Source organism: Chanos chanos, chromosome 6 (assembly GCF_902362185.1).
Source record: "Chanos chanos chromosome 6, fChaCha1.1, whole genome shotgun sequence".
NCBI classification, from domain to species: Eukaryota; Metazoa; Chordata; class Actinopteri; order Gonorynchiformes; family Chanidae; genus Chanos; species Chanos chanos.
The window spans coordinates 16502713-16573762 of record NC_044500.1 but is presented as its reverse complement, the minus strand read 5'-3'; the positions used below and the strand labels follow the sequence as shown (position 1 = coordinate 16573762).

Genomic DNA, 71050 nt, shown 5'->3' with positions numbered 1-71050 from the left:
GCGATCAGAAAATCCATTGGCATGAGTTTCAGTGATTATTTCAACCACAATCTCATGGTTAAATGCAACAGAGTCAAATGAACATATTTTTGAGCATTTAAAAATCAATAAAAGACAGCTGCATATGATGCAAGATTTGAATTGTGGCCTACTTGAATGGGTGACAATGTTGGGCTACCATATGGTTTTTCTCAGAATAATGAGACAGGCAGCACACATGTATTTCTGTTCAAATCAAGCTCTTGAAGCCTAATTTTTTTTTGTCACCTTAAGCATTAAAAATAATGTTACAGTTTAAAATAAATTCATGGCATTACCGCCTATGAAATAATAACTTCTCGTCTTCAACAGCTTATTATGCAATTGTATTTCTTTTTCAACATAAGATTTATTTATTAAGTGTGAAGGAATAAATAAACAAATTGAACACTTGCAATTTAAGATTTGAAATCTTTAAGATGAAAAAAGCAAACAGTAGTCCTCACTTTTTTTTGATTGCTGCCTAGCTATGCAACTCACCCATTTCAATGGTTTGCCATTTTCGATATTGTTGACTGACAAGCGAATTCTTGCATAAAGAGTTTGAATTTAACTTTGTTTGGATTGTGCCTCAAAAGTTCAAAATGCCTCCAAACTTTCAACTTCCTGAGACATGGCTGTAGCCAGTAGGTGATAATTGTTATTTTGTAACAGGGGAGATGGCCCTATGGTCTCTAGGTGGGTTACCATTAATCTGTTTAATGTGCAATTTAAAATTGCAAACTAACAAACAAGTAATGGAAACACATGAATTTAGAAAAAACTCCCATACATCACTGAAGTTTTTACACTTGCATGAGGAGGTTTTTCAGACGATTCGGCAAAGCAATATTTCGCAAAAAAATTGAAATGGAAACACATTTTTCGCATTTAAGTCACATGACATCTATTGTGGTGAATGTGATCAAAATCACAGTGCCAAAATTGATAACATCTTGCAGATAGGTCTCCATGTTTAATTGAAATGACTACTGCGAGAAGAGAACCCAGCTCTAATCAGATAACATCACTAAGTGGAAACACAGACCATTCGCGGTAGTGGTTTGTCGAATTTTTTTTTAAAAAATCGCTCCTATTTTTTGCAAAACTGCAGTGGAAACCCAGCTGCTTACACTAATCTATAGAGTATGTAGGGGGATAGAAGGTTAACAACGGGGATACATTTTGGTCAATTTGCTAAAAAGGGAGATGGCATCCCCCCTCATCCCCATACAAATCGCCAAATGGTTATAGCTAGCCTAGTTTATCAACCACTTCACGTTACGTTTCAGCTTCTCTCATCAGTTAACAACCAACGCATCATGTCATGTGGATTTTTTCTTTTTGCAAGCGCGCCAGCTAACCCTGCTAGAATATAAAAATATATTTATGATTCCCCTTATTTATAACTTCTCACTGAAATGTTATCCCTGTGCATTTTTGTAAGCTTCTATCTGTTTTATCCTGTTATTGCACACTAGCTGTCTTTTTGACAAACACTAATCAACTCTCAGTCGACTGACTGGTCTCCGACAGATGATTTGACTCATTAACTTTCAGTGGGCAGCCCTAATTTGGACATACCATAAATGAATTCTTACTTTAAGGAATAGAAAGTCAAGCCACTCACCATGTATTCCCCTCGCCATCGCCAAATGTGCTGTAGGCACCATCAAAATGCTTGTAATTTAACTGTCTTTGGTATCCTTTTAAATAACAAGAGACAATTAGCTCAACAAAGGTGTGTTGCTGTTTACTGTGGGACATCAGACATATACTGCAAATCAATACACAATGATCTTACCGCTTTTAAGGAAACCAGTGGCCTTTTCTCGAATGGCTGAAGTGAGCTGCTCAGTGCTCTCTAGGTACTGCAGAATGTAGATGTTCGGGGAGAGAAGAGCCATGTTTTGCTCCCCACAACCATACGGCATCTTCAGCAATCCATCAAGATTCTGTAGTGCACGGCCCAAAATGTCTCCTACAGGGAGTAAGGCGTGCCAAAGTGTGAGCAATGACAAGTGAAAGAGGTGATTAGATTAAATATGAATTCTTAAAACCTTCTTCAGATTTTTCATCTCCAAACCTCTGCATGAAATATAAATGATTTTACCAAGAACTGACACAGAAGCTCTGGATGATCCCTCAACCACATTTTCAGGAAGTGTTAGCTCCACCTCCTCCGTCAGAGCCTTTTCTGCAGAGAAGAGCACAGAAACAAATGTGCCAATGAAGCAATTTATGGGTTACATAATATTGTCCACATATACTTTATATTGTCCGCATATACCTTATATTGTGTAGAGTTTATGGGTGGTTGAACAAATTGGTTCATTAAGTGAATAGATAACAAAGAAAGATGTTGTATTCAGGTGATAGACCGACTATGTACAAAACCAACCTCGGGGACAAAGCAACCAGCTGTGGGTCTCTGTCCTCTCAGTTCCTTCAGCCTGCAAAGACAAGAGGGAAGTCAAGGGTGTCCCACAACCCAGTCCTTTTCTGGCGGGATTTGATGTGTTATTTATCTTTTCCAGTTAACAGGAAAACCAACTGAGTCAGGATTTAGCTATATACACTGACTACTGATAGGGCGATGGAGACTATATTTCAGGCCAGTCTACATGGGCCTGACTGATTCATTACAGAGATCCAGAACTGGACTGACTATTCTTACTCAGGAGGCTAAGTTGCATCTTGGGTTACAGCAGGCTATACAGGCTTTATTTGGCCGTTATGCAGCATGACAAGGACAATAGGAGAAAAGACTCTTATTTGTTATCAGACATAACATTAATGATTTTTTTGCTTACCTTCACCAGCAGAGTTCGTGTAACTGTGTCAATGCGGCCTCTGTCCGGTACAGTCACAATATCATTGTCACACAGAGACTGAGATGCTTCTGCCTCTGCACTCACAGTCACATTCAGGACCCCTGAGCAAAATAATATGATAAGAAACTGCATCTGTTCTGAAACAAATTCTCTAAGGCAGAGCAAAACAGTGTAAAAGTGATGTAGTGGAGTGATCAAATGCAGCATTTGAGCTTAGTAACTCACCCAGCACAGAGGGTATCAGAGTCCATCGGAAGGTCTTCCTACCATTTGCACGCAGACAAGAAGAATACTGGCCATCTGAGGAGGGTTTTAGAGTGTAGTCTGAGGAAGGGGCTGGAGTTACTTTAACCTGTCAGAGAAAGATAAGGAATTAGAACGAGAAATTGGTGACAGATTTTTCTTCTTCATCAGTGTAAACCTCACCATAATGCTCTTTGACAGATAGTTGAAGACAGTGGCCTTAAGCTCAAAGAGTTCTCCTCGGATTATGGAGTAAGGAAGGGAGAGCTCCAGGAAGAAAGGCTGGAAGACGGTGAGTTCAGCTGGGGCAGCCAGACCAAAGCCCTTGGAGGACAGACAAAAGGCCTCTGTCTCCCAGCTGGTGATGGTGTCAGGGACAGTAACAGGCAGTTGTGCAGATCCAGATTCCCTGCGAAGAAATGGCAAGCAACAACTCATTTGGAAATGTCATGAAAGATTCGTTATGGTGGACTTAAGTGTGTGCCTATACAATTGAGGACACTATCTGAACGCTTGTGCGTTCTGATCAGTCAACATTTCACATGCATGTGCGTTATTTCTGCATTACCATCCTAACATATGTGCTTCTAAAATAACACAAACAAAACTGAAAAAACTGAAGCATCAGTGTCTAACATATCTAAGTCTTCTTGTTTTGTGGATCTGGAGGTCTTTCAGGTTTTCTTTTGAAAGAGCTGTGGCTGTGGAGGACAGCAAGAGCCTGCATCAATGCTTGTCATTTCTGACTATGTCTTAGAAATTGACTGACATACAAATGTCCTTTCCACTGAAACTCAATAATTTGCAAGGAAATGAAAATGAAGTGTTTCATTCCAGTGTACTTTCTGGAGTGCTGAATTACCACCTCAACGCTTCATCTCCTGTTGGCAATGCCACCTTTGAATCACATTTTTATCTATGGACATCTTTCATTTTTTTGTCAGGTCAGCATTTATGCTCTATAAGAAGCTAATCAACGTGGCTGAATTTAAGACAGAGGAAATGTAACATCGTGCATTTTTTCCCTTATTTTTTATTTAGCATAAATGCCTGGGACAGCAGAAATACTTAGGAGGGATTACTCTTTAGGTTCTTTATGCCCTCTGTTAACAACACAAAGTAATATTCCTCAGTTATTTACTCACCCCAACTCTATAAGTTTCCAGATCCAAGTTTCAGGAAAGAATGAGCGAACTGTTTCTACAACAGGCTCATCTTCTTCAGCGAGTCTTGACATCATTACTGCCACAGGCATCGCTAGTGGCTCATGTATCATTGTCACTGTTGCATTGATACCACATATTATTATGACTTGTATGGCAGTCCTCACAATGACAGACAGATAAAATCACACAGTATGTCACACTTAAATAAGTTCTAAAAATGATTATGTGACTCAATAAATCGTAAATATATAACATATTTGACATGCAGAAGTCTTCAGAATTATTTGTGCACTGAAAGACAAACAGGGAATATTTGAAGAATATGGTTACTGAGCGATGGCCGCATTATTGACTAAGAGCTCACTTTTCTAAAAACAGTGTGTTCTTCATTTTAGTCATATAGAAGACTGAGTGCCTCATACAAAGATATAACTTTCAAGGAGAAATACAATTAAAGCAGAAAGTTCTTTAGTGTTTTAAATAACACAGCTCAGTTCTTCCCATAAAACAACTTTGTCAATACCAAGTTTCAACTGCATTCAATAAGCATGCTTAGCAGTTAATAACTAGTATCTAAAGAGACTGATTTGAGCAAGACAAATTACGGCCCCATGTAATCTTATACTTTCCTGATAAGACTGCCACTTGTTAGAGATTTGATGTGCAGTTATATGCAGATAAGAGTTATATGATGACAAAATGAAGGATGGTTCACCCCCCCCCCCCAATCAAAAAGTAAACGGAATAAAAATGTAAAATACTCCTTAATATTAACTGTAGGTCGGAATAATATTGAAGTGAAGGGCCACACAGTCACCATCAGATTATACTGAATGAATAGCTGAAGCAGGAATCTCACCGATCTCACTGCGAAAATATCGCTCATCATTGTAAATCAAGCATGGAGGTTTTCGCATCTCCAAATTGGTTGCCATCTTGAGTCCGATGCTCTGTCACATGCCAATGATATAATGAAATTAATTTCGGAACCAGCTATTGTTAGTTTAATAATTAAAAGCAATAACAATCCTCTCACACTTTGTACTCTCAGCAGAAAAAGGGAAAGCAAACCTATGTGTAACTTTAATCCAATCGAATACCTCAACAGGTAACATAATCAAATGTGAGAATAATATAAAAAATATGGCAACATGAAATTATATTGAATTTGAACGTAGAGTGCAGAACTTCACCCTGAAAATGTTATGTGCATGGTCTGGATATAATCGAACATAACGCTTAGGTCTGACATGAACACACTCCAGGATTTCTTCAAGTTTTTCTGGATAATCTGACAATGATGTCACTGGTAACAAGTTGAAAATCTACAAAAAAAGGAAAAAGAAAAACATTTTGTTAGTTGATGATAGCTCTTCCCCCTATTCGTTACCTTCAAATTTTAACGAGTTCCTCTCCACATTAAGGTGTGTTAACAAAAGTGCTTTTTTTAGATTGTTTGTTTGTTGATAAGCCAACTGATCAGTCAAATTCTTAATTTTTCCCTGTCTTGACACACACAGGTGTTTTTGCCAGAAAACTCCTGTTGGTGACAAGAAACGGTACAATGTATTCTAAGCAAATTAATGAAAGATACCATGTAAATACACAAAGGAAAAGTCAAAAACAGTGAATGCATGATCAGAGGAACAACAATCAATATCACAGACCAAATGTGTGTATTACCTTCTCAGTGTCCAGGCCTTTCCCTGGTTCCAAGATGAGCACGCTCTTATCCACAACACTGAGTCCACACAGTGAACCTGGCTCAGCTGAGAGCTGTAGAGTGTTTTCCTCTGCAGGAACAGCCTTGGTTGGAGAGAACTGTAATGATACCTGCATTTCATGATACACACAAAGAAGATATTTAACTTTAGTTAAAAAGTTCATGCAACCTGGTTTTAAGAAAGCAAACTGATTATTGAGTGAAGACATATCACATTGTTATCCACCTTGTTTTTGAAACATTTTTCTGTTTTGAAGTTCTTAGTTTCAACAATGACTGTCTCCTTTGATAGAACACAGTATGCCAGAAGTTGCACCACAGGTGAAATCTCAGTACTGACAGGAAGACTGAATGACACTTTTCCCGAAATAACTCCATCAACTTTTTTTCCTGCAGCCTTCATGGCTCCATAATGAACAATCACTCCTTTGGATAAGGTCTGGAGCACAAATGATGAAAGACAAGAAAAAAGAAAGATAATATTACCACTGTTGGACCGATGCAGATACTAATGAATATCAAGATGGTGTGAATCTTTAGCAATACTGTGGGTTTCAAATTTGACTGCTGCTGGGGTGGGCCAAAGTTGTTTACAATGGAATGAAAGCAAAGGCCACAGAGCAGATAACCAGTTCTGCTCAGCATTCATATTTATAAAAGTATTTAGACTTTGCAGAGGAAGAATGGAAAATGTATGATACATTTCAGGATTGGAATATTGTGTTTGTCAAGGTCAGACATTACAATCCTACTGTTAAGATCAAGGCCATTCTGCCATTGCTGGTATTTCTCTGTCATGACTACAAATTTTTGCTGTAATTAAGAAAGTCTTACATTGGAAAAAGAGGACAATATTTGTTAGCCATTTATCAACCCCTTATTACTTACCAGGTAGATTAAATCCACAGAGTCTTCCACATCCTCAAAAAAGGTGTATCTAATGGTTACAGGGATCTCAGTCTCACATGCGAGTGGCTCCTTTAAACCTTCTATAGTGAGTGCATTATGTCTTGGAACATAAGGAGTGTCTGGTGTGGCAGGTCTGTATAGTGTAATATCTTTCCTTTGATATTCAAAGTGAGGGGTTTGGGACTTATGAGATATGTCTTTGGAGACACTTGCCTGGAGATCAACAAAACTTGAGTTAGTTGCAATAAGAAACAGTTTAAGATGAAGAAAAAAAACAAAACAAAAAAATAAAAAACAAATTCTGTAGAAGGTGTCCAACACACCACTAACTGAATATCTTCTGCAGGTCGATCAGTAGTGTTGATAGAGAAATGAGCCATTCCATTAATGTCTGTTGTGAGACTGAAGAGTTCTTTTGTTGACCACCCTTTACGTTCTAAAACATAGACTTCCTTGTTTGAAATAGGTGTTCCATTGAAATGTGTTGCTTTGATCTAGTGTGAAAATGGAGGGAAAAAAGAAGAAAAGAAATGGTAATTTCAGGGGATTTTCTGAGTTACATTTTACATTTGTTACAAGAAACAATGGTGAAATATACCTTTCCCTCTATGACTGATCCGTGTTTAAAGACATCTGGTGTCTCAACAAATGATGCTTTACCAAGCACATAAGACAGGCCAACTGTGCCAGACTTTGACATAGTGATCCCTGGAGAAAGAAAGTGAAATTATAAACAAAACACAATGTGAGTAATGTGCCCATTGGAGACTTAAGCAACGTCACAGTTTAAAGCAAAGTTCCTCACTTGAATGTCAGCTCGGTCTAATATTTTCCTCATATAACTGAAAACAACTGGTTTTCTTTTGGTTGACAAAGAAATATTTTAAGGTTAACTAGAAAAAGAATTCCTCAAGTGTGTCTTTTAACTAAATGCAGTAAGATTCGAAGCAGGACCACTCTGTCCTAGGACTCTGACCATAACACCATCCTATCATAATATTACTACTACGACTATTAATACCACTACTATTAATAGCAATCGTATTAGTAATAAAGTAATAATAATAAATATACAAATATATATAAATAATATAATAAATAAACAAACAAACAAATAAATAAATAAATAAAAATAACAAGTAATGAATAGTAGTAAATAATAAGTAAATAATAAATCAAACAACAACAACAACAACAACAACAACAACGATAATAATCCTATACTTTCATGATGTGCTGCATCAGAATGAACAATCATGAGAATATAAAAATGTGTTAGATGTTTGTAATGCAAATGTACAGTATTACTGCATGAAAATGTGGAAAGACAGGTGTGGTAAATGTATACCGATATATTTTACTTGAGTTACAGGGAAGGTACAACCATAAAACAGTGACTCTAGAGATGTAGAAACAACTTAAGAACAAGAAAGAAGTTATTTCACTTCATTACTTATCCCACCCTGTAGAAGAATTCAATACATCTCAAAGTATTACAGATCATCTAACAGTTTAGGAAGACAAATAAGAAATAATTAAGTGTCGCTTTTATATTGTGTTCATGACTCACCTGTGCCTTCCTCAGTCATTTTCACGTTTAACTGAAGAGAATCCCGCCAGTTTCGTTCAGCAGTAGTGTTGAGAAAAAAAGATGTCCCAAAGACAAACGTGGCACAGCCATTCTCCTTCAACTAAATGTTTGGTACAGAGATGTCATAAAGTGACCATTCCTTCATGAAAATACTTGATTATTTTGGACAGACAACACACTCACCTCAAGTGTTTCATTAAGACATCGGTGAAACTTATGCTGCTCAAGATCATGACGTGAATAGTAATATCTCCTAAACTTCCGGCACACTTCCATCCAGACTTCACCAGCAACCGATTGCCCAAAAGTGTACCTATGAAAAGCAACACCCATGTCTTTAAATGAATTCAGATTCTTTCGCCGTGATTAGGCAATGTCAAAAGCAAAAGAGGTTTTAAATGAAATTTGTTAGTGATTTTTACACTTAAACACAGTATAAGGTCATGCTAAGCTAAAGTTGAAAAGAAAAAGAAGCTTACTTTCCGCATACTTCTATTTTCAGTTTTTCTTCTGCCACGCTTACTTCTTCAGGTGAGTTCAGTTTTACCTCAAACTTTGGCAAAGCTAAATGTTAGAAGGTGAAAGACACAAAAGACAGAAGCATTCAGATACTGTGGCCAGACACTGTGAATTAATGTCAGAACATTATTAAGATGTTACCTACTGTACTGTTTCACCTCGAAGTGATGATTTACTGTCCTCCCACCAATGCTCGCTATCACATTATATGTCCCTGTACGTCCCTCTGGATTCAACTGATGAGACAACTGCAGAATTTTGTTACTGGAAGAGATGTTTACCCACTGAGCAATCCTGTTTGCGTGACTGTCCTGTTTGGGTGAGAAAAAAGAAATATTTAGCTGTGAACTGTCTCATTTGGAGACTGGAGATCGTCTTATTAAATTTATTGCTTGAACAACTTATTACTATCAGTAAAAAAGAACATTTATGGTCATTGAGGGACTATAAAACAAACATTGCTCCTGCACAGAATAATAGTTTGTAACATGTTCTCGATTTTAGGTTTATTGGATACCTTGTGTAACAGGAATATATAGATTCTTACCTCCAGCGCCACAATCTCACACTGTAGTAAAACAGATAAAATGAAAGCTTAGTTTTTAAATTCAACTTTGTCAATGTACAATGTGTGACTGAACACGTGAAATTATTTGATTATAGAAGAAATCATGTAGAGCATGTTGTTTCAGTATTCCATTCTGTCAAATCTCGGTCTGATCACCAGGGGAGGCCAGCGAGCACTAGGAATGCTCATTCATGTTCATCTGATTAATAGTTCAAAATCTGTGCCTGTTTCTTGTTTTCTTTCATTTGCTGTGTGCATTTAAGTTCTCTGTTACTTTTTCTTTCCCCTTTGCTCGCTCCTCATTGTTGCCTGTCTTTGTGGGGGATATGTTGCTACCTCAAGTCTTGGAACTTTTGTTTATACTCTTCTCAGAGAGTGTTTATCATTGTAGACTTCATTCCTTCTCTTTAGTAAACTTCTTAACGTTTTAACTCCATTCTGTGTACCAACTCATCTCTACATTTGGGTTCACTAAGACTCATCTTTACACGTGTAGTGTAAAGTAAAGTGCTAATTATGCTGCTCTTTGAAAAATCAAAGCCATTGCATTGACAAACATTTATTCAGAGCCAAAGTATATTTCATATGTTCAAAATGCATCTTATTATGGTGGATACACAACCTGCAAACAATTGAACTCAGCATTTTGTCAAAGAATTATTTGTTCTGTGTGAAAGAGAAGCTTGGGTTCTTGCACACTGATGTATATTACTTTGCTTTCAGTCTTTTTGTACTACATAAACACTTACTACAAACAGTACTTTGGAGTTAATGGATAACACTGGAGTGGAACTTGCAAAACCAAAAGCCTGTAATCTTGTGTGATGTCATTGATTTTTAGTGGGTGCAATGTAATTGACTAATACTGTGTACCAGAGACATTTTCTTATCATTCATCCTGAAAAATATCATGTAATGTGCTCTCGCCGGTATGGTAGAGACAGCTCTAGGAGCCTATGCATTTTGAAATCCTATTAAGACACTCACAAATGTAATCATCAAGAACTTACCTTTGGAACAATAGGGATGAAATTGTTATCCATGGTGACAATCCTGAAGTGCACTGTGAATTGAACAGCATCACAATGTAATACCGAAAACCATTTGAACAGCCAGAAGACAGACACTGCCTTGAGGGTCTAAGCATATCTTATTTGCTTCAACACCCACAACTTACCTGTCTGTCCTGGAAGGTAGATAGGTTTATCTGTCTGGATGAAGGTCAGTGGATGGAAGGATTTGAACATGATTTTCCTCTCCTCCGTCCCATGAAAAGATTCCCCTTGAACTACCACTTTAATTCTCTGCACTGATTCACCCTGCACCACAGGAGTCTGGTGAATGAAACAAAACCATAAATGGATAAACTCTGATTCTTTGCCATCAATCCACAGTACAAGTAAAAGGTGGAGGAAAGAAAAATTGTCAAGAGTCATGAAACCTGCATAAACTGTTCTCCAACTCAGTTTCCATTTCAAAGTTTGCATCAGGTAATCATATGTAGTCTGAACAGGCACCTAAATGGTATAGTTAATTAACCATTCAAACTGGGTTTCAGGCAGGAATTTACTTATCTTAATCAAAACATTTCCATAAATGTATCAACACTGACATAATATCATTTTTTTCTCAGACCTGAAACAGAAAACAGTGATGAAAATCTTCCTGCGCTCTCTCCTGGAACAGTGTCCTGCTCTCGTTATTGTGAACTAGAGAAACAGTCATTGTAAGGGTCTCATTTGGCTTTAGAAGACTGGCACAAAGCTTTGCCTCAGTGCCTGACTGTAAAATAGCAGGAAATGTCACCATGAAAGTCCTAAAACAAAAACACAGACAGAACTCTCTTTACTAAACCATACAACATGGATCCAAAGGCTAAAAAAAAAGACAAGTACAAAATAACTGTAATAAGTAAATCTTTCCTATAGACAAATCCCTAAGTTTCAGTGGTTAACAAAATGTTTCAATTCACTAAATCACTTGAAGGAAACGGTGCCCAAGGAAAAATAGGCAAACAAGACATTCTTGTACCTGCTGCTAAATGGTACAAGAGAAACTGACAACAGATCACACATGTGGAGCTCAGTATTTATGACAGAAAATTCTGAACCCTGAAATCTACCTAGATTCTTGGCCTTAGTTGATTAAGGCTATAATAAATGTAAAAAATTCAAATTTATGAACATAATGTGAAGCTACACATTTTTAGACTGTCCATAAGGAGTTTCTGGGGGCTCTACAATTGCCCCCTATAGAAAGCAGTTATGTGTTACTGTTTGAAATACTACTGAAGTACCATATGATAATGCCTTGATAAAGTATTTTGCTGAATAAATTCCAGATATGTAATTCCAAAATTTCATTTTAGAAGAAAGTAGCATAAAATAAACCTTTGTCCAGTAAGATAACAGTAGATAAATGCTTTTTTTTAAGTTTGCTTCATTAGAATTCATTCAGGGTTACTTACGGCCCCAAGGTTCCTTCACAGACAGAGAAAAAAAGAAAACAAATCAGCAGAGGCCCTTGTTTAATCTGACACTTATTGAGAGTCATGATGTCTTAGAACTGATGAGCTGCTCAGCAAGATCTGGAGGCAGGTGCTTTTTATAGTACTTTTCAAAAAAGCTATAGTGAAAATATTTGAGCTCATGACCTGATTCATGATTGGTTAACATGAACAAAGCAAGTGTGCTCTGCCAATGTTTTACTGTGGGGGAGCGAACATCCCTTATCTATTTCTTTTGGATCATCTCATTGGACATTGGAGTGGTTACACAAAGAGCAAATCAAACTATTGAAAGCTCTGTTTCTGAATACACATCTCTAACCATAGTTATATGTTTTCTGTTAAGAGAAGAGACAGTCAATAAACACGTATCATTCTAACTAATGAATAAATAAATGGGACAACAAATCAATTCAAAGTTGGTTCAAGCAAAAAAAAAAAAAAAAAATCAGCATTTCATTTTGAGTAGCCTGCTACTGCCCCACCTTCAACCCTTCATGCACAGTTTCATCACTTACAGGAGATCATACTTTCTACAAACAAACGAACGGTCAGTGACCAGCTTAAACAAGCTTCTATGCTTAACCAACTCGGCCACCTTGAAGGCAAGGGCAAAATCAGCTTCCCACGCTTTGGGCCAACTGCACGTGAGGCCAAGACTGAGGTGTTTACATGTCAAAGTATGCGACTAACATGCTGTCCTTCACCTAAAGTTTTAGGCAAACTACATGTCATGTTTTGTTCCCTTTTCCAGCTCATATCGAGTTGCCCATATTGTTCCACACTGCATGACATCCAGGTCAGTCTAGGTGAGAATGGTCAGCACGTGCTTCTTGAAGCTAAGCACTGTTCAAGTAAGTCTGCCTGCAAATATTTGTCCCCAGCTCACAGTGAAGCCATTCTTAGGCAAGAAGTAGAGAGACTTGGACAGATGCAAACATGGCCCAATGCATTCCACTGGACTCACAGCTGACAAGTGTGTCATGGCTCAGATAGACTAGATAGAGTAATACACTAAACGTATTAAATATATATTTATTTTTACTTGAACTTCATCCTACAACCTACCAAAATGTAATGTATGAGAAAACTTTAAATATGCTCATATGAAAAGTTAAATCCCATGTAACACTGCTGTTCTGCTGCTTTTCCTATAAGGAAGCATTTCAAATACCTAACAGTGTTTTTCCTTTATTCTACACAGTCAGGTTTACTGTGCATAGATTTTGTTACCTGCCAGCAGTCTTGCAGAGCAGTTTTTACAAGTAAACACATTCAACAAATGTTATTATTATATAATATTATTATTTTATTGCTTTTTTCCCCGATAACCCAAATTCATGGATCATGACTCTATCAGTGATGGACCATCATCAAATTATTATGAATTATAAATGAACAATGATCAGTAAAGTCCCACAATCCTAATAACAAACACCTCAAGCGCTACAGAGTGCAGTTTATTAAAATAATATAGTGTTTTCCTTAACCCTACGAGATCAATGTCATCACTCTTGATTTGAGTTTAAACCTTACTTTAAGTATGCAGGGATAATTCTGCCCTGGAAGCACGCAGTGAAAAGAAGCAAGAGCTAGTCAGGAGTGCAGACTTGGGTCTTCCCAACAGTACCTAGCAACGTCGTTATAATGTGAATTTTATGTAAGATTATTGCTGGGAATAAAATCTTTATTCAACTCGTGTTACATATTTTGTTGTATCTCCACCATTTGTTGTTGTGAAGGCATGCTGAAAAAACCCCCTGAGTTTTCCAGTAAAGACTTATGAAATTCTAAAGGAGAGTTTTTCTTTTTTTTTGTTTTCTGGTAGTTTGCACTGTTGACAGTTATGTATTGTCTTATCTTGATGAAATTATGGGTCAGACTCCTAGCTGAAAATGCAGAAGGGGAAAATGCTGGAGTTCTTTATGTTCTAAATAAAGGCAAAATTAAATTTATGCCAAAATGATCAAAATAACGTCTGACTACAAACAGTTAAATACCATAAATTCCAACAGTCATTGAGAAGCCCACGTGAGCTGGGGCAGTTCCCAAAAAAGCAACGTAGCACTCTGCATTATCCTGTTTTCATGAGCTCAAGAGGTGAAATGTCTTCACTCTCTTTACTTAAAAAGCTATTTTGTGTTACTGAACAAGTCTAAGTGGAGGGAAAGCATCTCTGTGTTACTAGAAGGTGTACCATTCCTACTTCTACATGTCAAAGGACAGGAAATGTATATATTCCCTTTTGGTGCAGTAGGTCACAATTGCTCCTGTATGCCCAAGGGAAAAGCATTTGTCAGTTTTGGCAACAACAGTTGAGAAGGCCATATCAGCAGGTCAAGTTGTCATGTTTGTCTAGCCCAAAGATACTGGTGAGTCAAACTTTTGGCCAAAAGCAAACATGTTAAGTGTATCTATAAACTGAGATTTGCTACCTTGTGCGCTAAATTGTTATGTAACCAGGTGAGTTTAGTATAGCATGTGATCTCTTGAATATTTGCAGAATTTGTACTGAATATTTGCAGTCTGCACAGAGCTGTATTACTTTTGGTAAATACAACAGGACATGGTGTTTACTGTGTGCAGAACTAAAATAATGTATTCTTGTCTTCTAAATGATGAATTGGGCTCTAGCATCTCCCATTATGCTTACAGGGCTAGGTACCACTTTACAATAAGACTAACCTTATTACGGATTCATAAATGGCTTACCATTAGGTTATTAGCCTAATAAGGTTGTAAACACTTTATGAATAATTAATAAACAATTATAAACAAGCTGTAACACAATTTTCATACATATATATGGGCTCACTATTTGGCAAGTTACTGCTGCACTTTTCATCTATCTATTCCGTTAAATCTCAGACCTTACTAGTTGCTTAGCTAATGAGTTACTAACATTTGTGACTGCTAAAAGGGAGCCTTACTGTAAAGTGTAAAATGCATGACCATCTATTGATGAATTACAAACATTTATAACTGGAGAAGGGAGCCTTATTTTAAAGTGTAGAACACATCACCATTTACTAATGAGTTGCTGGGTTTTCTCTAGAGTGATAACACTACCTTTTATTTTGCAACAGCACAAACCAGGAAGTAATACACTTAAATGCTGACATGGTAGGAGGGAAGTACATCATTTATGTCGACAATTACATTTACGGTTGTCAGAAACACACCAGAGAGCAGGACGCAAGTGCGGAGTAGCAGGGTGTTTAATTGCTGAATCTAAAAGAAGTCACAAGTAAGAAAGCAAATCAGAGTAGGGGAGACACAGGAGCACGGGAGTACAGGTGACAGGCAGGAAACACAAACAGAATCAAAGACTGGAGTAAACAATACAAGATCCCTGCCTCTGCTGAATTATTTTTATCCCTGGTGGGGACAAAATGCCCCCCCCCTCCCAAATAGTGATTAATGCTACTGCACCAATAAACCATATAAAATACCTAAAATAAAAAAATTTACCTAAAAAAATAAATAGGTCTGAGTCTCTCGTTCACTTGTCACATGGCTGCTGCGCAGGCTCACTGTAGGAATGAGCAATTCGTTCACAACTCATAACTATGGGTCTTCGGGTCTTTCATTCATTATTTATGTGGTGACAGCAGTAACATGACCAATGCTATTACCACTGGTGAGGAGAGCCACTCGAATGCAACCCCTAATATATCGAGAGCTCTGTGCAACTCCTAATATATATATATATATATATATATATATATATATATATATATATATATATATATATATATATTTATTTGTGTGTGTGTGTGTGAATTTGGGATGACCCGATCCGATCTCCGATTACAGGCCTTTGGAGAGCACCTGGAAGGAACACTGATGGTGGATCTGATGAATATCCTGCAACATGACCCAGCCCTTTGCTCGAAAGCAGAACAGTGGGGCAACCTCACCACGGAGCAGCTCTACTCTGTCCACACAGAACTACTCCACGAGACCCGGAGCATATCATGTGTGAACAAGCACGCTTGTGCCCTAGCCAGACTCACACTCACCCTCCCGTACTGGCTGCTAAACACTTTCAGAATGGTTGAGTGCCGTACCATGTAGGTGTAGGCCGTATTTCGGTATCATAGTTGTCTACGGTATTATGTCATGCCACCGCATGAATTTTGCAATACCATCAATACCGTGATATTTTTCAAAAGCATGAAATAAAGCATACGAATTTCCCAGAATTGATTGGTGTAATCAGCGATTGCATTGAAACATCTGCAAAGCGAGGACATACACTATCACTCACTCATTATGTAAGTCACTTATCCTAATTAGGGTTTTGGGGGTGCTTGAGCCTATCCCAGCACTGATAGGGCGAAAAGTGGGGAAACACCCTAGACAGGTCGCCAGGGCACACAGACAAACACACTCAAACACACATTCATACCTAGGGGCAATTTAGTGTCTCCAGTTCGCCTAACCAGCATGTCTTTGGACTGTGGGAGGAAACCGGAGCTCCCGGAGGAAACCCACGCAGACATGGGGAGAACATGCAAACTCTAAGTGCTATAAAAACGACTGTATGGACTAGGCATCACGTTGAATTTTTCAGCTGGATATTTTGGAGCGATCAGAGGTAGGGTGACCACATTTTCAAATCCCTAAACCCTTAACTGTACTGCATGTTTATGCACACACAGGTGTACTGTATGCACCATTTATGCATGCACCATAGGTGTTCTCATTAATGTGATCCTTTATGTCAGCATTTCCAGACTCTGGAAGTCTTTAGAAAAGACCAACTTTCTTTTTGGCATGATGCTAACTGTTAGCTTATTGACAAATTCTGTCAGGCAGAGCCACAAGCGTCATAGCAACAGGCAGATTGACAACGACACCCTGATTGACATACAAACAGACAAACCAGTGCTGAATTCAGACGCACATTGTTTGTGTTTTTTGATTGGGCTGGGTCAAACTGAGTGTAACAGAACATGATAAATGTCTATGTAAGCAATGAAAACAAGTATAACAGTATTGTTGTTATTTAACTGTGGTGAAAGCTGGGACAGTTTGGTAGTCCCGAATCCTGAATACTGTACTTGGCCATCCCCTCCATGAGTTCCCCCTCTGAGCATGCTTTCAGCTGCTGTTCCTGGCTAAGTTGTTGTGTTGGTGATTTTTCAATGAAGTTTTAGTTTCCTGTTTTTTGTTATTTCAGTCCTACACAGGAAAAGATTCTGTCTTGTTCTAGTATTTAGGGGCCTCATCATGCTTATTGTTTTATTCTAATTGTTCATTTGGAGAAACTCCTCAAGCCCTTAACATGTTTGCAGTGTTAATTAAATAAATAGATATCATAGCTTAATCTTGCTTGTTCTCCGTCTTACTCTTTGAAATGTTTAAATAAATACTTTTGAAGTGCATGTTTCGGTGCTTTTGTTACAGATAAAATAATATTAAGTGTATGGACTTTAAATAATAAATATTGTGATATTCTACTGATACCGTTGACACAGTTGAAAATACCGTGATAAAAGTTTTAGTCACCTAGTACCATGGAAATGCCGAGCACAACTGCTCCAGCTACCGGAGGATATTCAAGGGGAACAGCAGAGACTGCAGAATGAAAATGAGGAGCAGCAGGACCTCGTTGCAGAACTGACCCACCAAATACAGGTCTTAAAACAGCAGCTGCACTTTGCTGAGCAAGGACTGACTCAATCCAGAGAGGAGCTCCACTCACTCCATGTCCAGTTCAGCCAGTGGGAGGCAAAAAGCTCTTGCCAAGGGTACTGAACATGAACTTCAGCAGAGCCTGAAATACAGGGAGGACGAGTATGCATCTCTTGAGTCCCGACTGAGAGTCCAGGAGGAAGAGCTGATGGCGTTGAGAAAGAGGTCAGAAGGACAACACACCTTCCTGGAGCCTGAGCTCAGCCCTGCATCTTCCACAGAGCAACTGGACCAGGCACCTAACATGGGAGCGCCCCCAAAGGAGGAGTGCCAAGTGACGCCAGCAGAGTGCGCCAAGAATGGTGCTTCACACCAGCATCCAGCAGGATTCCCCAGGGCACCACCACCTCTCTCCAGGACCAATGGCTCTTCCTGGGTACTACAGTGCTGAACTCCAACTCCCAGGGTGCCTTTCCACAGAAACATGCCTCCAGGTGGGGAGACTACACCTCTCCAGATGTCATAGCCAGCACAGCTGCGAACATTGAAGCATTTGACCCCCTTAAGGAGTGCTACCCTGTGATCTCATATCTCAAGTTGGTTGCTTATCATGCTTCTTTCCCGCGGCTGTGGACTGATGAAGATTAGATCAACCTGTTAATATAATCCCTGACCTTAGGTCCTAGAATCTGGGCTGTCAACTATCTCAACAATTACCAGCCCACATTTGATGAACTGTGTCGAGCTCTCAGAAACAAACACCAGCAAGAATGTTGGCAGAGAGAAAACAAGGACGCTATGAGAACCCAAGGGATTACCTAGATGGCCTTGTCAACATTTATCAGCGGCACCGCTACCCCCAGGATTATGAGCAGAACCTGCAGACTGCTTTCATAGGGAACCTGCATGATGATATTAAATATATTGTTACTGGTATAGCTGAAGGATCAGCTATGGCGCTCCCTCGAGTAGTGGACATTACAGACTGCGTATGACAGAGCCTTCACCATAAGAAAACAGTACCACCAAAGCAACCAGAGGTGTTCGCTGTTAATGCTGCAACAGCATAGCCAGCCAGACAGCAACCTGCCCGCCGAACCAAGGCAGCTGACAAGCATCGCAGCCCAACTCATATAGAGAGATAGACTCAGCCTGCCAACACCATTACAGCAAGCCCTGCTCACCACAGCGGAAACATCCAAACAACCACAACTGTCACCCTCAACAAGAGATGAAGTCTCTCAGGGACAGACTGATGGCAATAGAAGTACTACTGAGAGCTGAACAGCATCCAGTGGCCTCAACACCACCACCTGATGAGTTTCCTGGGAAAAAGAAGTCACCCAAGAAAAAGGCTCCCAACAAGTGAATCCAGTTCCTTGCCTCTGCGTCCACTGACCATCCTTTGGATTCAACCCCGGCTGCAGAGGCTGAGCTGTCCCTGCTGCCAGCCAGAAATGAATTAGCCCAGATTTGCCCACTGATAAGAAGAGGCCCAGCCAACTGTATGCAAAGGTGAAGTTAAACTATGTCATGAGAGTAGAAGCCTTCCTAGACGCAGGAGCACAAGTCTCCCTCATGACCCATTCACTCTTCAGTGAACTTCAAAGACAGGCACATGTCAAGGGTCTGTCGCTGCAGCTTCAAGCCAGTGATCTGAACTTCACAGCCTTTGGCAGCACACAGTCACAACCACCCAGGGGTGTGGTTTGGCTTGAATTAACACTTTGGCAATTGGCAGTCAAGCACCCTGTCTATGTGGCCTCCCATGAGCACACAATACTTTTGCTTGGCATGGACTTCCTAAGCCAAGTCCAGCCCCTTTTTGACTGCCATTAAAATAAACTATGGGGCTCACATCCATCCTTTGACTTTCAGGGTAACTCCCCTCACTCACATGCCCTGATATGCAAGCTTGGAGTGGTATCCTCATCCACTGCTGTGAATGTCTCTGAGCTCCTTTCACCTGAGGACTGCCCTCAACAGTTCCACAACAGACAACAGGTGCTTCCATCACAGCATTCTTCAGTCAAGGATGCCAACTACCTCAGAAGCAGAAGAAGAGACTGTCTCTAAAGGAGGGACTGCTCATGTGCTTTCCCCAGTTCAAGAGACTGGCCGGTCACCTCCTCCAACAGAGGAATCTGGTGACCAGCAGCTCCACTGACAACTTGCTTTGCCAGGCCAAAAGGGGGGAGTGTCGGGCGGACACTATGCAGCTTTCAGAAAGAGAGGAACATTTGTTAACCCTCAGTGTTCCTTAGTAATTAAAGTTGCAGCTGTGTAAACTCTCTCCCTCTTTTTCACCCTTCCTTATCCGTTTCTATCACTCTCTACCAGTCTCATCACCTCCAAAGAGCCATGTCTCTAAGCATCCCTAGCGCCGAATAAAATCCCTCTCGCAGCCTCCTGAGATCAACTACGCATCGCTCAGTGAACTTTTCATGCCTCCAGACTCCTACACCTGACTGTGGCAGGGCCTACTCTTCCTCCTCCCTTTCCTCTCCTTTCCTCATGACTTTTTAGGGTAAGTAACTCCACTAGCACAATTCTTAGAATAGATTCTCTGTTTGGTTAAGTGTGTGTCTTTATAGAGTAGTCATTAATCCATTGTTCATATTGTTCAGCGTCTTGTAAAGGTGCTGAGGTTGAATTCTTATTATCTAGTCAGTCCTCTTTTATGTAGCTCAGGAACTGTTGCCTATTGGTAGCCGTTAGTTTATTTACTTAAAAGTTCTTTGTGTCTCTGTAACGAATGTGTTAAAGTTCCATCTGAAGCCGTTCCATTTAACATAAGTCCTGTCTGCTTGATTGTTATAATAAACACTCACGTTCGCATGCCTGTTCCCCGACTATTTGACAAGTTATTTCCTAGTCCCTGAATGTGGTGTGCCAGGAACTTAATTACGTAGGAGAATTGAATTTGAAGAGTATTATTGTTCTTGCTATTTTATACTATTATTTATTATAAGTACGGCTAATGAAGATTCTGAATGATTTCCAGGTTCAGTGTTCAGAGCGCTGAGCTGTAAATAGAGTTTTTTGGGATAACTGTAATTTCACTGGGTTCAGGTTTTGAAATAAGGTTGTGGTCACAACTTAGTGATATTAGTATTAAGTCTAATATTCACAGAGGACCATTAACCAGATTTTCCTCACACCATTAGCACAACAATACATACATACATACATACATACATTCATAAATACATACATACATATATATACACTGTACATGTAAATGTATACACACACTGTATATGTATGTCTTCCCTGAAGTTGTTGGCTACAGTATATCGTTAAGGTTATCACTAATCACAGGGCCCCTAATCACCGGGCTTCACAGTGGCTCAATGGTTAGCCCTGTTGTCTCACAGCAAGAAGGGTTTGAATCCTGGCTGTCCCAGGTCCTTTCTGTGTGGAGTTTGCATGTTCTCCTTGTGTTGGTTTCCTCCCACGCAAACACATTGACTCCTGTCAGTGACCTTGACCAAAGTAAAAAGAACTGGAGTTAGTCCCTGGGCGTGGGTGGCTCTAATGTGTGTGCTCACTGGTTTTAGGTTGGGTTAAATGCAGAGGCTGCATTTTAATGCTCACTGCTCAGTGTGTGTAACAAATAAAGTACTTCTACTTCTATTAACCAAAGCATACACCTTCTACAGAAACGTGGTCTGGCCCTCCTTAACCAAAAATAGAACAACAAATGATACTTTCTTGTACATTTGGCCAATCTGAATTAAATTTCACCGAACATATGCAGTTATGTTGTCCTGCAGATGAACATAATCACATGTTTTGAGGTGACACATAAAAACTTACTGGTTTAGTAGTAGTCACAGACTTTGATGAGAGCTGGCTTCAGATTCTTTACAGAGAGGATTTGTTGTAACTGTAAATGGAATTTCAAAACTGTTGCTTTTGTGACTTGTGAAAAGATTAATCAAAAGAGTCAAGGTAAAATGTAATGCAGAAGGTGTAAAAGTTTGGTGTTTGTCCTTAATGGCTTTTCATTTTTCTGTATATGGTGAGTTACTTTGATGGCTGCTATGGATTTAATTCAAGCAAATGGAGCCTGGTGGCAGACATTTACCACCACTGAGGGAGCTCTTAATCGTGTGTTAGGCTGGTGATAAAAAGACCAAAACTCTGCCTCAGTCGAAACTGCTGAAAAAAAAAGGGTTTCAGTATGACTTACAGCCTATGTCAAGGGCGCTCCATTATCAGCAGGGGGTAAATGTCCATCCAGGTTCCAACAGTCTGGTCTCTTGAAAACTATATCAAAGAGATTGTGTCCTGAAGCAAAACATGTTGCTCATGATCATCCCATCTCCTTTGTGAATTCTAATTAACTACTCTAAAAGCTTCTAATAACCTTTTAATGGCTCTCTAAAGCTCCACCACATAAAGCTAATGGCCTCAGCTGTGCCCTGCCCACATTGCTTGTTTGTCTGCAATCTGTCCTCATCAATAATATATCTTTCATCTCCGATATGCCCAAAAAAACCTAAAAAGAGACTACAATGCTCAAAGGTAAGAAATTAAATTTTTCTTATTAAACATCATATCCAACCTCTTGAGCGAACGATCAGTTAAGATTATGGCGTACTTACTCATTATTACCACATTTTTTCTATACCGTGTGGCCATTAAAACCATTTTAAAGCCAAAAATCTACCAGTATGGCACAGTGTTTAGTTATTTGTCAGACAAGTCAAAGAGACTATTACTCTGATTTGTGACGTTATCTTTGTCTGCTTTCTGAAAGTCTGTCCTGAATATTGTCCATATTGCTATTGTAATAATTAGTTATGTTCTTCATCTTGACAAAATGTGAGAGTTTGTTTGTCATCTAGAACCGTGCAGCCCGTTCTTGTCCAATACAAAATTTCATTCAACGTGAAGAGCACTTAAGAGGTTACAATATAAAATGAGATTCAGGTTATTCTATAGTTGTTTGATCTACTCTACTTTGAGAGAAAATGTAGACAGTAACGCAAGGAGCTGAGTCACCGGTTTCATTCGGCATCATTCAGCCTGAATCATGGGCTCTTTTTTCCACTCACAGATTATCTACATATCATTGATCTCCTTCTTCTTTTCTTGGGTAAGAGTCTACTGCAGTGTTGAATTTGTCTCTTGTTTCATTAATTTCATCTGTCTTCTTATACTGCCTGTGCACAAACATAATTTGCTTCTCTGTTATCGGCATATATTTTGGTCCTAATGTACTTGGCCATAAACAGTTCACATTAACAAGCTGTGACACACATGTTGCGCATTTTATATGAATGCAAAGATGATGGAATATCCAAACTGTGGGTTAATGTCAAATTAATGAAATGTTTCTTTCTCAGATTCATATTCTGCAAAGAAGCAAGGTGACTTTGGGATATTTACAGCATGTATCACCAAAAAAAAAGACCTCAGGTTGGAATGTTCTTATCCACCATGTGATGACAGCCCACCCTTTTACTGTGACTTTACAAACCAAACAGAAAATCTAAAAAGCAGTTTGAACAATGCAGCATACAGTGTTACATCAACAGGTGCATGTCATCTGGTTATTTCTAACCACATTGTAAATTATGCCAACAAAGTGGAGAATTACACGTGCACACTAACACGGAAGAAAAGGAAAGAGACCAAAATCATCACTGTGAATTACAGAAAAGTGAAGGGTAAGTCTCTTGGTTTCATTCAGTGATTGCAGACTACAATAGAATGTCCCAGCTTCTTTATAAAGAGATTTTTTATTAATATGACAATTTTTATTGATATTTTATTGATATGATAGACAAGTGTCTCTCAGTCATGAAACAGTACACTGTAAAAGGTGTGTAATGTAATCTGTATATTTCTCAAGTCTTTTAAAGCTCTAGCAGAATTCAAATTGTTAATTATTCATCAAACCCTTGACAGGACAAGCTTGAAGAAAGTTGACCCTGCCCAACAATACATACAAGAAAAACAGGCTCATTTAATTTCTTTTCGTTTCAAACCAAACCTTAAAATTCAGTGACCACCTTTAACAGTCAAATTTTTACCACTGAAAACTCTTCATTTTTTTCTCCAGAGAGGCCAAAACTGTGCTCTTCTGCCAGATGGCTGCTCACTGAAGCGACTACAGTGCTGTGGTCTGTGCTGGTCCAGTCACTTCTCAAAACTCTCCTCTGAACATCTTTGAACTTGTCTGTGACCAAAGACATATTACTACTACTACTTCAATATTTACAAAAATTCAGTTTATATTCAGTGTATACTCTAGAGGTTTCATTATGAAGTTATAACACTGCGGAGGGGAAATGCTGTAAGCTAAATGTTAGCTAAAGGGCTACACTAAACTTAGTACCTGAATAAAGGGTGACAAATTCAAGGTGACAATGGCAGTGTAAAAGGGTCAGTTACAGTTAGGCCTATGCTCAGAAGCTCTGCAATAAGGCTGCATTAATAAACAGTTATAGAGTACTATGCTACTGCACGTTTGCCTCTACATGTGAACCTCATTCTGGTGTTCAGCTTGTATAGAAGCAGCTTAAGTATAAATGATACACTGCTAGAGTGTTTTGGTGGCTCAAATTAAAACAACTGCAGTTTAAGATCTGAGCTGCCTAGCTAAGCAAATTACCCGTTTCAAGTGCTTTGCCATATTCGATGTTGTTGAATGATGAGTGAATACTTGCATACAGAATTTGCATTTAACTTTGTTAGGGCTGTCCTTCAAAAGTTCGATACCATACTTTAGACTTCTTCTGAGACAAGGTTAGTTTACCTACCAGACCACCTCAGGTTTCAGCTTCTCTCATCAGTTAACCGCCAGCATATGTTGTCACGTGGATTATTCTAGCGCTCTGCTAGAGTATAAAAATATATTTATGATTCCTCTTATTCATAATTTCTAACAGAAATGTTATACCTGTGCGTTTTTGTAAGTTTCTATCTGTTTTATCCTGTTATTGTAATGCACACTGACAGACAAAACCCCCCCCCCAAAAAAACGACTGCTCGACTTGAAGAATCTCAGCCGACTGATGGGTGTTCGACTGATGATTCGACTCATCGACTTTTAGAAGGCAGCCCTAAAGTCACTGTCACGTAAAACAATAAAATGTTTTTGAGAGCCACACCGACACGTCTACGTTAGCCTATGTCTGTTAAGCACATATGCATGTTGTCCCAAATAATGAGACCGACTGTGTTAGACCTATGGATCACTACTCCAAGCCATATTGCATCATCACCTAACTGTGTATTGCGGGTATCTTGTTACAAAACACCACCAGAAGAAAACATCAGAAGAAATTGACATACAAAATCATATTTAAAGACTCTATGAAAAACAAATACGCTTTGTGGTAACCAAACGAATCAACCTTTATATGTTTTCTTTTAACTGCTAATGCGTAATTAACCAAAACTACATCTGAATAAGTGCGTTTTAAGAATGCAAATACGTCATACATAAAATAGTGCACATCAGCTACACGAGTGTTTCAATTAGATTTACAGATCAGTAAGCATGTTGGGTCTCTCTCTTAATGACATGATAGGACTATGTACCAACGTAATTTTATTCATTATTAAGTTCAACTAACTAAAGGCTTTCTAAAAGTGGTGGGGACGAAATGGGCCACGACAAAAAGCGGTGGGGACATGTCCCCAGTGTAAATGAGGCCTATGCTATTTATGCTCCGGTTTATTTCCATGGTATAGCTTAACAATAAATGTTAAAATATATATCTCCAGTCGTAATCCAAAGGAAGCTAAGAGAACTCAAGCCAAAACCAAATGCAACATGAGAAAACAGTTGGGAGTTGAGAGAGGTGGGAAAGGCCCACTACCAGAAGGCATGGGTAGGCAATTGCTCGGTGCCTCGTCCGCCAAAGGGCCTTGTGAATTTGTTTCCTTTTTCCCTTTTCTTTTGTGTTCATGCGTAACATCTTTTTTTTTTTTTTGAAGCTGTCAGCATCTATTTTACATAATACATAATATTTAACTGTCAATCATTATAACAGAAAAACAGACAGCTAGCTTTGGGGGCGAGCAAAAGTCGTGATATTAGACTAGTGAGCACCTTGACATGCTTGTGCCTCTCCGCTTCTAATTTGGGACGGTCTCCAGGAATTGAACACTACGGGATCCGTTTTCATCCATTCGTAGTTGGCTATTCAAAACTGTTAACTGCGTGTAAAATAACTGCAATGATTTAAAACTGATCATGGATCACTGTTTTTCCTTCTTAAATACATTTTCCGCTCATGAGCTAATGGCATTTGAAGGGTGAATATCCAAAATCAAACCAATCTGACCAATTTAAAAAGAGCAACAGTACTATTGACAGTCCAACTCCTGAGTGAGGATCGCACCTTGGGCGCTGTCCATCGTTTTCCAACTCCCGTAACTAAAAAGTATGGATTTTCATTCAAACGCAGATGTTATTGTGATACCTCTTATTCTGATATGCTCCAAATCATCCTCTCCAAAGATCTAACCAGAAACCTGAATAAATTGTGTACGGGTTTGTGTGTAAGGGTAAATATATATATATATATATATATATATATATATATATATATATATACACACACACACACACAAAATATATATATATATATATATATATATATATACACATATATAAACCAATATACTGTATAAATATCTAGAGTTAGGATTACTGTGCTAATTCGAACAATACAAGTAACTTCTCCTCTCTCTACAGTTGAATTGCTGAATATTGACCTCTACTGGCTACAATTTGTTTTGTTTTTGTTTTTCTTTCCACGGATAGAATTTATGGTGAATATAGAACCCCTGTGTATAGAACTTCCACTGGGGTTGGATCAATGTTCTGAACAATCAAAATACAGACTGGGCCTGCTCGCCAGCCGTGTAAAACGGTCCCGTAAGAGGTGTACTACGATCTTCAGCTAATTAAGAGACAAAATGAAAGACAACAATAGCTTCTGCGGCGTATTTGTTAAATTTACATACGAGAAACGAAAACGACACTGTTTTGTTTTCTCTCTGTGACAAAACAAGACATCGAAAGTACTAGTACTAAATGCGTCCCTGTAACTGCATAAAGGTTACTTGCGGCTGCTTGAAAAGATCTCTTTGTGAAATGCAACAAAACTCTAAACCTCTCTCCTGCATAATCTCTTCGACTGTGTCTATGCTTCATAAGCTTTCAATTGTTGCTAAACATATACACTGACAGTTGAAAACGTCTCGCTACAACTAACGACATCATGCAAATCGGTCTTAAGAATCGATCACATAGCGCATCGACAACGGAAATACATGCTTTCTGTCGCCCGGTTATGATGTCATACAATCGGATGTTCCTGTAAAGCCCCTAGCGCAGAAACAGAGTGTTGTAAACAAAACCAGAAGCTCTGCACTGTGCACGATACAAGTGATTTGGCGCTGATTTTTCTTTGAAAACAGGTGCGTTTATTTTCTATGCAGCAGTTCAGAACAATGCGAAATCGAAATGGCAATGCAACGGAATGAATTATTAATAGGATTGCTAGTGTAGGCTAGCTCGCTAATTGGCTAGCTAACAGACAAACCTCGGTTGTTAACGCTAGCTATGCTCATTTGCTGTTTAAAGCTATTGTACGAACAGTATGCCACAAAATATAATACTAACATACAAGCTCTCTGTCTTGTTAACAGCTTTGAACACTGCAGGCAGAAATGTGTGTTTCTTTGAAAGATTTACAGCAGTTTAATTGATCAAGTGTGTGTCATGCAAGCTATGATGTGTAGTAAACTGTCTTCGCTAAAACAAAACATCCCCCCACTATCTCTGTCCCAATTTAAACATGCGAGTTGGTAATGCTAAATGCTAGTTTCTTTCTCCCTAAGGTTTGCTTTTCCTCGAAGCTCAGTGAAACGGAAGGAGATACACTCTCCAGTTCTAGCAGTGGATATGAAAGGGTTAGTTTCCATGTGTGTTGTTTTGTGGTTTTACTGTACATGTGAGTTGTTCATAAATTTAGAGAAGTCACTCCAAATGTTTCTGTTCTTCAGTCAACAGAAAAGCTCAGACCCGGATGTCAATGTCCCTGTCATTGAAGAAGGTAGAATTACATTCTTTCTGGCGTATAGTAACAAAAACATCACCATCTTGCTTTTGTAGTAAAGAGTTGTGGTTAGTGCTGTGAATAAACCTCACTAACTTAAAACACGTTCCGGCATTTTTTTTTCTTCCACAGGGGCAGTTGCCACAGCCGAAGACCCATCAGCAATTGCTACTATTCAATCCGCAGCTACTTTCTCTTCAGAGCAGCCAATAAAATATCTCTTCAAAACAGAAGGAGCTGGGGGGCAGGTAGGGGAGCTGTACCCTCCCACTGGGCAGGTAGGAGAGGGGATCATGTGAAAAATTCAATCACTCTGACTCAAAAGTAGTCCTGAACTGTTTCCAATCAACAAGGCTTAAGATGTTCTCATGTATCTCTGAATTCAAGGTTGACAGTGCTTGCGGAGGAGGAAGATCTTTAGATCTTTCGTTGTATTTATGCCTTGAACTGCAGTGATTTTTTTTGTTGTTGTTGTCCATGTGTTTTTTTACAGGTCACATATCGGGTAATCCAAGTGGCTGATGGGCAACTGGAAGGACAAACTGATGGTGCCACAGCTGTTAGTGTAGTCACTGGATTTCCAGCAACACAGCCTGTCACACAGGTAACGTATGCCAGAAAATGACATGTCACACACATTGACCTTATAGGTTAAGAAACATTGCACTGCTGTGTATGTAATGAAGTTTGACGTCAGTTTTTAGTATTAGAGCATGAATGTGTATATGTAATTTACTGATTTTTTGGGCGTTTGAATAAAAATTTACCATGTATCATTACTTTACCAGTTGTTACATTGGTATTCTGTAGTTGTGTAGTTAGTGCGTACTAATATTGATGTTTGTGTGACATGTTACAGGCTGTATTCTCTCAGTCAGAAGGTTTGGATGGAGATGGCACAGAAACCCATTACACATACTATCCTGCCACTATCTCAGATGCAACATCAGGCACCATGGTTACGAGTGTGCAGGCTCCTGATACCCTCCTTAGTCAGAGCACACCCACAGGTTAGGAATGAAATACACTGTGATCTTTTTGCTGCTAAAAGCTTGCTCTAAGACATAACTGTAATAAGTCTGAATGTTACATTACATGCTAATTTTGATATCTCAGATTAACTCATTGTTTGTCATTTACTAATATTTTATTTTAGGGCAATTATATGTGATGATGTCTCCCCAGGAAGTGCTTGCTGGAGCCAACCAGAGGTCTATTGCACCTCGCACACAACCCTATAACGCGTAATGTTACCTGTTCATCAGAAATGCAGGCTTTTTACATTAATCTTTTAATTACTCCGTTCTCTCTACTTTCACTTTTGTTTGGACATTGTTTTGCCGTTTTATATAACCAGTTCAATGTATTCTTCCTGCAGGAAAACTGAAGCCCCAAGAACTTCACGAGATGAGAAGAGGCGAGCTCAACACAACGAAGGTAAAGTCTTATTGTTTCTGTTTCAACTCCTGAATTCACAAAGGAAACACTCTAATAGAAAAAAGCTGAATGAGGATCAGGAAGTAAAACTAAGTCCTGCTGAGGAAGCCCTTTATAAATTTGGTATCTGACTATGTCATCCAGTTGAACGGCGACGTAGGGATAAAATCAACAACTGGATTGTTCAGCTGTCGAAAACCATCCCAGATTGCACCATGGACTCCACCAAAACAGGGCAGGTTAGTGTGTTTTAGAACACATTGATAAGAATACTCTTCACTACAGTGATGTGATATGACATAATGAGATGATGCAACTTTGTTTGGCCGCAGAGTAAGGGGGGGATCCTCTCCAAGGCTTGCGACTACATTCAGGAGTTGCGACAAAGCAACATTCGACTGGGAGATGAGCTTAATACACTGGAGAGGTTAAGGATGGACAATCAGCTACTTCGTCAGGAGGTATTCAGATGGGCTATGTTTAATAAGTTCATTAGGAGGTGGATATCAGGGACAGACTATCTTACATGCTACACTTTTACAGATTACCACAGATAATGATACTTCCATAAAGCACTTCAGATAATGATCAGATCCTTTTTACATGTGTACCTGCAGAGGCCAGAGGCCCACAGTAATCTTCTTAGTCATCCTTTGGGTCTCAGTATTATATTGCTGACCCACTGATGACAGTACAACCTGTGATGATGCAAGGGCTGTGAGTGTATAGCCTGAAGAATATATTGCAGTAGCCAGAAGCAGCACAAGACCTCCTTTACCTTGAATCTGTAAGACAGAATCATGACAAGGCAGAGATGAACCTGCTTACTATTCATCTCACTTTTGTTTCATCTGAGATTTGAGTTCAGTGCTACTGACAGATTCAGCATGGCAGTCTGTTAATAATAATGACCTTAGAATAATAATAACTAAAATAAAGACCATTATGTGAGTGGAAACATTGATGCATGAACTATTACACTGTATGACTTTAGTAGGACATGTTTTTAGAAGGATATTGTTTCAGCTCCAAAGGAAACGATTCAAGGCTTTCACATGGGCTTGGTGTAAACTTTGAGAATATGGCCTGAGGTGACATATAATTATTAAAGTTTTTGGATGGGCCCCTGGGCCTTGTATTGATAGATCAGTAGAAGAATGTCACTGCCAGACAGGGAAAAGAAGGCAGTGTAGCAACATTTCTATCTAGACAGAGCAAGGAAAGAACAGAAGTGAGTGAGATTTTGATGTTTTATGTTTTTTCAATAATGTTTGAGGGCTACAACACAAGAATAAGTAAAATAAATACAGGTAAAGATAGAAATTTATAGCAGGGTAGCTTTACCAAGAATAAATCGTTTCTTTCTTTCTTTCTGTATTTTTTAACCCATAGGTAGAAGACTGGAAGTCCAAGAATCAGATTTTGAGGAACCAGTTGCGGCAGCATGGTATTGTAGCGGCAGCGAGTGCAGACCCACAGTGAGAGAAAACATGCACTGTTAGAGTGCAGTCTGTGGCTCATTACGGCAAAGCACCAGGATTCCTTGTCACAAACTCACACAACTTGGGAGCTGGCATAAACGGAAAGGCCCAGTGAAAATATTAGTTTCCAAGCCTCAGTGATCACTCTGGACAACATCTCACAGAGGTCTGTTCAGTGCGCAATATAAGGCTAGGTCCCAAATCGCTGGGCCTGGACTGAACGTGTAAATACTTTTTGTTTACTCCTTTTTTTTGTAAATCGTAAACTTCTCATATGTAAGCTGTAACATATTAGCATTGTCTGGTCATTTTACTGTTTATGTCCCAAAAGCAAAGGAGGCCTCATTTTCATCTATTTTGTATGTTAACTGCTGAACTTTAGAACATAAACTGCCAAGTTTTGCATGTGTTTCCTAGATTTTGTCACTGTAAAATCCATTGTTGATCGCCTCCATTAGTCAGACTAAAGATTAGCACAGCACCTAACAACTGCCTTGACAGAGAAGTCATGTTTGATGCATTGTAATGTATTCAAGAACAATGCACCACATGAATGTTTTGAAATAAACAAATATGCCTGTTTGTTGTTGTCATCTTTCTCTTTTATTCTGCTAACTCTGAAGGCATTTAGCTGTAGCTGTGTTACAGTTTACATATCAGCTTGTAGCAGGCAGTCTTATCCAGAAATGTATTCAGTCGGACCGCTACTGAGCTGCTGCTGACACAGAAACATCTGGCCCAGAATAATGACTGAGAATGGTGGTAGCACCCTGTCTGTATTATATTAAAAGTCAATCAACTTTTTGCCATTTCTTTTTTTTTTCCCCCCAAACTGGTCATTTGCAAGGGCAATGATCCTCATAGCTATGATTCTTGATTTAGCAGGGGGTGCCAAGGGGGATTTGTCAAGACTGCAGGGTAAGCTTAAATGTTTCCCAATCTCTCTGATTTTATAAAGATTTGTGTTACACACAGAATCCTCAACGTAAGCATACTTATAGCATATATATATAGAGAGAGAGAGAGAGAGGGAGATGAACATAGGAGAGCCCTATTAACATGTCCTGTCACTTTAAGACGGATGGGATATTTCCACTTACTTCCTGGTGACACGATTTACATCACAACGTAAATCGTTCACTACTGAGAGATCTGCACTCCGTTTTATGTCAAAATAACTATACTTGGAGCGTTTCTATCTGTATTTTGAAACCGAAACGATGATTTGCATCCTTCTGGTTGCGGGGCATGGCACCGTTTTAGAGACGCAGATTAAGGTACAGAATGGCAATTCCGTGTGTAGCAAAGTTAAAGTAAATGCACTTTGACATCATTGAAGGGATAGTGCACTGTCACAACGCGCATTGCAAACGTGGGTTCACACGAGCGTTGAAAAAAAAAAAAAATCCCAAACTCAGTTACTTTTAGATTTTTGGTTTGTTTGTTTGTGGATTCTTTGTCCCGCAAATATTTATATACGTGTCAAGTTATGTCTAATCTTAACTGTCTCAGCACAGTCAGGAGTCAGGCTTTAAGGCTTAAGGGTCTTCTGTTTCGATAATTTTGTACATTTTAGCCCAAAAATCTGCTGTGGCATCTATGGACTGATATTCACTACACTAATTATCACACTACCGCAACTCGCCACCTTGTTACTAAGGGGTTGCAAATACTTATAAAAAGTTTTTGAGATAGTTTTGTCTGGTTTTCACAGTCTAACTCCGCGTATGTAATTCTCTGCCTTGTAAGAATGACGGGACAGGTTTGTATGCTCACCTGACTGGCGTGCCCAAAGCTTTACTGCCTGGTGTTGGAGGAAAGAAAATTCTAGACTTTTGGTGGGAAACTGTCAACACGTAAGTCAAATCATTTCTAGTTTCATCGCTTACCTTTTTGGTTGCCTCTCAAATTTCCAGGTTGACTAACCTCTTCCTCTGGTCATGTTTTCCCCTGTAGGCGACAGCTTTTTAGTGAAGTTTACTTGGTGACTAATGCAGATAAGTAAGTCCATTTTAGGGTCTTTGATGTTCGTTACTTTGAATTATTTACAGCTAACCACTTTCTGTACTTTTATACAGGTACAAACATTACGAGCGATGGGCGACAGCAAATGACTTTCCAGTGGAGAACGTAGTGAACGACGGAAGCACCACACTCGAGGGTCGTCTCGGGGCCGTTGCTGATGTGGAGCTTGCCATTCGAAGCCGCAAGCTAGAGGACGATGTGATGGTGGTATGGCTCAACGTCTGTCGGCTACTTTCACGCCAAACACCGCAATCCTGACCATGTCACTGAGTTTGAGTCTCGGGTTGTCCTTACAGAATTTGTTTCGTAAAGATTAAACACAGGCTTTTATTTTGCATATGCAGATTGCCGGAGACATGCTTTGTGCAGATCAGAACTTTGATATTGCTCAAGTTCTTCGCTTTTTCAGATCTAAGGTGAGACTTGGACTCTTTTTTCAGTTTTATGTGTTAAACTTTTATTAGTTGTATTCCTCATTCAATAAGTTTGATATCAAGGCCCACTGACCAGAACCCCCCCCCCCCCTTTTTTTTAAATAAAATGAGTGAGTAGAATGAAGACACACCATCTCTCTCTCTCTCTCTCTCTCTCTCTCTCTCTTTCTAGTCTGGAGAGCTTGCCATATACTACGAGCTGGAGGAGGGTGAGAAAATAAGTTCTAGGGGCATTGTTGAGGTCTGTCCAGATACTCATAGGTAGGTGTGGACCAATAATATTGGGTAAAATAATCCTCAGTTAGTAGAGATAGCTTCCAACCAAAGTCCTGAACTCTGAGAAACTGAAAAGCATTGCAGACCAAAGTAGTAGTATCTGGATGATGAATAGTAAGTGCATCTGAGTGAATGAAAAGTGCCAAGCAGATGGTGTCGATGTATTTTAGGATTACACGTTTCCTCGAGAAGCCACAGGAAGGTGAAACAACATCTCGTCTGGCCAGTGTGGTGTTCTACTGTTTGCGTAAAAGTACGCTCCCTTACCTCTCGAGCTTCATGTCTCTGCAGCCAGATGTCAAAGACAGGACACTTGGCAAATTTTGGGTGTGTTTCCCCTCAGACAACATCATTACCTTGTCAGTTAATGTGTAAATTGTTGGTTAATTGTTATGGTGTTCACAATTGGCCAGCAGAGATATACTGAGCACATATGAAAATCCCAGCTTATTCCATCTTATTTTCAAGTTTGGCAAGCACACATTGGGGCTCATTGGGACTTCATCTTCTCAATTTTTAATTTTTTCTTGGTGATCAGAGCCTGACCTCTTTGAAGACTAGAGGTCTTAGTTTGCTCATCTCCCAAACATTATGAAATGTCCAGTCAGTGGTCCAAGGAAACGAATCTCTGTGTCCTGAAACAGAAGATTAATGTGAATACGCCTCAACCATGTTGTTAATTACATGTTCCACAGGAATGGTTAATTAATGAGGAGAAATTGCCCGTGTTTGGAATGAAGCTACCAACGGGTTTTCAACTAATTGGACAAGTGGTGGGTCCTAATATAATATCCTAGCTTGAAGAGGCTAACTTATTTCGAATTGTTTTATCATCAAAAAAGGCTAATGCATGACTAATGAATAAGGATGCAGATTTCATCAAGGCAGTCACAGAGATATTACATTAAAGATAATAATTAGCTTTTGACCTATTCTTTCCAAAGCATATCCTTTTATTTTTTTGGTATCACAGGGCTTGTCAGACTACACAAAGTGGCTTGCTCTCTATTCAGCCAAACAACAAGAGACTCCTGCCAAACCCATTACGTGCCGCTCATACGCCAGGTTGGGAGTAAATTAAATGCAGCAGACACATTTTTCGTGTTGACTTTAGCGGTTTTGGCTCGCTCTGCTGTTCTCCTAATCGTGTACATCATTTTCCAGGGTTGGGCTAATGGGCAACCCCTCCGACGGCTTTAATGGGAAAACCATTGCGATGAGCATCTCCAATTTCTGGGCTGAAGTTACTCTAGTTGAAAGCCAAACACTGGTAAAAACAAACAAACAGACAAATAAATAAATGAATAGTTTGATAAATACTCAGAGTTTACTTATGTTTGTCTGTTGAATGTTTTAATAGTGTTTGCTACCACATCCTCTGAATGACCCTACTGAATTTGGAAGTTTGCAGGATCTCTACCGCATCAGCCGGAAAGAAGGGTTTGTAACGTTCATAGTTTTATTTGTCCTCTGGTACCTGTTAGTTTGAGCAAGCCAAAACATGACATTTTATATTTAAACACTCATACATTTTCCATTTGGGTTGCTTTTTAGGTACTTGGGTGGTCTAAGACTTTTGCAGGCCACCTGTAAAAAATTTTACCAGTTCTGCTCTAAACAAGGGTGAGATACTCATATGACTTGTGCACTTATTTTTTGTACACCACATTTAAAGAAGCGAATATCCAGTTATATTTGAAATGTGTTTACTGTATAGGAACTTGTCGGCTTCTGTTGATAGCATCAGAGGTGTTCATTTCTGTGTGTTCTGCATTATCCTGTTTCATAGTGAGCCTGTTCCCTTATTTGTTTTGACAGCATTGCTCTGAGCAAGCAGAATTTTACTCTCAAATATGACACAAACATCCCACGACAGGTGGTAAGTACTCCTAAGCTTGTGTAATTTTAAGTTATCAGTTAGTGTTGACTTCAGGGCATAGAAAACATTTATCCCTGTAGATATTTACATGCATCTTTCCATTCATCTCTAGGGACTTGCTGGCAGTAGGTAAGCATTACATGAGTATCATTTGTGGTTAACAGAAATTTTTGTTAATAGTTTAGGGCAAATCTGGATAGTTACACAATAAAAGGGCATGAAAATGAAAGCACAAAATGCTTATTTAAAAATTATAATAAAACAGATTTGTAATTCAGGTGCTCCCTTTTAGTTTAAGTGATTGATGAGCAGTATCATTTTCATGTAGTAATATACGAGTGGATGTGTGTTTGCAAAATTGAGATTGTTAGCACAATGTGATGCGGCTACCAGGAATTAAAGCAAAGTAAGGTTAGCATCACAAAGCACCAATTTGCCAGTGATTAATGTCAAATTGTAGAAATATCTGTCAAATACATTTTTAATTTGCGTAACATTGCATTTCATGTTTTATTTCAAGTGCAATTGTGTCTGCAACCTTGAAGTGTCTGATGAAATTCTACAACATCACAGAAAATGTACGTGTCACATTTAATTCAAGATTCTGACTCTGTTTTATAAATGTGACAGAATAATAACACATTTACATGGTTGTTTGTCGTCAGGACCTACCCAAACCAGTCAGAGCCAACTTTATCCTTAACGTGGAGACAGATGAGCTGTTCATTACTGCAGGCCTGCAGGACAGAGTTGTGCAGGTTAGCTTTACAAAGCTATTCTCTGGACAGAAGTTCCTGTCAAGAAAACCTTTTTTCAATTTGTGATCATCTTGTGGGTGTGACTTTTTTTTTCAGGTTTATGAGGGCTTGGTTTACATGGATTTTAACAAGCAACTTATGGATGAGCGGGGTTATGGTATTTACTCTGGAATCAAATTATTCATGTTATGCATTAACAATGATTTATGTGGGCATCTGCTATTTGGTCATTTGTGTTCTCCTCCATAGGGGAGTACATTCCATTAGACATGAGCAATCTTCCCCCATTTTGGTTGGCCTACCTCGGAGATCCAAGTGATTCGGGTCGAATTCACAGCAATGTGAGACAGCGCTGGCTAAATGGTGTGTGTGTGTGTGTGTGTGTGTGCCTGAAGAGTCTGCATGTTCAACCAGAGCAATTATGCCTTTTAGCATGATAGTGCCAGTTTTATGTTAAGAATACATTAGAAACCATTGAAGGAATAAAGGGAGAAGGACAACATGTTGTAATTCACTTGTAGTCTCCCGTGTGATTTGCATCGTCCAGACGTTGGCAAAATCATGAGGTAAACACTTTTTTCTAACATGCCTGCCTGTTCATGTGCAATTTGCCAAAGTTAGTATTGTGGCTTAAAAAAAAAAAGATTATGCTTCGTGATTGGATATAAAATATGTCCTCTGTGATCAGTATATGTAGGGAACCACTGTGTTAATATCACTGCCAGATACTGCCATTACTGTCCTCAAACTACCAGCAATCACACATGAACAACCTCTGTCAAACTGAAGAATGCTATGTAGTGTGCTTGACCTACTGAAACTATTTGTTTACTGTTAAACTGATAGAGAAAGCCACTACACTGCTTCAGGAACGTACATGTTGAAATCCTCCTCAAGGTGTGATGAACTGTTTGAAGTGCTCTGAAAATCTTGTCAGATACCTTACTGACCGATTTTTACATTGTTAACAATTTAACTGAAACTGAGTTGGTGTCTTAGATATCAGGTATATGCTAGGAACATTTCAGGAACTATTACAGGAGCATTTAGTTTATCTGCAAAGTATTCTGACTTTGTCCTTAAGTTCACAATTGAACTGAACCTAAACTTGTGTCTTGGATATCAGGTATGTGCTAGGAACATTTTAGTGACTATTTCAGGAGTGTTGACTTTATCTGCTTGGTGCCGTTTTCCATCAGAAGATACAAAGTTTTACAAGTTGTTCAAAAATGTAGCTAGATTAAGCAGAATACAATTCTGTTTGCTTCCTTTTTAACATAATTTTACTCATCTTTTCACATTAGTTATATTTCTTCAACAGGAGAAACTGAAGTGGTTGAGGCTATGAGGACTTTTGCAGATCTTACAGATCAAGCCAGGTTTGTCCATCAGGAAATTAAAACTAACTCTATTCACTGGGGGACAGGGAAACTATGATATATCAAATATATCGAAACTTTGAGTTTCTTTTTAGACAAACGATGTACTGAACAATGTGTATTTTCTTGGCCAATTGAATTGTTTATTTCGTTCAGAGTTGCCCTGCAGTGCAAAGACTGGGTCAGACTAGCTCAGCTGATGGATGAAAACTTTGAACTGCGACGGTAAAATCTTTGAAATCAGTTATTATTAACTCGGCTGATGTTTAAAAACTCTGTTGAATCTGTCATGATGAAGAATATTTCAACTATTGTTTTACACAAAGATACAATGGCACACAATAGCAGAGTTATACGTAATAAATCATTTATTTATGTCACTTCTCGCTATTCAGTTCTGTGAGGTTCCACAGTTCACAGAATGTATATATAATGAAACGTTTTTATGACTTGATACATTTTTTGACATTTGTCTTACAGGTCAGTATACACAGATGAGTGTTTGGGTCCAGGAAACTTAAAAATGGTGCAACTGGCTAGACAGGTATAGCGCTGAAAATTCTGAGTGAAAATAGACTATTTTTCACTTTCAGTCACATGTTTTTGGGGGGGGGGGGGGTTTCGTGAATCTAAATATGCTCCTGTAACTGTAGACATTTGCTCTCAGTTTGGCTCCGCAGTAAAATTGCCTGGCAGTGGTGGTGCAGTGGTGGGTTTATGTTTGGACCCTGATCGATTGGTGAGACTTATTTTGTTTGTTTTTTTAATCCCTAAAAAAATGTTGATTTTGTGTGCATTGTAGGTGTTACCTCTGTCTTTTCTCGCTTTCCATTTGTAGGCAATTATTTCCATTTCTTTCTTTGACTACTAGGTGGCGATGAAGAGAGCATTCCAGGAAGCTGGTTGTGTGTTCTGTGTTATAGCGCCTTACGACCCATCTGTTAGTAAAATTCAGGGTTAAGGATTTGCTATGAATGGTATCCGACGGCTAGTGGCAATACTTGTGCTGCCTACGCAGCCTCTGATTTACAGGTGATCTGGAGTACGGATGTGAAATGAACAGCCTATCTGATACTGATGCTTGTTTGCTTAACAAGGAAAATGTTAGCTTGAAGGGGAAAAACGATTTCTGATTTTCAGTATTATGTAATTTACAAAGCACTGTAATTCACACCAGATCATTTCAGAGGGTTAACACAAGCGGTTAAATCGATCGTATGGATCATATTTAGCTAATCGCTGTACAGCGTCAATTTGTTTACTGAAGCCAGAATCATGCTTTTACGGACCAAGTGTCTAAGTAAGAAAGGAACTGATTTACTTGTACTGAGTGGACATCAGTTTTCTCAGATCAAGGTTACTTAATGAAAAAGTAGCCTATACATCACTACATGTTTACTTCATTTCCTCCTGCAACAAATAGTTCATACGGCGTATGACAGGAGAGGCATTCTCTATTAATTGCAGTGTATTATGACAGATAATCTCCATTTAATAATGTACAGATGTCTTATATAGTGCTAAATATGCTATCCTGGGGGCTAAATAAAATTGATAAATATGGGGAAACAACTTTTGGGTTATACTTGGTCGATTTGTTAAATTTCCTACTTTAGGTAAGCGTTTATGCTCGTACGTTTACGCCAAAAGCAGTTGTCCGTCAGGTAGCCTACTTATAGTACTTTTGAACTCTGTTACATGATCTCAGCCCTCTTACCTATGGTAACTTGACAGTATAGTCTGGTGTTTATGAACATGATGAAAAAGGACGAAGCTGAGCCACATTCTGTCTCCGCTCTTGGTGGCGAGGAGGAGGGAGCGATTGCGGCTACACTTCAACAAGCAAGATCATCGGATATTTCCTATGTTAGTCTCAGCAAAGAAGCTTAGCCAATGGACCCTTGAATAATGGCAGCAAAGGAAGATCTTTACTCCAAAATTATCCCAAGGAGACTTCGACAGAACCTTTCTGGTACAATTAAACATGGATCAAATTTTGACGTCCTGTTATCGATGGGCTTTCCCAAAAGCAGAGCGTAAGTAAACAGATTCAGTGAATACAGTGTCAGAAAATCACACTTAACATTTTATACGGCTGGATTGCATATTGAGTTTACAGTGAACATGTGGAAGTGATAGTGCCGCAGTGTTTGGTGTGACATTGTGTTGCACACCAAACGTATTATATTGTACAAAGTAGAATTTGACACATATCACAAGATATTGCTTGTAGTTGCCGAAATTACAACCGAATATAGATAGCTTTGTAGCGGTGATTACTCGTACATTGAAAACCGTTAGTTTCTGTACAATTCCTGGACAATACATTTTACCGACGGAGTTTCGGACATTGCCTCTTTAAAAACCTGTATTATTTATCAAAACTGGCGCGTCTCCTGTGCGGTTCGATATGTGTTTATGGTAGGCAGGGATGTTTTCTCTCCGTAGAACCCCACCACAGTCAGGCTTCACACTTAACATTTTACATGCTGATGCTGTATCTTTTAAAAGACGTCCGTCAAATTACTGTCTAACTTTTAAAAGATGTCTGTCAAATTACAAAGTTTTCATTGTTTGCAAGATGAAATATATCAATGAATTTTGCCGTACAGTTGTTTAACAAGCAATCTCATTATTTTAAAAGTCTTTACATCTTTATGCAGATTTCTTTGATGATAATCTTCTTTTTAATATTGTTGTGTTAATTACTTGCTAGATTACCAGTTAAGTCGAGAAGGAAGTTAATAAACAAATGTAAAGGTAGATACTATCTTATATACTTGATTTAACTCGGTTTTGTTTATTTGCAGTGCCAAGAACATAAACTTAGTGAGGCCTTGGGGTCCGTATTACAGCCCCCTCGGTGACTGAAAGGTGTCTTATCAGTTTTGTTTTTTTTAATTGTTTTTTTTTTTTTTAATAACAGTACCGTAGTTATGATAATCAATGGCGTGGAGAGTGTACGTCAACTGTCACACAAGACAACTCGGAAAATCAACTTCTCGCTGCGTTGATGAGTTGGATTCTAGCCACTGGTACATCGCGCTATATACATCATGTTGTGTGTCAGGTTCTCTGGAGTGTGTATTTACCAAGTTAACAGACTGTTGTGCTCTGATCCTGTGTGTTTTTATCGGGCCCTTTGGCATATATTTAGCAGAAAGCAGGCACACCGTGGTAGTTGCTTGCCTCCAGCTCTTTTCACAATCATAGCCCATGACTTTCGAGCATTGACATAAGAAGATGATAACATTCATTTTTTCCACCCTCTCTCCAGCAGAAGTATTGACCCATTAAATTTCTTAAGTAATGGAAAGAGGAAATGCCCTAATTTCTTTTGAAGGATCCTATTCATAGCTGTCCCTTTCACTGATTTCCCACATTAGCTGAATGAAACATGGGTCCACAGTTGTATTGGCACAGGCAGAGCAATAGTGCCAGCATTGGGTTACTTGCTGATGCACACACGCACATGCACACACATACACACACACACACACACATACACATAAGTAAGCTGTACTGAGGAGAAGAGAGAATCTTGTAATGTCTTTGCTCAGTGTAGCAGATCTTGTGGGTTGCTTTTTTTATGTTACAGCTGGTAACCTAAAGTCACAGCTGGCTCAAAGGTGCTTAAAGATTTGTCAAAAATCTGCACTCACTTTCGTTGGAGTGGTTTTGAGTCTACATAGACCTTTTGGTCTACTGTGAAATGACCAGTCTCAAGTGTTCTATTTGCATGGTTTAACCCTCTGGTTACCCACTGTGATGAAAAAATGGAAAACTGTGGATGGAAAATTAACTAAGAAGTGACGCAAGATAAGCTTGAATGACAGCTATTACACATAACCGAGTTTATGTTCTTTGATTAGTCGTGTCCTTGTTCACAGCATGGTGGTGCAGAGGAAATAGAAAAAAAGTTCTCTCAACTTGATTGACATTTATTACTTTTTTCCAGTGTAAAGAAAAAGGCTACCAGTTGAAGTTCAAAAACACAGAAGAGACAAACTTAAGGTCTTGGACGATTTAAATATCTTAAGATCGACTGTAAAGTTCCTAAGGGGCTGTCTACAAACCATACAGTTTCTTATGATCAGTTCTCGGAAGTTTGCCATTTCTTCCACCATCCAGAATATTGCTTCTCTGTAGTGGGTCCCCAGAGAAGTGCAGCTAGCTTATATTTATACTATAGGCAGACCAACCACTTTGCAGTTTGTTAACAGCGAATTATGCTGGCTCAGTGGAACTCCAGTGCTAATGGAGAAGTCATTTTGCATGTGCAGACTGCTGAACCTCATATGGATTTCTCCATTTTTGGGCTTTTTTCTTTTTTCTCAGAGAAGGAGCACCGTTTAAGAGAAAGTGGATTTATATACTCTGACTTGTGGATACTCCTCTGCAAGAATTTAGTTACCATAGACAACTACAACTACCAGAAGAAAAAAAAAATTTTAGGATTAAAATAGCTATGTAGCTCTTACTGGCTCCTTGGGATGGGGAGACTCTGGTATGTTTGCAGTACACATCAGGCTTTTTAGATCATGTGTACATCTTGTTTGAGTTGTACCTGCCTGTGCCGTTTTAGCCGTTCATTTACCAATGCAGCCCACCCTTAAAATAGTGCTAGATAATTGTGGTTTCACAGAGCATATTATGTAAATGTCATTTGTTTCCTTCCTAAAACATGAGAGGAACACTACAAGAGATAAGACAGCTGACATGGCATGATGAAGTTCTTTACTGTTGATTTTTCTCATAGCCACAGGCCTATATAACATTTAACCTTTTCCATTTATATGCACTATATATTTTTAAACTGAACAGATTATGCTCAGTGTTTCCACACTTGTCTATCTCCCCATACACACACACACACACGTATAGCCTTAGAGACTCTGTCACAGTTGCTGCTGACTTGCCCGCAGGTGTTGGCTGCATTTTTTCGGATAGACAGCTGTGTGTTCCATCCCTTCCATCAATCCTTCTCTCGGACCTTGCATGTGGCAGCTGTTGTTTGCGAGCCTTGTCACAGCTACTATGGACTGTGCAGTAGTGCATCTGTTAACTGGTGTTGAGCTGGCTGAGCCTGGGCACAGAGTTATGGTGAGCCAGCACCTACTCCATGTTCAATCGGTGACTGCTGGGAATCGAGGGAGCAGATGCAGTCGTACACATGGGCAAGACTGTTAGCTGAGCTTTTCCTTTTCCTGTCTCTGAAAATACATACACGCTGCATACACAGACAAGGATGCAGTCTGTGGGGCCACATAATGAAAATATTTTTGCCAGCCATTCTTTTTTTTTTTGGACTAATTTGCATCTCCATTGTTTATAATGGGCCTCTGTGTGTGTGTGTGTGTGTGTGCATGGGCTCTCATTTGTGAGTCCGCCATCTGTGTCCGTTGTGCCATTGCCAGACCAAGAACGGTCAGTCCAAGAGCAAGCGTTTCTCTATCCTGCTGCTTCACTACCTCAAACTGGAGTCACTGGGAGGAACCACAGGACAGGGTTCCTTTCTCTGCCAACACCAAGAGTCTTTTTGAAGTGGTGTGAGATCTTATGGGCTTTTAATTACATGCCTCAAATGATCCTGAAGAGCAGATGTCAGTCTACTCAACACTCCTGAAAACCTCAACTGGTTTTTACTGTCATTTTCTATTTCAGCTTTTACAGTTGCTGGTTTTGAATTTTTATTGGCAGTATAATTACAAGCAATGTTAGTCGCAATTAACTCACTGTGCAAATTTACAACACAAAATAAATTCAAGAAACACAGTGATGTTCTCATCGTGAAGCACTTAATCGTATTAAATATGTTTAACATCGTTGAAATTAAAATCGTGCATTTCGATAAACAATGACATTTTACTAAAAGACTTTCTGACACATATTTATAATATTTGAAAATTATTTTCTTTTGATAGCATGGGTTTTGCAGAGATACCAAAATACTATTTCAGATAACGCTGGTAACAGTTAGTTTTTGGTATTGTGGAACTGAACTTGAAGCCTGTCAGTAATCTTCTATTCTTGTCCCACAATGTCTCTTCTCTTTCACATATCTGTATCTGTTAAGTCACCTATTCAAACACAATTTGTCCTTTGTGTGCTTTTGTTGAACTGCTCCACTTTCGTCTCTCCAGCATAATCAACTCAGTGTTTGAAAATGGAAGTGAGGAGGTCCACGGTTTGGTTTTGGAAAGAAGCAGTTGGCACCAACAACCAAGGTCAATTAGGACAGAGAGATGCTTCTGTTAACACATTGCATTTTATCTTTCATGGTTAATTTTGAAAGAATGCAGAAAATATGAGTCCCCTTCAGAACAATGAGAAGATAATTGTTCTTGAAGACAGTCAGGGGACTGTGAGCCAATCAGGGAACTTTGGATATGTTTTTCTGTGTTTCTTTCTTGTTAGTAAGTAATGCTCTGTAACAATGTTGTTTGGTTATACAGTTTAATAACAGTGTGCGAAATCAGTTTGGAAATAATCTCACAGATTTGTACTACAATGTTGGTGGCTGGCTCAGATGTTTTCAGTGTTACTGAACTTACTGAATTTCCGTTAATATGCTTATGTTGGTACACTCTGTATTCTGAAATGTTGTGAAATTAACAGAGGCATACAATTGCTTCTAATTGGTCAAGGAAAATACTTTTTGAGTCATTCCAAACAAGTTACTGCGACAACAAGACCCCCATCCATCTCTCTCTCTCTCTCTCTCTCTCCCCCTCCCCTCTCTACCCCTCTTTTTCTTTCTCTCTCTTTCTGTCTTTGTTTATAGCTCTGAGATCTTTGGTAGAATCCCAACATCAGACAATAAACCAATTATCAGTTTATTTTTATTTTCTTTGAAGCCGTCTCTTCTATTCTTTCACAGCGTGAGAGAAGTAAACCTTCTCCTATCTGTATGACTGCAGATTGGTCAGAAGATCTTAATGGTTTGGTGGTTCTGTAGCTTGATGGGATAAGGTTTTACCGCTGTTAGAAGACCATTCCTGACTCACACTCCAAGGATCCTCTGTGCTTTAGCTTTGCAGGAACAAAGCCTGGATCAGGTCTGTAAACAGGAAGTGTACGGATGCAAGGGCCAGAGCCATGGGATTTCCCCAAAAAGTGGGGGGTGGGGGGTGGTGGGATTGGGGAGTGGGGGTGGGGTTGGGTGGGTGCCTGTGTAGTCAACTTCTCCAGTTGTGCTTTTTTGAATTTACGTAATAACACTAAAAACCTAAACCCTATAATGTAGCAGTCAACTAATGTAATCATACTCTGTGCTTCACAAGTACTCAAATGTCTCATTCAGTAATGTGTCAGAATGTGTGGTTTTCCCTTCCTGTGTAAGTGTTGCTTGTCACGCCACTACAGGTCTAAGACATGACTTACACCTCACATAGTCTTAAGGAGAAAAGAGAATGTTCAGCTACAGTCAACTGTAATGACCATATTTGAAGAACTTGATCATAAGATGCTTACATACTAGAAGACATACAAAATTTCGACACAAGTTTTCGAAAAAAAAAAAAAAAAGAATAAAGGAATTGTTAGTAAGTGAGTCATTGAAGCGAGTCAATGAAAGCAGTATGAACTTTGACATTTAAGAATTTTACCTCTTCTCCTTATCTTTATTTTAGGCATTATTTTTCAGTTGTTACTTCTGATCACTCTTTTATGTACCATAAAACCACTGTTTTTATGGGGCAAAAGTGTGTGTATTCTGTGGTCCGGTCTCTGTTACTATATTTTGTATATTTCTCTTATGGACAACATATTCATTCTCTCTGTCTGTGCAACAGTGTTTGCCTTGCAGAAAATAAGTTTATTAAGGGGTGTAAAGAGGACTAATTTAAAGTGATTACTAAGATGCATCAGATGCTTAATATACAGATGTTTCCACCTCTCTCTCTCTCTCTCTTTCTGTCTCTCGCTCTTTGACACACTCACACACACTTTGGATGTGGTTGTTACCATGCGTGGGTGGGTACATTTTTCCAGTCTTAATTTGAAGAACTCATAGAATTTGGTTCATTGGAAAATGTCAGTTTTGTGCTAGAAGTGATGGAAATATCTTCAATGAACAGAGCGAATATTCAGTTGTGAGCAGTGACATCATTACATGAAACAGCCTCTCCTCATAAAAAGAAAGACCACTGCTGTATGACCGTTGAACTTTGCAAAAGCAATTATAACTCAAACATTAGAGCATGAACAATAAGAACTAATGATAAATTAGAGATAGGCGTTGGAACAACAGATACCACAATAGCTATAGAGTATGAATTTGTGGAAATACCATAGTTTTAACATTGGGAAACGTATGTGTTTGTTTTATGTTGTATGGCATGGGAACTGATTGGGAGGGGATGCCTATGGAAACAGAGTGAGGAAGGTACACTGTGCTTCCATATGGCTAAGGTGATTTGATGTGTAACTTTATGTTGAGATTTTTTTCACCTTTGGAATTTAAGTGGAACACAAATAAAAAGCCTTGCAGCCTATTTTCGTTCTTTCTACTGAGAACTCACTTGCAGATGTGGTTGCACTGTACACATATGTGGGTTCATAGATGTCCTGCTTGGCTTCAGTTTCTGAGTGTCAGGTAGTCAAATTGTTCTTAATAATAGAGGGGTAAGACTCAACTACAAAATGCACATTTAGGCAGATATAAACAATTCTCCTTTTCACAACTGTTGTTCTGAGGAAGGGTGAGAGTCTATCATCCTGGTCTGCGCACTTTAAATTAGGTGCACACCATCACATATATTGAATATGTTTTAACCCCTTGAGTGAGAAATGATAACTTACAGCTAACATATGCAGTTACAAATTTGATTTTCATAGTCATACATGTTTCACTATCTATGTGGTTCACCGCTGTTCTGCAGTGTCTAGTGTATTTAAGTTATCAGGGTGGCCACCTTTTCAACGTTGCGCTCACATGACACGTCTTACCACTCTATGGTTGGCCATAACTCATACTGAAAGTGTCTACTGTGGTGTTTTCTATGTAGATGTGTTTTCTGTACAAATGTATCTGTGTATTCACTGTGGTCCACAGTCGTTGGCCTTCTCTTAAGCTTAGGCTTTCCTGTCACAGGCATGCACAGGACTGAAGGGAAGTCCTGTGATACACGTTGGAGTTTCATCTTACAGCTGATTAAATCTGGCTCCATGAGACTTCTGGTGATACCTCATAGAAACAGCCTGGTTCTCATAGTGGAAGGCTCACAGAGATGCTAAAACTTAGCTGAACTCTAGAACTCATGTTATCTGACTTTTGTGGGTGGAAAATTCTTATCTTGATAGTTGCTTTAATGGAAAGATCATTAAAGATAAACAACTGATACAAGACCATTGTAAAGATCAACATTTATGATAATTTATTGATGAAAGCTTGCATGCCTCTCATCAAGTAAGAGTTTATCACTGTTCTCAGGAAACGTATTCATAAACGCGTCTCTCATGTGAACAGATGGATGTCATTGAAAATACGACATCCCCTGTTAACCTCTTTTAAACGACAAAAAGAAAAAGAAAACACTGCTCATTCTTGCATTGGATAAGATGTGTTCTCATTGTCTTGCTATACATGCCTATCTCATTTATGTTTGACAAACCCTCAGATATGAATCATTGGTTCATTTCCTGGCCAATGGTTTGTGGCCACAGACACAGCACACTTTAGACACTTATATCTCAACGCTAAGTAATCCTTTTTACTGAGCATGTTCTCTTTACTGATAGATCTCTGAACAGACAGACCTCTTGTCCCTCTTGAAGCTCTTCTGCACAGGGAAAGCCAAATTATTCAGACTAACAACATTAGCTCAGTGGTGAATGTACCATTAAAACTTCTAAGGAGATTTTGTTGGAGATAAAAGACAAAGAAATAGGAGGTTGTTAGTTTATCGGGTTCTACTTGTGCATTCCAATAATCTGCCCCTTCAGTCATGATCTCGTCTCTGTACTGAACATGGTCCTTGAGTGCTCAGGACAGTTTAAATGTGTGGAGAATGGGAGGAGAGAAATTCTTATTGCACAGAAGTTTTAAGCTAAGCTTGGTGATGATTTGAACAGTGTGAATATACACAGTGTGAATATTTCTGTGTTAGAAACGTCCGCTGTAGTTAGTGAGGTTAAAGACAGAGATGTAATAGGAGGACACAAAGAACCCATTTGGACTATGATAGCTCTGTGTGATCCTGGGTAGGTCATGTCCTACCCTACTGGTGTTTGAAGCATGGCAAAGCTTTTAATACTAAATAAGACCTGTTCCTCTCTCTCTTTCTCTGTATGTGTGCGTGTGTGTGTGTGTGTGTATGTATGTGTGTGTGCGAGAGAGACAGAGAGTGATAATGTGCATCTTTGCTCTTATTTTCTTTTATCATCATATGACCAAGAGCGATCGCTTCGCCTACGCAGCCCGCCTTTTCTCTCAGTTTTTGGCCATATGTGCTGGTGAGGCATTGTATTAATCATACATCAGCAGGATCCCTTCACCCATTACACAGGCTTTCCACTAAAACAGTCACAATGAGTGAGTGTGCTCATGTGATGTGATGTGGGCAGTCAACCACTTCTGTGTTTATTAGGTGCCTCCTGTGGAAGGATGAAGAGAATGAAGTGTTGCACTTCGAGGCCGTAACTCTTGTCTCATCTGAAAGTGAGCCGACGGGGGAACCCCTCCCATGTTACGTCAGGCGTGCAGTGTTAAGTCTTTCTATAGTTTAAGCACCAAGAAGTTCTAAGTTGCAATCTGAACCTGTTCTGTCACACGTGGTAGCTTTGGGGATGTCCTCAATCATGTCTCACATCCTCATACACAACGGATTTGCTCTTTTGGAGCAGAACAATATGTCTCGACCCTCACGGTGCTCTGCGTTGTCAGGTGTGATAAGCTGCTTTTTACAGGTTTTAGATACAACAATTAGACATCAGCAAAAACCTGCGTTTCTGCACCTCTCTGTCCTACTGTGTGGAGAACTGATATTTTAACAGTGCTTCCGTTGTTAAATATAGATTATGTTTGGTCTGAACTCACACTCTTAATCAGGTCAAAATAGTTGGTGGGGCAATGGAAAAAAATGCATCTTAACTGTACTCAGATTGTAATGTTTGATTTCTCTCTTGTAGACTGAAGGCACTGGTATCAACAGGGGGCAGGAGTGTACAGGCAGCATGTGAATGGTGAGTTCTCTTGAGCTCAGCAGGGCGTGCTTATTTTATGTTAAACCAACCAACAGAATCCCATCATTGTAGCACTGTGCTGCCCTCTGCTGGCTGAACTTTCAATGTTCATTAACAGAATGTTACATCATCAATCAGAGGCACTGCTGTGAGGCTCAGCATTGTTTTAGTGTGATAATTCCTTGATATGTATAGCTGTGTCTATGTAAGGCTTGATCCTTCTTTTTGTAGGCTGTTCTCCCATGTGGACGACCCATTCCTGGACGATCCTCTACCCAGAGAATATGTCCTGTATTTACGCCCGAGCGGTCCCCTACAGAACCAGCTCTACCACTTCTGGCAGCAGTCACGTTTGACTTGTGGCAAGAATAAAGCGCACAACATATTCCCACACATCACACTTTGCCAGTTCTTCACGGTGAGGCGTCAAGCACCGACGTCATGTTACTTTATGTCATTTTACGTCATTAACATACAGTGCTAATCTTGAAGGTTTCAGTAATGTTTTTCATTCTTTAATACTGATTTCTTTCCTTTTATGGTGTTTTATTAGATTGTAATCTGATTGTATTTTGATACATCTCAGGTTTTTGTTGTTTTGGTTTTGGCATTTTGCCATCTATGTTTTATTGCAGTGCGATAACATTTTCTTGTTCTATGATGTTGTCCTCTACCTCTGACAGTGTCTTGTTTTTTGTCTTCAGTGTGCAGACAATAAGGTGGAGGCTTTGTGTGGGGCATTGCAGTCCACTGTGAATCAATGGAGAGGTCGTTTCCCCACCTCTTTGCCTCTGGAGCTCTACACATCCTCAAATTTCATTGGCCTCTTTGTAGAGGAGCAGACTGCTGAGTTACTTAAGAAGTTTGCTGTTGACTTTTCCGTAGAGGCTGCCATCGCAGCAGGTTGGGAAAGATGACAGTGGAATAATATCTCTGGAAATTTTTAGTGACGGCTAACAGCTAACAAGCTTCTCTGACACTGTGTGATAGCACATCAGTTACTGTGTTTAAAACTTAACTCTCATCTTTAAAATGAAATGCATTAAAAGGGTTTTTTTTTAACTTTGTTTTTTCTTAATTGCATTAGTTCGAATACACAACTATGAAGGGGCTTGTGATATGAGGTTTTGCTATTTGCATGTGTTGTTGATGAAGAACACTATATTGGAGATTAAAAGATGTGGATGAATCAGCAAAGCTATAAATATTTCAAGCTCATGAAACTGTGAGAATCAGTGAGCTGGATGTGATATTTCTTCAGCAAATGATCATGATGATTCTGTTTTGCTGCTCACTTGTCAGATGTTCATGTAGAACCCCATAAGAAGCAGCTCCATTTGACGTTAGCCTACCATTTCCCCGCCAGTCATTTGCTTTCACTGGAAAAACTGGCAAAGGGTATTGAAGTCAAACTGGGCTGTGACTGGCTGGCTGTTCTCCTCTCACGGGACATCAGATTCGCAAATCATGAGGTGGCTGTTTTACAAGAATTATGGTTAATGATTTTATACACCATATGTTTTGTATGCAGGGAAATGTAGTTCTATCTTCCAGCAAACTGCCTTACTTCACTTTATGTTTTTCTTTTAGACTCTGCGGGTGATGTACCCATATGTTCCTCAAAATGAGGATGAACTGGAGCTTGTACCTGGTGACTTTATTTTCACATCATCTGCGGAGCACAGCAGTATTAGTGAAGGCTGGGTGCACGGAACATCTCTAGGCATGGGGCTCTCTGGTCTTCTGCCTGAAAACTATGTCAGCCGGGCTGATGAGTGTGACACCTGGGTATTCCATGGGTAAGCTTCCTGCGAAACAGAACTATCGGATAAAACAACGTATGGTTCCATATTGACAGTGAAATATTTAATCAGACAAGCTGTTGGTCAGATGTGAGATTCCAGAAGTCTCACTGGTGCTTTCTTCCTCACTGTGCTATGGTTATTGGAATGTAATTGAAGCAGTAAGCACTGATCAGTCATAATTACAAACAGCTGTGTGTGTGTGTGTTTTCTGCAGGTCATATAGCTTCTTTAGCACCTGTCCTGGAGAAAAAGGGAGTAGAGAGAGCAAAACACTTGATTCGCTCCTGAACAACACAAGACAAGGGGACTCATCTTTCTTCAATGTTATCTGTCAGCCTATGCAGGTGCTTCCTCTGAGTGTTGCTCTCATCTGTTTTGTAGCTAATATTAATAGTGCCAAAGATAAGGTGCAATATCATTTGCTATGTACATAAAGAGACAGACAGTTACTTACATTTTTAAAAAACATGGAGCAAACAAAATTAGAAAATTTCATGTGCTTTTTTTAAAAACTGTATCAAAATGCTTTTGTACTTACTATGCTAAAGATGCTGCGGATAACCAGTCAGTCTCGATGTCCAAAAAGGACCCTATTTGTCTGTCGCCATGGAGAGAGAATGGATGTAGTGTTTGGGAAACACTGGCTGTCACAATGCTCTGACTCCAGAGGTATGCTTACAGTTATTCACCCTGTTATTTCCCAAACAGGTCCACATGATGTAATTTAGCTCTTAGCTGGCTTATCGATGCCTTAAAATTGCAGTCATTACAGTAATACCACTAAGATTGAAGATGTATTTTTTTCCTCCGCAGGCAGGTATATGAGAAGTAACTTAAATATGCCCCCTTCATTACCTGTGTCGGATGATGGAAACAGAGATTATAACATGGATTCTCCTATTACTGTGTTTGGGTCCACACAAGCCAGGATTGTTGGTATGTAGACTTAAGATTTGGTACTTCTCCAACTCTGTTGAAAGGGTGCTTCAGTATTTTATGTGCTTTTGGTTTGTTTGTGTGTCTTATTTTAGGTGAAGCTTTGCTGGAGAGTAAGACTTCTGTTGACTTTGTGTATTGCTCGCCCAGCCTCCGTTGTGTCCAGACAGCTCACGAGATACTCAAAGGTATGTTGTTTGTAACTCATGTCCCCAAACAGAGTCAGTAAATTCTCACCATCTCTGTCTCTCTCTCTCTCTCTCTCTCTCTCTCTCTGTCTCCCTCTCTCCAATTCAATTTGTAGGTATGCAACAAGATGGTAAGATGAAGATCCGAGTGGAACCGGGGCTGTTTGAATGGACAAAGTGGGTCTCCGGGATGTCTTTGCCTGCTTGGATACCTCCCGCCGATCTTGCGGCAGCCGGCTTTAGTGTAGACACAACATACAAGTAACTCAACGCGAAGAACTTTATTTATATTATTCTTTTCTAACATAACTTGAAATATCTGGGTCAAATGTTGCTGTTTTCCTTCCCCTACAGACCTCACGTACCCATTAGCAAACTATGTGTGTCAGAGTCTTATGACACCTACATGAGGCGAAGCTACCAAGTTACCAAAGACATCCTGGCCGAGTGTAAAAACAAGGGTAAGACTCGGAGAGATTCAGCAGTCATTGGAACATTTCCTGAGTCAATTCCATGTCGTCCTCATGTAGCCCCTGTCTTCCCCTCGATAGGAAACAATGTCCTGATTGTGGCTCACGCTTCCTCACTAGAAGCGTGCACTCGCCAGATCCAGGGCCTCAGTCCTCAGAACTCCAAAGATTTTATTCACGCAGTGAGGAAGGTCAGAGTTACTTTTTTTTTTTTTTTTATTTTGTTTAAATTCTTGTTTTTCCATTCGGTCTTCTCTGGCTTTGTTTTTTTCTCTTTTTGTGCTGCTTTTCTTTTCTTTGAGTAGTATACAAGTTGTTCTCTGTTTTCAGATTCCTTACTTGGGCCTGTGTGCCTCTGAAGAACAAGGGGACTCAGGTATATGGCAGTTAGTGGATCCACCCATTCTTCCCCTTACGCATGGCCCCAATCACAGCTTCAGCTGGAGGGAAACTCTGCTGCAGCAGTGACGTTATGTTTCTTGCCTGCTCATAAGTCACTCTCAGGACTATGGATGAGAGCTTTGGCCTATACTGGTGACAGACGGAGCTCACGCCTGTATCTATTAAAATGGGCGTAAACTGCGTAAGGAAGTAAGCACATCAAGTCAAGTCGTGTCAGACTTGACAGTATTTATGTTTACATTTTAAAAAATGGAGTTTTTTGAGAATGATGGATATTCTTCAGTTAGTGCTAAAGCAGAAGAAAACTATGTTACAGAGCACTGTGTAATCTCAGGGCGTCGCTGAACACATCACAGAAAACCAGTGAAGCACAGGGATCTGGTACCTTACCTACACGGAAAAGTGTTTTACCAAACTCTCTTAAAAATGCAAGTCTCCAAATGCTGACTTAAAAATAGGACATTTTCCATTTTAGGAGTACTGTGCTTGTGTAAGTGATGTTCTCTGCACTGTTCTTGAATAAATTATTGACAGGGTAAATTCTATTTGCAGCAGTCATGTGGGTTTTAAAATTTGAACTTTAAACAAGACAATATTCATTATCACGCAAAATCGACTTGTCCAGACAGGATTACATGTTTTGTTGAAAGATGACAGAAATTCAAATTTAGGAAAAATGTTCAAGTAATTGTACTTCTTTTAGATAAGGCGGTAGAGACCGTATCACAAGTGAGTGCAGTTCAATTTAGTTCAAGGGTTTGTTTAACTTACTATTAAGGGTTAGACTGTTAAAAAGGGTCTGACTTTTTAAAGTTTAGTGAAAAGTCTGTTTCAGTGCTGTGGTCCCCTAAGAGATAATACAATGATGGGATCTTTCAACAGGGTAACAGCTTTTGGATTTCAGGTTCATACACTATATACTTGCTAAGTTCATATATATATATATATATATATATTACGTTTATATGGTTTTCAAGATTTCTCAGGACTGGACACCATTGCACTTATTTGAGTAGTAATTCCTGAGACTTGCCTGTTTTGATCAGAATTATCATAATTCCCTTCTTTCATCTCACAGAAGTGACCTAACCCATTGGCCTATAGTTATTCATTGTCACAGCCATTTTGGCTGACTTTGTCTAGGCAAGACATAAGAAAATCGCTGTTAATAATCTTTCACTTGTCATCTTTTAACAAATACTATCACATGGCATACAAGAGCTTAAATACAGCAATGCAATGTTTTGCCATATAGCCTCAGTAGATGTGGCCTATAAATGTACTGTCAATAAAGTTATTTATTCAGTCTTCTATGCGAATATGTTCCTTATATGTATGGCATAAAGTACAGTAATTATGAAACTGTGTCACCTGAAAAGCAAACTCTAATGTCCTTCATCCACAGTAATAATGTAACTATTTTGGACGACACACTTTTCTACAGGTAACTGACAAAACAAAGGAGAATGGAAGATGATGTTTTACGAGCGTGTCGGGGTACCAGCTGTCATAATAACTTCAGTGCCCTTTGGCATAGATTCTAAAAGTTTCTAGAACCCTGTTGCAGGGACATGACACCAATCATCCATGAGAAATTCCTTCATTAGCTGTTTGGTCGGCAATGATAGAAAGCGCAATTTCATGCACTACTCGTGGATCTCGTAGTACTGTTTAGCTGGGCTGAGCTTGGGGTGCAGGGTGGGAAATTGGGGGAGGTGGGGGGGTGGGGTTCTGGTTTCGGTGATGGGGGATGAGGATACTTCCCATGTATCATGCCAGGTTATATAGTTTACATTGTTTTTATGTTCATAAACACTATTAACAAACAGGTTGGATATACCACAGAGGAGTCATTGTCATCCTTAAAGAAACCACTCTAATGATGAAGGTGAGCAGTAGTTTTGTGTTTAGTGTATCTTGCTGTTTAAGGGGTGAATTCATCTGAACCATTTGTAGAAGGTGCACCCCACACCACAACAAAGCCTGCAGGGGCCCTCACCGTGGTGAACAAGCACTTAAAACTTGTTCTTTTCTTTTGCAATGCAACACGCACATACTTCTGTTTCTCTGTTGTTTTCTTTTGCCATGCAACACAAATGCACTTGTCCTTTGTTAAGAACAGGGTGATGGATGACACACCTCACCAAATGCCCTGTTTCCACCATTCAGACAATCACTGTCTGCATCCTTTGTGCTGTGTACCTGCAGACATGTCTTTTTTGATGTAATAAAGATTTATGCTTTGCAACCTAACCAAAGTGTCCCTCTTTGGGGAGACTCTCAACATAAAGTTCTTGTCTTTGATTGATATTTCCAGTTAATTGGGCAGAGGTGCTTGCCTGTTTTGACTTGCATCTCAGACCATGGATATCACTGTTGGGGAGTATGTACCTCTGACCACAGCCTATCTGGTGATATCTCTCCCTCAGACTTTTAAATCCCTTCCTCAGCTGTCCGCATCTTCAGGCACTACTCTGTATGTAACATCAGCATCAGCAAGTTAAGCAGTCTTTGTCACTAAAGCCTCTGTCATTAATGCCCATACAATCAGCCTTCTTTTACAGGTACTGGAATGAATTCTAACCATGGTAGACAAAACAATGGGCTCACCCAGTGTTTTTAAACACCACTCTTTGCACGATGAGACATTAACAGCTAAATTAACTCAAAAACCATGACTGCTTTTCGGCACCTGCTTTGAATAAACGATGTATATCTAACTTACTAAATTGTTGCTGTTATTGTTGCAGTCACCTGAAACCATTTCAGTTGGTCGCCACCTGTGACCATCAAGAAGGACCTGACTATCTGCTTTATTTTCGGAAAAATAATTATTCTTTTCATTATCGGGCCTTCCTACCAATTTTGACGTATACCAATATGCAGAGCCTCTCGATCACTGTTTACTCTGTTGCCAGAGTTCCGTGGCACGTGATACATGTAAAACTGCACAGTACTGTAACCCAAGTTGTGCTGCAATGTAGTTGGCACGACCAGGACAAAAGTTTATCATGAAGGTATAAGTATTTGTTGTGGCCTAAGGAAAGTATGTTGTAGTAGATCTTAAATGGTTTAGCTTAATTTATTACAATAAATTGTGGTCGTCAGCATGTAACGGACATCAAACTACCAGATTGATTCTCGAGTCAGTGGACCAAAGGGAATTGTTGGTTAGTCTCAGATAGACCTGGGTAAGTTTAATGTAGACATTGTCTCATTTCTGCTGCACACAACATGTTTTTATTAACACCAAATTCAGCGAACAAACATGATATCTGACAAAGTCTACGTATCCTCACAAAAAGTCTGGACTAGAGTCGGTAGTCAAACAAATTTAAATCTATTTAGAATTACCAAATATATTGAAGCGGTAGCTACACTTCACTGAAAATATCTAGTTAATTTTAAATTGCAGGTCAAACATATACCAAGTCGCTGTTGTCATATAAGGTCGCCACGTAGCCAGGGCTAGCTGTCCTCGGGCACGGGAGTAATCAACGAGAGGGTTTGTCAGGCTACGAAACATTACATGCGTAATATAGCCTACATTGTTAGGAGCTGTTCACTTTTCCATAATCTCAGCGTTTGAGTGTAATTTAATTGTCTTGTCTTGTGATCAGTTACACTGTGGCAGTCAGATTATACAGTTTCTTTGGGGTTGTAAATTCGCCTCTTAGACTACAGGGACGGCGTGGTTTGTTGTATCAGATTGCCTAAGCAGTACTGCTACAAAAAAACCTTGAACACTGGGTGGAAGGTTTTTTTAAAATGATGATGATGATTATCATTATTATTATTATTGTTATTATCATTATTATTATTATCACCAGTATTATTATTATTATTTTATTTTATTTTATTCTTTTTTTGAGGCCAGGGATATTAAATCCCTGTCACCCTTGTCCTGATTTAACCCAAGTTCTTTTTTCATATGGCTCCTCTCTGCCCCTTAGATCTCTTATTTGTGGCCTAATTTAATTTAGTGGAAATATTTGTTATCCTTGGTAAGGTTATCCTCCCGCAGCATCTTCAAATTAGATTGAATAAGAACAGCACTGATGCATTGACCCAGAGTAATCGGTTGAAATCGCATGAGCACAATCAATTCAATTTGGCTCTTCCAGCAGGCTAGTGAAAGAGCAGTTATTTTATGGCAAAACTCAGGAAAAAGCCTACTGAAATGTAAAAACAGAAAAAAATAAAAAATAAAATAAACAAACAGTGTTTTTATTAGCTTCTGCCCCTGTTTAATTGCTGTATCACAGTTTAGCTGTCAGTAGATCCTTCTGACTTTCTTCTCAGTTCATTTATCCTGCAAAGTGATGATGCACCTTTTCGAAATATGTGTCAAACAATCCCATTTTTATTTTTGAAGCAAGTCATGCTATAAACTGATAATAGCTAGTTCAGTGTTGAAATATGTTGTTTTTATATACTGCACAATCCAAGGTTCTGATACACCAGTCTTGTTTGGACTGCCTCATAATTGTAAGCCATTTGGTTAAATGGGAAGGTTATGCAGTTGATATTGAGATCAGAAATTTCTCAGGGCCCTTGTACTTATAATGATAACTTATGAGGATTTTTTTTAACACTTTTCATTTCTTCCCTTTTTCTTGTTAATTCTTTTGTGTTTATTCTTAGCTTTCAGGGTGTGAGAGGTATCACACTGATCACTGTATATGTGTTTTTTCCAAGACCTTTGTTTCCCTTGCAATGTTGTTAGACCGAATAGCTTCATTTTAACCGTTGTTTGGTGCCGATCTTGGAACCACAGCTATTGTCAGAGTCTCTTTTTAAAGCCTTTTACCTTAATTACCTCACTAAATCTAGTTGTTGTACTTCATCTTGTTTTCCGTTTTCATACAATTCCCACAAACCTATATACAGTGCTTCACTGGTACTTAACCTCAAATGCTCTTTAATGTAATATGATACTGTTCTACCAATTGCACTGAAATGCATATCGACCAGAGTGCATCTGGAAAAGAAAAGCCTGCACAGTTACACTCAAAGAATGGAAATTTGTGTGGGTTGTTTCTGTCTTTCATGTTTGTTTCTTCCTTTTATTTTGGCTCAGTAGATTTTTCCAACTCAGTGGTAAGATGTCTTAATAAGTTGTTTACTCACATGTTAACATAAGCAAGATTTGAGGGGGTCTCAGAAAAGTTTCGGAAATGTCTTGGGTTGTGCAAAGGTTACTGTGTGATCAAACTAATTTAGTTGAATTCACATTTGGGAAATCTTACAGACCAATTACAAATGCTGTAAACAACTTTTTTCCCTCTCTTTTTGTCTGGCCCAGTTGGATTTTCACTTGATTTATGAAGGTGATTGGCAAAAGAAGAGACTGATAAACAGTCTAAGGGTTTCATTCCTCTAAAAATCCAACTCATTATTGGAGAGCAGTGAATCTTTGCAATCTAATAATGCTCTCAGTGTTCTTTTCAAGCTTTTAAACTAATTTGTGATTGATCGCTAATTATCGGTGACGGATCCTCCCGAGACAGCACTTTCCCATTCTAAACGTTTGTTCCCTCCTTTAACAGTTTGAAAGGAGCTATAACTTTCAAACAGTCGACTCTGCTCCTTGGTTGAGTCAATAGGCCACTGTGAGACGTTTGAGTGATCATTGATGTTCTTTGCCAATATAGGAGATTGCCTCCCAACAAAATAAAACACCTGGCACATTCAGATGTCTAGCCTGGTTTTGATGGTGCCGTAGTTGCCACTCAACATGGTTATTGCTCATATTGAACCTTTTATTGGTTTATTTGCTAAATGCTCCCCGTATGCACTTTAGTGAGGGAAGAAGATGGTTGACAAATCTACGTTTCTTAATTGTGTGACCATTGATTTCAGTTCCAGTCAAAAAAAAAAAGAAAAAAGGCTGGATGTATATTAGTCTTTGGCTGATGGCTAAGGTTCTTATCAGAGCAACAGAAAGCACAAACACTTTGAGTTCAGCTGAATTGCACCAGTGTTCCTGTTTTGCTGAGAGGAATCAGATGCCTCTAGAGGTACTCTGTGTGCTTTCAGTGATGTTTTCAGCAAAAATATATTTTGGAGAATTGAGGGGAACATTTTGTCGAAGAACTTTCCTGTTTTGTCTTATGTGAGGATTTGCAGGCCAACTGAACTGGAGCTTCCTGTATGAATTAATACAATGTGAAGTGATATAATGCACAGTGAATTAATATAATATGGAGCCAATGTAATTTCTCTGCTCAGAACTTAAGCAGAGTCCAGGTAAGTTTAACCCTTTTTTTAAATACGCAAATTAATCTACTGCTCCTTTTCACCTTCATCTTTTTTTCCTCATCACCAGTATCATCATCACTGGCATTGTCTGCAATTTTCAGACAGAATTAATATTGTTTGGCATTTTTAGTACCCGTTACATTTTTACTTTTAACATTTCTTTACCTTTTAAGGGAATTTCCTTTCCTTGTTTTGTGCAGAGAGTCTTAAGTAGTTCATTTTTTGAAAGAATGGTTGTTATGGTTATGTGTGTACAGTATGAATTAGACACATATGTTAAGATAATAGATGAAGTGATCTTTGTTTATAAATTATTATCAATCTTTTTTTTTTTCATTGAGAATTATTTGTAATTTCAAACTCAGCTGGATTTATGTGTAAACACACCTAATTCAAATGAATAAAGTAGTCGCTGTTGCAATGAATGAATGATATGCGCGAAAAATATATTTTAAGGCATATTTTACCTAAATATGATGTCATTTTGGGTAAAAGTTCTCATGTTAAATTTCCTGTTTGAGATTTTTAAAATAGTATGAATTTATTCCATTTACCTCCAGTAGGAGGCGATAGAGCTTTTTATCATCCTTAGCTGCCTGCATTGAAGGCAAGTTGGTTACTCACTAAAGTTAAGGTATTATATCATATTTGTGTGATGTTTTGATTAACGTGAGTCTTTGCCCCTCAAAGTTTGTTTAATATTATTGAATGAGATATTAATTTTTCTTTACTCTCATTACTATCTGCTACTTATTCACTTACATATTTTTGGCAATTATTCAACTGCTACTACAATACAGATGTGTGACCTGAGGTAATACATAGCTTGCCTCTGCAGAATATGCCTGTGTTTATCAAATTGATGATTTAGTAATGGTAAATAAATGTAATGTTTGTGAGCCAAAGAACAGAGTTTGACCAGTTTGATTTTGCTCTATTGCAGCTTTGTTCATGAGCTGCTGGTGGTGTTTCAGATTTTTGTCCATCTGTTGCTCTTTCAGCCAAAGTCATTTGACTCCTGTGAACCATGAAACTAAGGCATTTGTGTGATCCATAACCAGTTGGAATGGCAGACTGCAGTGTTTTTTGGTTTTTTTTATAACTTTGACATTGTATTAGCTAATGCTATTCTAGGTTGTTCTATAGCTCTCTCAAGTTATTAAAAACTAACAAGCTATTCAAAACTAGCCTTGAGTGATCCATTAATTAGCTCATATTTCCATATAGTTCAGTCAAATAGTATAAGAGCAAGCAGTCTCTTGGGCGTTGTCTTGGAAACATGTTGAAGTGTACTGAATAAGTCTTTTGTTTATTTTCCTTTAAGAGAGTTTCAGGTTAATGAACAGTTTACTGGCTCCTGTATTTCTTTGTCAAACAATACTGGTGTGTTATTGTGACACTTGACCTGTGAAAGGCAGTAAATGTCAAAGCTTTGTTCTACACGCAGAGCTTGTATACAGACAATGCAGGCTGCCTGTCTCTTCTGAGTACCTATTTAATGGGGCTACCAGGCAAAGGGACTTAGACTCCTGGCCCCCCCTCACACATCAGGGTCCCCTAAAGCTTAGATGGCATTACATTTGGTCTTTGAAGTGCCTTAAAGCTTAAAGCTTTTATTTTGGTCACCTTGTTGACAACCCCCCCTCCCTCCTCTCTACCTCTATAGACTGTTTTGTTCTTGCTCAGTCAGAGTGCCACCTTCACTTCAAGCCAAGTACTTTTTTTTCCTCCTGATTTCCCATACCCTTTGACCCTCTGGACTGGTGCACAGCCATCTGGAGTTAAACATGCCAGCCTGTCCTGCAGCCCTACTGTATTCACTTTAGATTTGTAGTTTTCAAAAATGAGCAATGATTTTGTAACATTTTGTTATGAATATGCTGCCAGAGTACAAGGAATATCTATATGAATCAAATAAGCCTCTTTCTCTTTAATTTGCTAGTCTCTCAGAAGGAGGTTATTCAAGTAAAGCTCCTCTGTGTGTTGTCTGCAGTTAAAGCACACTTGATGTGCTTTAATTGTAGATATTTGTTTGACAGAAGTCATTCTGTGGTTTTTTTTGCCATTGATACTGTTGTTCTCACTCAATTAAATGGGCTATTCTGCTTTTTAGAGATTCGTAATGAATCATATATTTCAAATACAAAAGTGTCTCATTTAATTTTTGAGGAGATGGACAGATGATGAATAGTAAAGCACTATTCAGCTTTAGCAGAGTCTGAATAATTTGCTTTTTGAAGCATCCAAAGTTCAGTGTCAGTGGAACTTGCAATGAATTGAACAGTGACATAGGAACACTGGGCAAAGGATTTCGCTCCACTTGTGTCCTGTAACTTTGACATGAGTGGTCAGGCTGTGATTGTTGGGGGAAGAGAGAGAAAGAGAGAGAGAGAGAGAGAGAGAGAGAGAGAGAAAGTGTCTGAGAGTAAATCTCTCATAGGATTTATGTCCTCATTGTACATCCAAGTTAGGAAACAGATTCTGTTGAACCCATAAAGTAGGTCAAGAAAAAGAATCTGCAGATAAAGGCACCAATATGTTGAGCTGAAGCAATACTATGTATCCAATTCAGTGAGTGAACAGTAGAGTGAACAGAAAGGTTGAGAATGAATGTGATGTTCACTTAAGGCCTTGTTGATGATAGCATGTAAGTCTGAGAGAAAGACACATTAACCGCAGTCAATTGTGGTCAAAAGTGAATAGTGCTTGACCGTGATATCTGTGCATTGGTTCAAGGTATATCAGTTCTGAATCAGTTGACTGCAAATGTGACTCTAGAGCATAAATGGCAGTTTGTTCAATAAGAGAGTAACAAAGACTTCACAGAGTAAGAATACCATGGTTAGGTTGCAGTGCATAAACCCCTTAATACACCTGACAGTGCACATTTACAGGTAACAGGGTACAGTGAACACAGGTAGTGACTGACTAAGATGTGGAGAAAAGTCTCACAGCCAGGTAAATCAACCTTCACGCTGCTCTGAAAAAGTGGATGAATGCACATGTGGTTTGTGTCAAATGAATCCTAGAGGCCCAAGGTAAAGAGTTCTGGCAAGTCTGTTGTAATGTGGGCTGCATTTTCCTGGCATTGTCTAGGTGCACTCAACCCCATAAACCACAAGGTAAATGCCGGTAAATACAAAGCAGCTCTGAGTGATCACGTTCATCTTATAGAGTATTTATATCCTGATAGGAGTGGTTTCTTTCAGGATAACAATGCCCTCACACACTAGGCACGAGTGGTCATTTCATGGATTGATGACAACAATGTAAACCATAAGTCATGGCCGTCTAAGTCAACAAATCTCGACCCAACTGAGCACTTGTGTGAGATTCTGGAGTAGTGCCTGAGACATACCCACCTATCAACAAAGCACAAGATGATGGAAACTCACATGGAACAATGGTGTCCTGTGGAAGACATATGTTTTGTACAGTTCCAAATGGGTTCAGCTATTTTGCTGACAAAAATATAGCTATACTATGTTACATTGTTTTCATATGTGTTATGTGTATGGGTCTACAAATGAGGATCTTTTGGGGGAGGAACTCTAAATGCCTAAATTCTTAAGTTCCTTTTGTGTGATCCACCCATACAAATTTAGAATTAGAATGTAACAACAACCTGATAGTATTTAGTTTCATTTAAAGGAACATCTCAGAATTTTATAGTTGTAATTTTTAGAATAAGCCTTTTAAATGTTTTTGATGCTGGACTTGAGAACTAAGTAAAAGGTCATTTTTAGAGGCTGCAATTGAACCAGTAACGCTAGAGGCACTGCTTATGTTATTTAGCTTATTAAATCATTTTCTTCATCTCAAATACAAGGCTATTATCAGATTTGTAGTCTTACATGCAGATAAATCTACCAGCAGTGGTTTGGATCTAGCAACTTTTGAATTGTGCAACAGAACTTGGGAAAATTGTTCTCAAACAACATGTTCCCAAAAGAAAAAAAACTCTAAGAACATGTGACTTTTAATAGGATGGGTTGAAGAAGTAGGATATATCAACATTTATTGATATTTAATATTAGCTGGTTTAATAGTCAGCAGAGGCTTGTGTACTTTGTGATCACATTTCCCAAAGTGATGCTTGATGGCTCTTCTTGTCTGTCAATGAATATGTAAACTATGCTGATCCTATTAAATATGTTTAGTCTCTAACAGCTGATCACAGGTGAAATGGAGTGACATGACATGTGGCAGGTGAGTTGAAGACTCGTCTGGACGATCAGCCGAAAGGCAAATACGCCCACGGGTAGACACAGAGCATTCTTATTGGAGGACTCTACCTATTGGCGCACAGTGGGTCAGAGATGTGGGAATGTAAATGAGACAGGTCTCAAGACATACTCATTGGGGGGGGGGGGGGGGGGGGGGGGGGGGGGGGTGGGTTTTGAAGGGTGACTTTTGAGGTCTGTTTATCACTGAGAGTGTGTGAGACTGTTGTATTGTGAAAGTAAATTTGAGTGTCTAATTTATATGCTAAAATTGTGTAGCAGTGGTATCTAGTTAGTATTCATTAATAAGAAATAAATGTTACTTTGATGGTTTGCAGAGATGTTAAAGGGTTAAGGTAGAGAGACCTCCCACGGAGTTCCATTAGCTTCTTGAGGCACCCAAGTTAAACAGCAGTACGTGTAAAGGTTAGTGGTAAACTTCCCTGCTCCCCTCTGGCTGCAGCACAAGTTATTGATCCAGAGGGGGGCTCTCTTCATGATGGGTACGTTCAGAGGCTGGACTTTGGTCAGAGCCGCATTCCTGATTCCTGTTCAGCTGAGAGGCAGGGGGTAGGAGGGACCCAGGGGCAGGAGAGGAAGTAATGCACATATAAAACTATGTCTTTCAACTCAGAGCATGCTCACTGAGGCTCATTCAGCTCCCTGAAACCCAGCCTCTAAATTTGAACAGGAGGGAGGTGAAGTTATCGTGCAGACTTTTGTGTTGCACTCTGTCTGTGTGTGTGTGTGCCTCTCTCTCTCTCTCTCTCTCTCACCCTGCTTTATGTCTGGCTTAGCTTTTTGTGGGAAGACTCCTTGGGGAGTTGGGATTGGCTTTGCATTAAATTAAAAGAAGGGAGAAGAGTGAAAAGAAGATGAAAAAAAAATGTCCGGAGAGTATTTTTGTGTGCACCCCCACAGACTTTGCCTCTGAAACTCGGAAAAGAAAAACTTCATCAGAGGACAAGAAGGAGTTGTGAAATATGAGGAAGAAGGAGAGAGGACAGAGCCCTAATCTGCTGTCTTGGTCAGTATTTGGAAGGGGGGGGGGGGTGATGGAAAGGGATAGAGTGTATGATCATTTTGAACTGCTCTCTTAGCATTTTAAGTGGTACTTAAAGCTCTATTCATGTGGTGCACTTGTTTTGGAAGTATGCTGTTTATTTGTAAGCAGTGATTATTCCAGTGAGAGGGATTTATAGGTTTGGAATTGTGCAACGGAAGGTTTGGACACGTGGACAAACCATGAACTCTCTTCACTTAGGCAAGATTTTGAGCTTCACCTAACAGATCCAGCTGCAGCTTATTACAGAAACACGTGTGAGTGTTTTGTGAAGTCTTAAAGTTATTTAAGTCATGTGTAGGGAATAGGCGTCCTCAAGATGATATATAGGCTAAATGAATTTGTCTTGACGCTAACCACGTGGGTATGAGAAAAGGGTAGATTAAAAAAAAATCTTTTTTTTTTTTTAATGACTGTGCAGTTCTGGGCTGAACAGTATGTTCAAACTTGTTAAATTGTAGTTTTAAAGGAATATTTTAAAAGAAAGTTAGGGGCTTAGAGAAACTGTGTCAAATGGTAGAGTGAGGCACAAATGAATTCATGATTACCTTTTGTTAAATCAACCCTTTTCACCCGCCAGTTAACTGAGCAGTGACACACACCATGAAATATTTACATGTAACGTTCAGTACGGTGGCACTGCACACTCATTCAACAATGTATTGTTTAACTGCTCTGATTTTCATTGTTAAGTGGGTAAACAGTAGTTCGAAATCATGAAAGAATTTTCAGACCCCATAGGTCACAGACAGTTTGCAGTCTTGAAAAATAAACATCTTTTGTTGATCTGGGAAAAGCTTGTCACCTCCAGCACCAAGAGTAATGGAAATGATTAACTCAGACTTCCTGCAGAAAACACAGTGTATATGTTTGCTAGTGCTGTGTTTTTTCTGTAGGATATTCTTGGATCAAGTTGTGCTTTTAGAATTATAACTGAAGTGTTTGTTAATTAAATAAGCATTATTACTATTAGCAGAAATAGATGGCATTTTGTAAAGTCTATAGTGACATGTCTGCTGTTATATCTGCTAGCACATAATGTAAATGTGACTCATTTAAAAGGCAAACTAAGTGTTTTGTAATTCTCTATGAATATGTGTAGATGCTGTCAAGTGTACGACAGTGAGCCATTCTGTACAATTTGTAAACCCAGTTCCTCACTTAATAGGAATATCTCCAGTCACCATTGATCAGGTCATTAGTCGTCTGTCTTCTGCCACACAGCCTAAGAGGTTCTCATTGTGTCACTCTCAAGGTCACTGGCTTTGATGGCACCACCTACTGAGCATACTGAAGATTGGGGAAAAAATGTAGGAGAATTCAGATGTGAATCACAACCAACATTTGCATGGATGCCTCCCAGACATAAATCTGAGAAAGGAAATAAACAAGTTTGTAGCAAAGCATCTGAAAATCCAACACACTTTCATAGGAGTTTGACAGTCCGCAAATCTCGACCCGAAAACATGCTTTTCTCTTTTTCTTTTTTTAACTACTTATTCAGCGTTTGTGGAAATGGGCAGATTATGGTGAGTCTCAGGGTGTTTGAACTTGTTGAGTCTCATCGTGTTTTTTAAAGCAGAGCTTTTGGATGAATGCTTCATGTAACCAGGCGTCACTCTTTGTTTACTTGGACATATTCTCAGATTGGGTCTATACAAGGTTTCAAACGTGCCAGTAATGATATTAATGAATGTACCGGATGGGGCTGTGTTTGGGAAGCTTTAGATAGCTTTCATAAAGTAATGGGCTCTGCTCTTTGTGAATGTACTGCCAAATTGAATAAATCAGGACAGATCATCCTTTCCAGTGGCTGAAATACACTCCATCTTAGCTGCTGCCCTTGTCAGTATTATGTGAACGTTTGACCAAAGTGTGCGACAGTAGCTAGTATGAGTTTGAGGCTAAAACAGGCCAAAATCAAAGTGATGTGTTTGTGTTTTTTTCTCTAGTTCCAGTGGGACATCTTTGTCATGTTTTCTTTGGTCAAACCCTGTTTGTGGAGAGATATGGGGGCGGTGGGTCAGAGACAAGGGGGAGACGTATACTAGTGTATGTTGATGGAAATTTTTCAGTATTGACAGCTGCAGGTTGTGGTGTTCATGAGCTGCTTTGCCGCTGTCAACAGCAGGATACATGGCAATGGGGATGTGGAAAGGACTAGTGTTTTCCATTACACCAAGCCTCTATTTGTTTGGTTATTCAGGCAAAGGAGTCATATCTCTCTTGAAGCCCCGTCAACGAGTGGTAAATAGTCCCTTTTAACATGCTTTCAGTTGCAAACTAAAATGGTAACCACGAACGAATAAATACTTCTCATTTTCTATTGTACTATTATTTGATATTTTCTTCCTTCAGAAATGTCGGCATCAGGTGAAGGGCAGGTTTTACAGAGGGCACAGTTGGTATCACAGAGTAGGTTTTGAACTACAGTTGCTTCGGTAACCAGGGATACTTCATAGACTATCAGGCAGGTTATTCATCATGCTATCTTTTTAAACAAATGATGTTTTCAACATGCCAAATTCTTCAAAGACTTATTTCATATTGAAAACTCGACATTGTCAGAAGACTGCAGTAGCTATTTCACACACAGACACAGAGAGAGACAGACAGACAGTAATGTATAGCAGATTCTCAGTGCATTAGTGAATGGATAACAGAGGTGGAGGGGCTCAGAGAGATGAGACTTTTTTTGCTCTGAAACCTACTCTCTTTGCCCTCCTGTTGCTGGAGCATACATCAACCTCTATGCAACCATGTTTTCTAAGAGCCATGAACTTGTCAGCTCCCTCAGGCTCCCTGTCTGAGTGTCAAATGCAAACACATTTTCTTTTTTTTTTTGTGTCCCCAGGGTGAGGGGCATTCAAGCCCTCAAATAATTGCTATTGGCCCACCGTTGAATAAGGCGGTGTTCTCCACGATTGTTAGGATGGAGGCATCAATCTCATACCTCTTTGTGTGTGTCCACACTCTCCTGGGGAGAGGACAAAGGGCATGAAGGGTAGGAGCATGATCAATGCCACTGTAGCTTCTATCTCCACGGTGATTTCAAACAAAGAAGCTTAAGTTTCAGAGGCAAAAGACTGTACTGTAACTGTGTGTCTAAACAACCATTAGGATTGGCATGCAAGTGGCCATTTGGTGATTTGTTCACCTTTTACCAGTAACAACCAACAACAAAAAAAAAGAGACTATACCAAAAAAATGACTGTAGTTCAGAAGATTACTCTAAGGAACAAGAACCAGAAATGGTATGTTTCCTGGGAAAATATTTGTAGGGAAGTAGTTTGAAGTGTAGCAGTGTAGCCCAAGAGATGGTAAGACATATGTTCAGAAGCAAAAACAGTAACGATTGAAAAAGAATGTGAGTCAGAAAGTCAACAATCTCACAGAGACAAGTTGTCTGCAGCCTTCTACAAAACATTTAATGTTACAGAAAAAACTAACTTGTGTAAGAGCTTAGAGAATATTGGAGCATGTTTTCGTGATGTCTTAGTTTCGCCTGCTTTGGGCCAAAGTACGTAATGTGTCAAACCTTTTGTTTGGTCTTCCAGACTCGCGTCAATGCAACACAAGGTTATCTCACTGAAATCAGCACTATGTTTTGAATATAGGGTGAAAGAGTTCACTTGCTGTTAACACAACGTTAAAAGCGTGTTATAGGAGGGTCCAGAGCTCTGTAAGACGACATTATTTTCCTTTTCTAAAGAATGTTGACTTTACTATTCTAAATGTTTTCTTTTTCACAGTAACTATAGGATGCATTTTCTCAGAGGAAAGTAATGTTGGTGTATGACACTCTCCTTGATGTACGTACCTCAATTATATATTTTTGCCTATGACAAAACTGTTAAGCACACAAAGAAACATCCAAAACGTGTAGACCATTGAACATAAAATGTCCAGTGACTGTGCCTGAGTGAGTTTAAGGAGGGTTAGAGGAGAGAAAAAAAAGTGCCAGATGTATCTCTCTGCAGATATTTTATCTCTGCAGTGCAGTGCACTGTTTTAACATTTTATACCTCTGTTACCATCAAAGTTCAGTTACTCCCTGAGGAACAGTTTGTCCCTTCAAGGTGTGCAAAAGTCAGTGTGCACAAGTAGAGCTACAGACCTTGACCCAGTGTCTCAAATACACTGCTGACTCTAGTGATCAATCTTAGAAAAGAAAATTCAAAAACCTCCCTCTAACTTTCACCCTATGATTCCATCTTTTTTTCTTTTATCTCAGATCTGTAGGTGTTTTTTTTTTTTCTTTTTTTTTTCAGTTTTACGGTCCTCAACCACTTTGTCACAACAAGCATATTTTATACTGTTGGGCGTTCTCTTGATCTGCACCGTAGCTGTGGTAAATTGTGGACATCTTACGCTCTTCTCTGCCTCTCTTAAGACAAAGAGGCTGACTTGTCATTAGTCTAGGTAATGGCTCCTGTGACTGTCCATTCTCTCCATGGGGTGAACAGAATGGCAGATATTCACAGGTTGCTTCTGTATGGAGTGGATCTGCAGGAAGAGATTTATGGGCCTGATAAAAGCTGTGCAGTGCAATAATGGCACAGGCCAGTGCTCCGAGCCGTACTCCTCATCTCTCAGAGCAGTGCACCCCCTCACCCCCCGGTCTACTGCCTCCCTCAGGGAAATAAAAGAGTTTAAAATGTGAAAGCCCTGACCAAGGCAAGACACTTAAACAGAATGTTGTCTTGCTTTCAGAGTGTGTTTCTGTGTGGCTGTCACAATTGAAGGTTAACTATTATTTCGAAGTGATGTATTGTCAAATGGAAGGTGTAACATAGAGGTTTGCAGAATTACACTGAGGCAATCCAGGCTTATAAGAGAGACATTCTTTCTCCATCTGTCTGAGGTAACATCCGTCATTTATCACAATACAAGTGAGGAAAAAACTCAATAAGGTGGAGCTGACAGGGTAGAGAGAGAATGGAGGGAGAACCAGAACAGGAGAGGACAATAATAACCTGACACAAAAGAGAGGTTGATGTCATTTTACTTTATGTTTTGGGGAAACTAACAATGATAAAAAACAAACAACAACAACCAAACAAACAAAAAAAAAAAACCCAAAATATTTCAGGCACTCACTGTTCACTGAATCATTGTGAGTCATAAACGTATTCGTTCAGAACGACAAAGCAGTCTCTCAGTTTCCAAATCCCTGCTCTACACCTCCACACAAAGACATTTCCACACAGGAATCAGGGTGAAAGTTTGTCAGCCTTTATTAAGGTTTGTCCATGTCATTACTTAACGCAGTGTGTAGGTAATACCACATTGTTATTTAAGTGCCGGGGTATTAACCGAACTATTCTGATTTAACCTGACTCCACTGAATGAACACAAACGACAACAGTGTTTCTCGTCTCTTTTCATGCCTTCATTTGGTTTCACATAACTTTCACATCAGATGTAGGGGCAGTAATCTCTCTGCCGATGACTCTGCCGATGAAGTACGACACCTCACTCTCTTTATCCAGCTGAAGCAGAGCTAAGCGATTGGAGGTCTTTGTCACTGCACTGAGAGAGGAATCAGGTCAATGCAGCTGTTTTCATGTGCCCCTGCCCCCTCCTAGCCCTGCCTCTCTCTAGATCTGCCCTGATGGATGGGGTCAATCTGGGGTCTACAGGCATAATACTGCTAGGGAACTCAGGCGATAAATGGTATAATATGAGGTAGGGGATTATGCCAAATAGCTGTCAGAATCTTCTGATAACCAATCATATCATGGCTGAAGCTTGTGTCCATATTTAATTCAGCTCGTGGCAATTTTCAGCAAAGGCCCGTTCCAATTCTTTGAGATTATGCCAAAGAAAAGTTTAAGGTCATGTCAAAATTGTGTTAAAGAATGTTTTACCTTAGAGACAATATTTTAGATATATGTCAGATTTGTTATGTGTATATATATATATATGTATATAATTTGCAAACGTTGTCAGAGCATTTTATAGCTTTGCTTCTCATGTTCCAGCAGATGTTAGCTTGTACGGTCAAGCTGTCTTGGATTTATTGCAGTCATTTATTAATTCTATTGCACACAAGATTGTTAAAGACATACTGTGGTAGTGATCAGTTATTGCAATAATATGAATTATGATTTAGACAAATTGTGTTGCAGATGTTTAAAGAAAGATTCTTGCTGTAACCGAAAATGGACTTCCAAAATGGATATACAAAACCAGCTATTTTACACTAGAATGCTGTCTCTGAAAGTCTTGATTTTAAAAACATGTGAAAGAACTCTTTTTAGTGTTTTGTTTAAAAAGAAACTGAAAGTCCTCCTTGAAAATAGTTGAGGGCACACTTTACCTCATGTTCTATCATTCCCTCATTTCCACCCTTCCCTCTTTCCTTTCTGTCATTTTTTTTTGGAGTATTCAAATGCTAATAGGGGTCAGGAGATGAGGTGGTTCTCACGTTCAACTTGAAACTTGGGCTTTGTGTGGCTGAGGCACAAGCTGTAGGACAGAAGCCAGAAGTGAAATTAAAATCTGCTGAATGCCTCGGCGGGGGAGGAATAGGGAGGGGACAGGGAGGGGAGCGCCCGCAGCTGCTGATGCTGGATAAATGTGAGATGCCCACTGTGGCATTCCATGCCCTCCTGAGGGACCAGGGAAACCAAGCATTGCACTCTCTCTCTCTCTCTCTCTTTCTCTCTCTCCCTCTCTTTCATCTTAATATAGGCTCATCCCTCACTCACTGATCAATGTTCACTGCACATCCCCTGCTCTGTGTTCCCTCATTAACCACATAGCGTCGCGGCTTTTCATTCCTTACATTTGAAAGGGTTTCATTTACTTGATTTGAAACTCTGGGGTTCCAACAAAGTGCTTCCCACAAGGCCCTTGGCACAACTCACAGCTCATATCCAACCAGCCAATCAGTTACATGTAACATAAGATCAACTGAAATGATTTGAGAGGTTTAGATCACTTTCAGTGAGATAATTTTACAGAAGGAAAAGTTTTCTTCTTCTACTATTACCAGGGTAACTGGAACGTTACGGGTAGGCCAGTAAGGCTCCAGTTGCT

General features: G+C 39.3%; 4 protein-coding genes across 7 annotated transcripts in view; 3 read left to right on the top strand and 1 right to left on the bottom strand.

Moving 5' to 3' along the window:
- Nucleotides 1–12119, bottom strand: part of LOC115813633 (alpha-2-macroglobulin) — a 22615-nt gene extending 10496 nt beyond the window's left edge. Inside the window, exons 1-24 of the mRNA XM_030776151.1 lie at nt 12039–12119; nt 11207–11387; nt 10749–10905; nt 10582–10634; nt 9551–9571; nt 9149–9314; nt 8964–9048; nt 8668–8797; nt 8464–8584; nt 7492–7601; nt 7217–7387; nt 6873–7106; nt 6211–6423; nt 5945–6094; nt 5455–5586; nt 5121–5211; nt 4241–4376; nt 3279–3504; nt 3078–3204; nt 2832–2953; nt 2420–2471; nt 2132–2215; nt 1823–1999; nt 1649–1724 (exon numbers count right to left, since the gene is read on the bottom strand). Coding sequence (XP_030632011.1) covers nt 1649–1724; nt 1823–1999; nt 2132–2215; nt 2420–2471; nt 2832–2953; nt 3078–3204; nt 3279–3504; nt 4241–4376; nt 5121–5211; nt 5455–5586; nt 5945–6094; nt 6211–6423; nt 6873–7106; nt 7217–7387; nt 7492–7601; nt 8464–8584; nt 8668–8797; nt 8964–9048; nt 9149–9314; nt 9551–9571; nt 10582–10634; nt 10749–10905; nt 11207–11380 — 3008 coding nt within the window. The 5' untranslated portion in view covers nt 11381–11387; nt 12039–12119. The remainder of the gene's footprint in view (nt 1–1648; nt 1725–1822; nt 2000–2131; nt 2216–2419; nt 2472–2831; nt 2954–3077; nt 3205–3278; nt 3505–4240; nt 4377–5120; nt 5212–5454; nt 5587–5944; nt 6095–6210; nt 6424–6872; nt 7107–7216; nt 7388–7491; nt 7602–8463; nt 8585–8667; nt 8798–8963; nt 9049–9148; nt 9315–9550; nt 9572–10581; nt 10635–10748; nt 10906–11206; nt 11388–12038) is intronic.
- A 14959-nt stretch (nt 12120–27078) lies between these two features.
- On the top strand, nt 27079–31228 carry usf1 (upstream transcription factor 1). Of its 4 annotated transcripts, none has more exons than XM_030777279.1 (11): nt 27079–27164; nt 27588–27659; nt 27753–27802; nt 27938–28053; nt 28299–28409; nt 28665–28815; nt 28962–29016; nt 29184–29242; nt 29387–29481; nt 29575–29703; nt 30635–31228. In XM_030777279.1, the coding sequence occupies exons 2-11, from the start codon at nt 27652–27654 to the stop codon at nt 30722–30724; spliced, it is 864 nt and encodes a 287-aa protein (XP_030633139.1). In that variant the 5' UTR covers nt 27079–27164; nt 27588–27651; the 3' UTR covers nt 30725–31228. The 4 variants fall into 4 exon arrangements, with proteins under 4 accessions (XP_030633139.1, XP_030633137.1, XP_030633138.1 ...); XM_030777277.1 differs by having other exon boundaries at nt 28962–29049; XM_030777278.1 differs by having other exon boundaries at nt 27938–28083.
- A 652-nt stretch (nt 31229–31880) lies between these two features.
- On the top strand, nt 31881–39034 carry gkup (glucuronokinase with putative uridyl pyrophosphorylase). The gene is made up of 23 exons (XM_030777040.1): nt 31881–32000; nt 32473–32579; nt 32680–32724; nt 32802–32955; nt 33093–33164; nt 33355–33443; nt 33629–33785; nt 34154–34231; nt 34432–34523; nt 34623–34728; nt 34819–34898; nt 35013–35081; nt 35277–35337; nt 35450–35466; nt 35858–35915; nt 36003–36095; nt 36192–36252; nt 36345–36458; nt 37417–37474; nt 37631–37699; nt 37955–38018; nt 38142–38213; nt 38346–39034. The coding sequence occupies exons 1-23, from the start codon at nt 31944–31946 to the stop codon at nt 38433–38435; spliced, it is 1863 nt and encodes a 620-aa protein (XP_030632900.1). The 5' UTR covers nt 31881–31943; the 3' UTR covers nt 38436–39034.
- A 348-nt stretch (nt 39035–39382) lies between these two features.
- LOC115814731 (ubiquitin-associated and SH3 domain-containing protein B) lies at nt 39383–52525 on the top strand. Its single transcript, XM_075353579.1, is given in 14 exon segments — nt 39383–39510; nt 48605–48658; nt 48890–49076; nt 49363–49561; nt 49961–50130; nt 50249–50543; nt 50767–50807; nt 51012–51132; nt 51277–51399; nt 51495–51587; nt 51704–51848; nt 51942–52048; nt 52139–52248; nt 52388–52525. Coding segments are annotated over 14 exon segments (1911 nt in total).
- The last annotated feature ends 18525 nt before the right edge of the window (nt 52526–71050 follow it).

Coding starts and splice junctions, on each gene's coding strand:
- usf1 (XM_030777276.1), top strand. Junction 27,803..27,937: donor TGTCCCTGTCATTGAAGAAG/GTAGAATTACAT, acceptor TTTCTTCCACAG/GGGCAGTTGCCACAGCCGAA. Junction 29,243..29,386: donor GCGAGCTCAACACAACGAAG/GTAAAGTCTTAT, acceptor TATGTCATCCAG/TTGAACGGCGACGTAGGGAT.
- gkup (XM_030777040.1), top strand. CDS start 31,944: ATGATTTGCATCCTTCTGGTTGCGGGGCATGGCACCGTTTTAGAGACG. Junction 32,956..33,092: donor TAGAGGACGATGTGATGGTG/GTATGGCTCAAC, acceptor TTGCATATGCAG/ATTGCCGGAGACATGCTTTG. Junction 34,899..35,012: donor CGCATCAGCCGGAAAGAAGG/GTTTGTAACGTT, acceptor GTTGCTTTTTAG/GTACTTGGGTGGTCTAAGAC.